Source organism: Miscanthus floridulus, chromosome 18 (genome assembly GCF_019320115.1).
Source record: "Miscanthus floridulus cultivar M001 chromosome 18, ASM1932011v1, whole genome shotgun sequence".
Classification (NCBI taxonomy): domain Eukaryota; kingdom Viridiplantae; phylum Streptophyta; class Magnoliopsida; order Poales; family Poaceae; genus Miscanthus; species Miscanthus floridulus.
In genome coordinates this window covers 108,002,419-108,074,507 of record NC_089597.1, presented here as the reverse complement: position 1 = coordinate 108,074,507, position 72,089 = coordinate 108,002,419, and the positions used below count along the sequence as shown (strand labels likewise).

General features: G+C 45.9%; 2 protein-coding genes across 2 annotated transcripts; both read left to right on the top strand.

Moving 5' to 3' along the window:
* The first annotated feature begins 46,179 nt into the window (after positions 1-46,179).
* Positions 46,180-51,489, top strand: LOC136522841 (uncharacterized). Its single transcript, XM_066516638.1, has 10 exons — positions 46,180-46,514; positions 47,855-47,904; positions 48,065-48,174; positions 48,578-48,854; positions 49,750-49,873; positions 49,977-50,236; positions 50,338-50,434; positions 50,537-50,606; positions 51,083-51,328; positions 51,420-51,489. The coding sequence occupies exons 1-10, from the start codon at positions 46,223-46,225 to the stop codon at positions 51,460-51,462; spliced, it is 1,569 nt and encodes a 522-aa protein (XP_066372735.1). The 5' UTR covers positions 46,180-46,222; the 3' UTR covers positions 51,463-51,489.
* Positions 51,490-53,025: 1,536 nt separating this feature from the next.
* Positions 53,026-55,819, top strand: LOC136520644 (pentatricopeptide repeat-containing protein 10, chloroplastic). The gene has a single exon (XM_066514223.1). The coding sequence runs from the start codon at positions 53,314-53,316 to the stop codon at positions 55,669-55,671; it is 2,358 nt and encodes a 785-aa protein (XP_066370320.1). The 5' UTR covers positions 53,026-53,313; the 3' UTR covers positions 55,672-55,819.
* Positions 55,820-72,089: the final 16,270 nt, after the last annotated feature.

Here is a 72,089-nt window from a genome sequence, read left to right as displayed (position 1 = left end):
CTCGAGGATCCTTCCTCTGATTTTCCTCTCATGGTATCTGTGGAGAGTTTGCTGGTAGCAAGCGGAGCGGATGACGGTCGTCTCATGGGCCTCCTCAAGTAGGTCAACTATGTCTTGTTGAGCCTCCGTGGCTCGGTCATGGTCGAAGGCCTTCACTCTTGGGGGCGCCTTGGTCGATGTCGGCAGGCAGCACTGCTTCAGCTCTGTAGGCCAGGAAGAAGGTGTGAACCCTGTGCACCGGTTTGGGGTCTTTTTTAGGCTCTAGAGGATTGCTGGGACCTCTACAACCCATCGCCCGATGTACTTGTTGAGTTGGTCGAAGATGCATGGCTTAAGTCCTTGGAGGACCAAGCCATTGGCACGTTCGACCTGGCCGTTAGTACGTGGATGTCCGACCGAGGCCTAGTCAATCCTGATGCCGCATCCATCACTGAAGTCTAGGAACTTCTTCTCGGTGAAATTAGTTCTGTGGTTAGTGATGATATAGTTAGGAACGTCGAACCAGTAGACGATGTCGAGGAAGAACTTGACTGCCTCCTCCAAGCGGATGTTGGTGATGGGCTTGGCCTCTATCCACTTGGTGAACTTGTCGATTGCTATGAGCAGGTGAGTGAAGCTTCCCGGGCCCTTTTTGAGGGGTCCTACCATGTCGAGGCCCTAGACCACGAACGACTAGGTGATGGGAATGGTTTGGAGCTCCTACACCAACAAATGCTAAGAGTAGAATTGGCATCCCACGCACCTGCGGACGACCTCCTCTGCATCTCGTATTGCGGTGAGCCAATAAAAACCTTGGTGAAAAGCTTTTCTGACTAGCGACCTTGAGGCCGCATGATGTCCATAGATTCTGGCATGGACCTCAAGGAGGAGTTGTTTCCCTTGGTCAGTAGGGATGCACTTCATGAGTACCCTCGATGGACTTCATTTGTAAAGTTCGTCACCGAGCGCGATGAACGTCTTGGCGTGTTGAGCGATCCACCGTGCTTTAGTCCTTTCGGGTGGGAGAACTTCCTCGAGGTGGTAGGCGAGTAGCGGCGCTCGCTAGTCAGTTTGATCGAGTGCCAACACGGCAATGTCGGCGGGCGACGTCGTCATGGAGGCACTGGGTTCAGAGCCCCTGAGCATTGGTTTGGCATCGGCGTCGGAGCCCCCGAGCGTCAGGTTGGTGTCAGGGTGTGTCTGGATTGGACCTTCCAGGATGTGGGCAGACGGCTCGTGGAGGTCGTTGTTGAAGACCCCGCTCGGAGACGGATCCCACCTGCTGGCCAATTTTGTGAGAAAATCGGCGGCACGTTGTCCTTTCAGGGGATGTGATGCAGCTCGATCCCCTCGAATTTGTCCTCAAGCTTGTGCACCTCTGTAACACCCTGGTGCTACGATTCTTTTTAGCGCCACGATTTAGGCCTCAGTAAAAACCTTCAAAACGAGTTTCTCTAATTTTAAAGTTTTTTTATGATCATGAAATGATAAACGAACCGTTTGTGACTTCACCCTTGTGGCTGAGAAGAATCAACATAAGTAGTGCTAATTAATTTTTCTTTAGTGCTTAAAAAACTTTTAAATAAGTTGAGGAACATCATTGGACGCTGCTGTGCTGCACTGTCCTGTGTCCTGGCGCCATGCCTCTGCTGTCCTGTCTGTGTCTGCCTCTGAAGTCTGTAATTGCTCTTCAAGCTGAGCAATTGACGTGCTACTTTTGGAGGGGCCTTGGCCACAACTGGCTGCTGCCTAGCACGTCGAGCAATCAAAGCTGCTGCTCTCACTCTGCTTCGCTTGTCTTGTCTGTCTTCGATTGTTTTTCCACGCGACCGGACAACATGTTTGTCTACACTCGCTCAGTCCTCGCTTGTCTCTGGATTGCCTTGGTACCGAGCCAAGCAACCCATTTGATAGCATCCCCATCGCCTTGGCCAGTGAAGCTAGCGTCTCATTCTTGTCTACCTCGGTTTTTCCCCCTCTCTGCTTGCGAGTGTTGTCTTCGCAGCTGCAAGGTCCTTCTTCCCCGTGGACGCATTGGATGTAGTCCCAGCACTGCTCCTCCCTCCTTTTCCCTACTCAGCGCACGCGCCCCTCGGCCCTGGCCACGCTGGACCGCTCCATCTCGCAGCCACAGCATGTCCGTTGTTGGCGTTGCCCCTGCCTTCGCGTGCAGCGTGCTCGCGCCCGGCGCAGCCGCGCTCCCTCTCCCTCGGCTTTCCCGCACGTGTTTTCATCTAGCTGCCCACGCCACCGCACAGGGCTACGCCGAGCAACACCATGCCGAGCCCCGCGGAGCTCCTCGGCTGCGCTCCGTAGTGTCGTGCCAAGCCCACCACCACCGCAATGCCTCGCCAGGTCCGCGCGCAACTCCCTGCTACGCCCGAGCCGTGTGGACATGCCGCTGATGCCCCATGCGCCGCGACCACTGCTGGTCAAGCCTCCAGCTCCACCGCACGCAAGTTGTCGGCATGTGGACAGCTATGGTCATGCTTTCCCCGGTGCCATCCGCGCCCGAGCCCATGTAGCCGCTCCATTCCCTATTCGGGTGTGCGCCACCTCCGTCGTGCGCAGTGACGACCACCACCATCGATCTCCCACGTCCGGCCGTTGCAGTTCGATTGGGTGGGCCGTGAGCACCTCTAGGCCCTCCTCCACCTTCTCCAAGCCATGCCCTTCCTCTTCCGTCCCCGTAGTTCCATCGTGTCTGAGCCATAGTGCACCACCACGCGTGAGCGCCCTCGGTCGCTCGGGACTGCTGCCCCGTGCCTACAGCGCGCGCCTGGGCTGCTTTGCCCCGTGGCCACCCCGACGTCGTCCGCCTGGCTCGCCCTGCTGCTGCTGCCGCCGTAAGCTCTGCCTCCACGATACCACTTAGCCGGACGCGTGTCAGGTCCACCGAGCCTAGGCGCCTACACCTCACCTCCCCGGTCCCCTCCGAGCCACCGTGGCCGTCTGGCATTTTGCGTGCGGCTCTACTCCACCGTTGTCCCGTGGCTCGCTGCTTCTGCGAGCTCAGCGCGCCTGAGGCCGCTACGGCTTCCCCCTACTCCCAGCACGCCTGCAACCTCCTTGGCTCTGCCCTGGTCTGCGCTGGCCGCGCCCTCGGCCCCGCTGCTACCAGGCCACCTTCGCTGGTCGTCGCGCCCTGCAGTGGCACCGCCGGCCTGGCAGCCGCCCTTCCGTGCGCCGTGCCCGCGTGGATCCTTGCTCCACTTCTGGCTCGCCCTCTCCGTAGCGCTCGCTGGGAGGCACGCTGTGCTGGTGGTCGGGATTTGGGCCGGCCGCACCCGTCCCGGCGCTCCTCTACTCCTTTGGCTGATAAAGGTGAACGAAGGGTATAAATCCAAGCCAATATGTTATACAGGGTTTTAGTTGCAAAATACGTGACTCAGTAAATAGGACTTAGGGCTACGGGTTAAATTCGTCGAAGCGCAAGGATGTTTTTGTTAAAATTTCTTGGCCGGTTTGGGGCAAGCCGTGCACTGGGCCGGCTTGCCACTGAGTGTGTGCTGGGCCGCTCACTCCCCAGCCTGCTGGCCTTCGCTTGGGCCATGCCACTGCCGCGCCGCTGGGCCGCGCAACGCCTAGCTGGGCCGCTGCTAGCGCTTGGGCCGCGCGCTGTGCGCCTAGGCCGCCAGCGCGGTTATTCACCACCGCCGGGCCGTTTTTGCCACTGTCGGCCTTTTTGTTTCTAGAAAACATTTAACTAATTAGTTTCGGTGGTAAAATTGTAAAATTAATATAAAATGGTATAGGAACCCAAAAATGGTAAAACCAGTTTTGTTAGTCTCCTAAAATTATGCTCTATCTGTTAGTATATTTTGTTCACAAAGTTTGGCAATATTTTTGGGAGCTATATAAGTATTTTAAAATGCTTAATATTGTTAAAAGATGAACTTGTAGGAATTTCCGGGATAAATCGGTAATAGTGTTGACTCTAAAAATTTGACAATGAACTACTAATATTATTATCTACTCACTGTACTTTTTGTAGCTCCAAAATAATTAGTTGCTAAATAGGTAATGATGTCCTACTTTGAGTAAACATTAACGATAGGATAAAATAAAGAAAGCACTTGGGTTTGTATAGTTGAAATACTATTTGGGAAGTAACGCCTTATCCGACAACGTGTACATGTAACCTTAGTACGGTCATCGTTAGAACTAGCCTGTTAACTCGAGAGGCATACGCCGTATTTTACGAGTCACGATTGCAGTTGATTAATTATATCTTTGCATTGCATCGCATGCATATCATATAGGTACGATGATGGATCAACGGATCAATTGAAGGATGATTGGGAATCCAGAGATGGTGTAAGGGTATTCTCTCCAGGAGATGATGCAATGGGCTTCTATCCAGTTGATGGTGGATGATCTGAAGATGCAGATACTAACTTTTAAATATATCTTACCCAGGCAAGCCCCGGTGCATAACCCCTACTTTCTGCAGTTTAAATTATATTTGTGCATTAAGTTTAAGAAGTTAAATGAAACCCACTTGCATATATGTAACATCCTAATGGGCCAAAGTGGGCCCAATCCAAGCCAGTCATGGCCCGGCCAAATTCGGGGGTACTGTTCACCCGGAAATGGTTAGGCCAAATTCGGGGTACTGTTCACACGGTTACTGTAGCACCACGAAAAAACACTACACAACCAGTTAGTAACTCTGAATTCGCCGGATCGACTTAAATACTAGGGCCAGGGACGCGTAGTAACCTTCGGTTAACCGTTTTGAACGAAACGAGGACGAAAGTTCAAGCGGGTTGCTACGCGGGTGGGACCACTCCTAGGAAGAGTGGGCCTGGGCCATGTATGTCGGGACTAGACGTTACAATATATATCTTGATCCTATAAGTCTTACTAGTATGACAGGATCGTGTAGATTGCTATGCTACAGGACTCCGATAGAAGTCGAGTGATTGCCTGTCACCCGTGAGAGATAGGAAATATATTATTGGATTACTATCACTCGGAAAATATGAAAATGGTGGGAAGGAAATGGTGACCGGATAGGGATATGGTTTGGGTATTGGTGGGTGTAAGAAGTTGTGTCGCCGCGGAGGCGGGTCATAGCTTGGTTACACCGTTTTTCCCTATCTGGTCGGTTAAGGACCGATCGTTGCATATGACTCTAGGCAGGTCACAAACTTATTATCCCGAGCACATACTTGTGTATGGGCGCTTGGAAAGCTTGTTGCTCTCTTGTCGCGGATCCGGCTCTTTCCGGACCGACTGTTAGGGTTTATTTTGGTGGAGGAGGTTCTTGCACCGCACTGAGTCCGGGACTCAGGGGCGGGGGCTTGGAGTCCCAGTTTGGATGGGGACCTAGACACCCGGGACAGGAGAGTGATGGGTTGGTCCTGCTTGTGCCTGGGGTACAAGCGGGGTGTGTGTTTTCGGGGTACCCAGCTAGGGGCATTGATTTGTGAATTGCCAGGCTATCCGGTATGGCTTGTCTGCGGTTTAGCATCATAGTAAGAACTGAAAGATGGAAGATGGACAAAGGAAATCTGATTGCTTACCACCTGCTTGAAAGTAGCACAGGTGCTTACATAGAATGGTTAGTTAATGAACCAGTGCGGCTATTAATAAAAATCGAATATAAGGACGCATGTTTAGTAATGCTTACTGCAAATGCAATGAACCCACAAGCCAAATAGCTTTGCATATCCTTGGAGTCTTTTCTTTTCTCCTATTGGGTAAGTCTTGCTGAGTACAATTGAGTACTCAGGGTTTTATTCCCCCTGTTGCAGGTGACAGGTGGATGCTAGAGCTGACCTTTGTGTGTGGATTCCTCCTGGTGGGCTCAGCAAGGATTTCCTTTACGCTGCGATCGTAGTTGTTATTTATAACTCTCACCAAATGCTTTTATAAATGGAAGTTTAATAATCTGTTGGCGTAGTTTATATATCAATACTTCATCATGTCATTAATAGAGGTTTATTTCCGCTGTAACTCTGATCACATGTTTGTATTCCGCTGTTCAATTAAATTGTTTACAACTCTGGTAATATTATGTCATTCCGCTGTTATGTTAATAATTATTATACTCTGGTGTGGTATTAAAAGTGATGTAAGAAATGGTTCAGAATGATGTAAGCTTTATTCTCTCATTTGTGATCCTGATAGCAAAAATGTGGATTTTCAGGTTCTCCCTTGGGGTGTGCCCGACGAAACTGAGTGATTTAGTGTTCTCCCTCGAGTGCTTAGTGTCTAATGGAAGACGAGCATTCCTGTGAGGCATTAGATTAGGCGGTTCTGCCACAGGTGGTATCAGAGCATAAATAAGAAAATAAAGCTTCAAAAACCTTTTCTAAACTAAAATTTGACAACCCATTGTTGCAAGAAGTTAGGACGTTTATATGCGAAGTTATATAAGTAGCCCTATTACTATGGTTATGTATCCAGGATAGATGGCACTCTGCTGACTTAGATAGGATTAATCAAGTTTCTGCAGGTACACTGACTCGAGCATAGTTCGATAGTATCGACTAGTTACAGGAAGAGAACGAGGTGCCAAAACTCTAAGAACGGTTGCCCTATATGTTGGCAACAGTGAAAGGACGTATAGGACGTGCATTCATGCATATCCTGTTTATACATTTTAGTGTCGTATTGCTGGTAGATACGTCATCCATAGGTGTCACGCGTGTCGTATTGTGCACGATGAACTTGTTCCTGTTCTAGAGTAGGTCTGCACTATGGCTTCGTGTTTCACGTTCGCCGTGGTTCACACCGATCGTGACCCACATCTCTTCGTACCCCTTTCTACGCTCTTGTCGGACCCTTGCCCTGTAGTCGTACTAGTCAGTAATGGCATCGCACGTCGCTCGCCTCAAACTAGTGGAATTTGGTCGATCCACCGTAGTGATATCGCGCGGGAACCCTGGTGAACCGTGCTAGGACCACTGAACGCTCCGCCTTTATAAGTAGAGCCTGACTTAGCCATTGGTACCACCACTCGGTGCACTTTAGCTCGCGTAGCTTTTCCTTTGAGCCAGCTTTTCGCTCAGCCTTCCTTGCAACCACCGCCAAAGATGGCAGGAGCCTGTGTTAGTACCTATTGCATGAACATTGAGGGTTTTCCTAGAATCCTGCATGCCACCCTGCAAAAGCTTGGAGTCAATGATCACCCCGAGTATGAGGGCCGTGAGTATGAGGAGCATGGCATCGAGCGGTGTGAGGTTACCGTCTACATCGGGAAGAGTGAAGAGTTCCCCAACCTCACTGAAGCCTGGAGTGTGACCGCAACCGGGTTTTGCTTTGTCGACACCTACCAGGTTGTGGCCCGCAAAGCCTTGCGGTACCTCTGCCAGATCTATGAAGAACCCATTGCCCGTACCCCCATGCGGTTCTTTCCTCCTTTGGACAAGAATCGGTGGGCATGGAGGGCCCGCATGGAGGCTTTACAAGGACGAGATGTGCAAGAGGACAGTCCCACTATGGTGCACTTGACCACGTACCTGCTCGCTCTGGATGAGCAGTACGACCGTCAAGCCTTGGAGCTGAGGGCGTGCCTTCGGTGCGCCGAGGAAGCCGAGATCTTCAACCGGATGCTCCAGGTGCAGCTCGCCGAAGCGCATGCCAGCGCTGCAGCTGTTGAGAGCCGAGAGACTGCCATGGAGGAAGCTCTAAAGGGAGCTGAAGACCAGCATGTTCATCAGCTGCGGGTGGCCTATCTTGTCACCAAGGCCAAACGGAGGACGTTGGCTACTGGAAGGCAGGATGCCCCGATCTTGGAAGGGATCCCTATCCACCCGCCCGAGAGAAGAAGAACCGGTGTTGCAGCACCGCCAGCACCTCCACCCTTGGAAGTGTCAAAAGAAGAACCCTTGGTTCCTCTCACTCAGCCGTTGCCCCATGAGGATGTGGACTAGTTGCCTTGGGACGTTGTGCCCGTAGTAGTAGTGTTTTTCGTTGCTATCTCCCTGTATTGTACTCTTATCGTTGTTGTCATCCATAGTTGTCGAGATCGTCCGGCCGTAGGTGAATGCTATGCCGTGAATGTGAGCCTGAATGCCTGTACGTTGTACCTATGTAAGATCGTTGGAATATGCATTTTATTTATTTTGCTTTGTTTATTGAGTTTATCTACCTTAAGTTCGTTAGATGTGCTTAAGAGTTCATGGGTGATATCAAGTGTGTTACAAGAGAAGTTGCCATTCCGATACCAGCAGATCAGCCGTGATTGGGTGTTATTGGACACTGTATCGACTAATTGTGGATGTCCCAACAGCACACTTGAATCTTTTTAAAACAAATCCGTCGTTGGATTTGAATTCCTTGTCCCTTGTTGTGGAGGGAAACTTTTGTTGTTGAATTTTTCCCTTGCGATACCTCCTTGCTCTGTGGTCTATGACCCCACTGCCTTCATGGCATGTAAGTTGGTAGTAGTTGCCTGGTTAATAGCTTACGGTGCTGCGACGAAACCGAGGGCTCCCTGTGGAACAGCTGCCACATGGTGATGCTGCTCGGCACGCGCTGGTATCGAGGTTGTTGACCAAGTACCTTTGCTGAGTTACACCACCGTACCATTTTGTTTTAAAAGTTTTCTCCTTGAAAATGTTCAGGTGCTCAAACAGGAAATCCATAATAGGGATGCAAAAGTGTCTTTCAAGGTAAACAGGAGATGGTTTGGAGAAAGAAAGTATGACATGATCTGGGTTTACAGAAAAGACGGATGTGGTCGAGGAAGGTTAGCAGTGGATAGTCGGGAGTAGTTGCAAAAGTCAGAGTGGACGTCTTGTCCCAAGCCCTATGCTTAGTTGACCGTGCTACACATGCCGGGTTATTTCGCTGCGTGCCCTGCAAACGCCGTCTGTGTCGGGATCGGTAGCATCCTCTTTTTGTGTGGCCACGGCATCATGCAGTGCTCGCCATCTTTGTGCAATGTGCACTTCTCCTTTCCCAGCATCCGGTCGGCTCTCTACCCCGCGCCGTTGTTCATCGTACCGGACCCCCCCCCCATTTCCCTCTCTTTTCCTTCTTCTTTTGGTGACATGACCGCTCGCACGCCTGCCTCGTCGAGCGGACCTCCTCTACTCTCCTTTATTTCCCCTCTGCCGCTCGCGTAGGAAGCACACCATGGTTGTGCTTATCCCCACAACATGAACCATCTGTGTATCCCATTCACTCCGCCTCCACCTCCGGTGCGTCACTTCCCCTCTCCGTTCTCCTCTATAAAGTCCCCTTGGACCTTGCTCTTCTTCTTCATCCCATTCCCTCGCATTCGGAGCAGAGCTACGAAATCTAGTCGACGTTGTGAAGCTAGGTTCATCTGTCTGAGGTGATGGTGTGATCTGAGAAGAAGAAGGGATCCAGTTCGTCGAAGAAGTTCAAGTTCCCTTGGTTAGTTGGCCTTAGGATTCATGATGTTTTACTTCTCAGTCGACTGTTTCTGGATTTGTTGGTGCTACGCCATGTTTTGGATAATCATTATCTTGTTGTTTCTCCATTGTCCTCGTCTATCTCGACTTCTAGATTAGGTCTCAGTTCTATCAAGTTGCTCCTAACCATGTATCCCTAGCTCCTCATGTGGTTTAGTATTCGAAGTCGTGTAATCTTTCGTGTAGTCCCTGATCTACGGAATGTAATCGCGTTTCCCCTTTTCTACTTCTAGTCTCGAATCTCGGGACGAGATTCTTTTTAAGGGGGGTTGGTTGTAACACCCTGGTGTTACGATTCTTTTTAGCGCCGTGATTTAGGCCTCAGTAAAAACCTTCAAAACGAGTTTCTCTAATTTTAAAGTTTTTTTTATGATCATGAAATGATAAATGAACCATTTGTGACTTCACCCTTGTGGCTGAGAAGAATCAACATAAGTAGTGCTAATTAATTTTTCTTTAGTGCTTAAAAAACTTTTAAATAAGCTGAGGAACACCATTGGACGCTGTTGTGCTGCACTGTCCCGTGTCCTGGCACCATGCCTCTGCTGTCCCGTCTGTGTCTGCCTCTGAAGTTTGTAATTGCTCTTCAAGCTGAGCAATCGACGTGCTGCTTTTGGAGGGGCCTTGGCCACAACTTGCTGCTGCCTGGCACGTTGAGCAATCAAAGCTGCTGCTCTCACTCTGCTTCGCTTGTCTTGTCTGTCTTCGATTGTTTTTCCACGCCGACCGGACAATGTGTTTGTCTACACTCGCTCAGTCCTCGCTTGTCTCTGGATTGCCTCGGTATCGAGCCAAGCAACCCATTTGACAGCATCCCCGTCGCCTTGGCCAGTGAAGCTAGCGTCTCATTCTTGTCTGCCTCGGTTTTTCCCCCTCTCTACTTGCGAGTGTTGTCTTCGCAGCTACAAGGTCCTTCTTCCCCGCGGACGCGTTGGATGTAGTCCCAGCGCTGCTCCTCCCTCCTTTCCCTGCTCAGCGCATGCGCCCCTTGGCCCTGGCCATGCTGGACCGCTCCATCTCGTAGCCGCAGCATCTCCGTTGTCGGTGTTGCCCCTGCCTTCGCGTGCAGCGTGCTCGCGCCCGACGCAGCCGCGCTCCCTCTCCCTCGGCTTTCCTGCACGCGTTTTCATCTGGCTACCCGCGCCACCGCACAGGGCTGCGCCAAGCAACACCATGCCGAGCCCCGCGGAGCTCCTCGGCTACGCTCCGTAGTGTCGTGCCAAGCCCACCACCACCGCAATGCCTCGCTGAGTCCGTGCGCAACTCCCTGCTACGCCCGAGCCGCGTGGACACGCCGCCGATGCCCCACGTGCCGCGACCACTGCTAGTCAAGCCTCCAGTGCCACCGCACGCAAGTCACCGGCGTGTGGACAGCCATGGTCATGCTTTCCCCGGTGCCGTCCGCGTCCGAGCCCACGTTGCCGCTCCATTCCCTATTCGGGTGTGCGCCACCTCCGTCGTGCGCAGTGACAACCACCACCATCGATCTCCCACGTCCAGCCGTTGCAGTTCGATTGGGTGGGCCATGAGAACCTCTAGGCCCTCCTCCACCTTCTCCAAGCCACGCCCTTCCTCTTCCATCCCTGTAGTTCCATCGCGTCTGAGCCATAGTGCACCACCACCGCAGCCGCGTTGCCCCTCAACATCGCCTCGCTGTGGCCGCTGTAGTGCCGCTGCCAGACCACCGTGCGTGAGCGCCCTCGGTCTCTCGGGACTGCTGCCCCATGCCTGCAGCGCGCGCCTAGGCTGCTTTGCCCCGTGGCCACCCCGACGCCATCCGCCTGGCGCACCCTGCTGCTGCTACCGCTATAAGCTCTGCCTCCACGATACCGCTTAGCCAGGCGCGTGTCAGGTCCGCCGAGCCTAGGCGCCTGCACCTCACCTCCCCGGTCCCCTCCAAGCCGCCGTGGCCGTCTAGCATTTTGCGTGCGGCTCTGCTCCGCCGTCGTCCCGCGGCTCGCTGCTTCTGCGAGCGCAGCGCGCCTGAGGCCGCTGTGGCTTCCCCTACTCCCTGCACGCCCGCAACCTCCATGGCTCTGCCCTGGTCCGCGCTGGCCGTGCCCTCGGCCCCGCTGCTACCAGGCCACCTTTGCTGGTCGTCGCGCCCCGCAGCGGCACCGCCGCCCTGCTAGCTGCCCTTCCGTGCGCCTTGCCCGTGTGGATCCTTGCTCCACTTCCGGCTCGCCCACTCTATAGCGCCCGCTGGGAGCCACGCTGTGCCGGTGGTTAGGATTTGGGCCGGCCGCGCCCGTCCCGGCGCTCCTCTGCTCCTTTGGCTGATAAAGGTGAACGAAGGGTATAAATCCAAGCCAATATGTTATACAGGGTTTTAGTTGCAAAATACGTGACTCAGTAAATAGGACTTAGGGTACGGGTTAAATTCGTCGAAGCGCAAGGATGTTTTTGTTAAAATTTCTTGGCCGGTTTGGGGCAGGCCGTGCACTGGGCTGGCTTACCGCTGAGTGTGTGCTGGGCCGCTCACTCCCCGGCCTGCTAGCCTTCGCTTGGGCCACGCCACTGCCGCGCCGCTGGGCCGCGTAACGCCTGGCTAGGCCGCTGCTAGCGCTTGGGCCGTGCGCTGTGCGCCTGGGCCACCAGCGCGGTTATTCACCACTGCCGGGCCATTTTTGCCACTGTCGGCCTTTTTGTTTCTAGAAAACATTTAACTAATTAGTTTCGGTGGTAAAATTGTAAAATTAATATAAAATGGTATAGGAACCCAAAATGGTAAAACTAGTTTTGTTAGTCTCCTAAAATTATGCTCTATCTGTTAGTATATTTTGTTCACAAAGTTTGGCAATATTTTTGGGAGCTATATAAGTATTTTAAAATGCTTAATATTGTTAAAAGATGAACTTGTAGGAATTTTTGGGATAAATCGGTAATAGTGTTGACTCTAAAAATTTGACAATGAACTACTAATATTATTATCTACTCACTGTACTTTTTGTAGCTCCAAAATAATTAGTTGCTAAATAGGTAATGATGTCCTACTTCGAGTAAACATTAACGATAGGATAAAATAAAGAAAGCACTTGGGTTTGTATAGTTGAAATACTATTTGGGAAGTAACGCCTTATCCGACAATGTGTACATGTAACCTTAGTACGGTCATCATTAGAACTAGCCTGTTAACTCGAGAGGCGTACGCCGTATTTTACGAGTCACGATTGCAGTTGATTAATTATATCTTTGCATTGCATCGCATGCATATCATATAGGTACGATGATGGATCAACGGATCAATTGAAGGATGATTGGGAATCCAAAGATGGTGTAAGGGTATTCTCTCCAGGAGATGATGCAATGGGCTTCTATCTAGTTGATGGTGGATGATCTGAAGATGCAGATTCTAACTTTTAAATATATCTTACCTAGGCAAGCCCCGGTGCATAACCCCTACTTTCTGTAGTTTAAATTATATTTGTGCATTAAGTTTAAGGAGTTGAATGGAACCCACTTGCATATATATCTTGATCCTATGAGTCTTACTAGTATGACAGGATCGTGTAGATTGCTATGCTACAGGACTCTGGTAGAAGTCGAGTGATTGCCTGTCACCCACGAGAGATAGGAAATATATTATTGTATTACTATCACTCGGAAAATATGAAAATGGTGGGAAGGAAATGGTGACCGGATAGGGATATGGTTTGGGTATTGGTGGGTGTAAGAAGTTGTGTCGCCACAGAGGCGGGTCATAGCTTGGTTACACCGTTTTTCCCTGTCTGGTCGGTTAAGGACCGATCGTTGCATATGACTCTAGGTAGGTCACAGACTTATTATCCCAAGCACATACTTGTGTATGGATGCTTGGAAAGCTTGTTGCTCTCTTGTCGTGGATCTGGCTCTTTCTGGATCGACTGTCAGGGTTTATTTTGGTGGAGGAGGTCCTTGCACCGCACTGAGTCTGGGACTCAGGGGCGGGGGCTTGGAGTCCCAGTTTGGACGGGGATCTAGACACCTGGGACAGGAGAGTGATGGGTTGGTCCTGCTTGTGCCTAGGGTACAAGCGGGGCATGTGTTTTCGGGGTACCCAGCTGGGGGCATTGATTCACGAATCGCCGGGCTATCCAGTATGGCTTGTCTGCGGTTTAGCATCGTAGTAAGAACTGAAAGATGGAAGATGGACAAAGGAAATCTGATTGCTTACCACCTACTTAAAAGTAGCATAGGTGCTTACATAGAATGGTTAGTTAATGAACCAGTGCGGCTATTAATAAAAATCGAATATAAGGACGCACGTTTAGTAATGCTTACTGCAAATGCAATGAACCCACAAGCCAAATAGCTTTGCATATCCTTGGAGTCTTTTCTTTTCTCCTATCGGGTAAGTCTTGCTGAGTACAATTGAGTACTCAGGGTTTTATTTCCCCTGTTGCAGGTGATAGGTGGATGCTAGAGCTGACCTTTGTGTGTGGATTCCTCCTGGTGGGCTCAGCGAGGATTTCCTTTACGCTGCGATCGTAGTTGTTATTTATAACTCTCACCAAATGCTTTTATAAATGGAAGTTTAATAATCTGTTGGCATAGTTTATATATCAATACTTCATCATGTCATTAATAGAGGTTTATTTCTGCTGTAACTCTGATAACATGTTTATATTCCGCTGTTCAATTAAATTGTTTACAACTCTGGTAATATTATTTCATTCCACTGTTATGTTAATAATTATTATACTCTGGTGTGGTATTAAAAGTGATGTAAGAAATGGTTCAGAATGATGTAAGCTTTATTCTCTCATTTGTGATTCTGATGGCAAAAATGTGGATTTTCGGGTTCTCCCTTGGGGTGTGCCCGACGGAACCGAGTGATTTAGTGTTCTCCCTCGAGTGCTTAGTGTCTAATGGAAGACGAGCATTCCTGTGAGGCATTAGATTAGGCGGTTCTGCCACAACCTCTTGGTAGTATGCTGCCACGAGGGGGCTTTTGCAGGAGGACTCTTTCATGACATGGTCAATGACCAGCTCTGAGTCGCCACGAACGTAGAGTCACGTAGCGCCAAGCTCGATGGTGATGCATAGTCCATTGATGAGGGCCTCCTACTCTATGGCATTGTTTGAGGCTAAAAATGGAGGTGGATGGTGTAGTGGAGCCTACTCCCATCTGGGGAGATCAGAACCACTCCAGCCCCCGAGCCGTGTGCCATGATGGATCCGTCGAAGTACATCATCCAGTACTCATGGGTGACGGCTGGGGTCGGTAGCTGGAACTCTGTCCATTCGGCGACAAAATCCACTAGAGTCTGAGACTTAATAGCAGTGCAGGGGATATACTTGATGTTGTGGCCCTTGAGTTTGAGTGCCCACTTGGAGATCTGTCCTGCGGCGTCGCGGTTGCAAACGATGTCCCCGAGCGAGTATGAAGTAACGACCACGACTTCGTGGTTGGTGAAGTGGTGCAGGAGCTTTCGGGTCGCCATCAACATGGCATATAGGAGTTTTTGCACCTAGGGGTACCGGACCTTAGGGTTAGTGAGTACCTCCCCGATGAAGTATACGGGTCGCTAAACCTTAAGGTGGTGTCCTGGCTCCTCCCTTTCGATGACTAGGGCAGCGCTCACCATGTGGTTGCCCGCCGCGACATAGAGGAGGAGGGGTTCTCCCCATTCGGGAGCGACGAGGATTGGGGCCAACGTCAGTGACACTTTGAGGCTCTCCAAGGCCTGATGTGCTTCCTCAGTCTAGATGAACGTGTCTATCCTTTTGAGTAGCATGTAGAGAGGCATCCCTCGCTCATTGAGCTAGGAGATGAACCAGCTCAGGGCGTCCAGACAGCCGGTGAGCCTTTGTACACCCTTGATGTTGCGTATAGGGCCCATGTTGCGTCCACTCAGTAAAAGAGCTCTCAACAAAGTTACGCTAAAGAGCTTCACTAGGTGAAACTAAGCTAGTAAGTGTTAGCATTACTTAGCATCATTATTTACTAAGTTGTCATCCCTAGCAATGATGTCAGAAATGCGTTGTTGGTAATTATTGAGAACACTTATATATAGTGGCTACAGAATAAATTATTTTATAGCCAGCTGCAGAGTAGTAGTTCTATATATATATATATGTATATATATATATATGTATATATATATTAAGTATCCGCAAGCGCATAGATAATATACCATTGTTGATAAAAGATGCTTAACAGTCCACTGAGGGGTACCCACGATGGTAGATTGTTTGGTAGAAGTGCGCGTGATCAGAAACTAGATGGTGACATAAGGCGCAAAGACATCGATTTAGATAGGTTCGAGCCGTCTGATCGACGTAATACCCTACGTCATGTGTCTTTGTTGTACTGTATTGAATATGAGATGATTTCGAGGGGTCCCTGCCTGCCTTATATAGTCTGGGGGGCAGAGTTACAAGTCGGTTAGATCTAGATCTATTCGGCTATATGGTAAGTATTTACAAGGAATACAATATCTATCATATCCGAACAGATCTTTCTCTATCTTCAAGATTCTTCTGATTGCCTTGCGGTACACGCGGACCAGAGCCGAGCACCGTAGGCCGTGATCTTATGGACTGGGCCACCTCTGATGGTGCAGCCCATGTATTGTCCTATGGATACCGGAGGTCATATCCCCCACAGCTAGTTTTCGAGCGTCTTGTATCCTTTGAGCAACGATGTCTTGAACAAGTTCGAGCACTTTGACGTGAAGTCGATCAGTTTAATTGGTGATCCGAGCAGTTAAAGTCGAAGCCGACCAGTTTAACTAGTGACCTTGGCGATGAAAATCAATATCGGCTAGATTAACTGGTTAGAAGATCTTGGACTTAGCCAAGTAAAGCTTGCTAGAAGGATGTAAGGGGCTTAAGATAAAATTTGAAAATTCTTCCCCTTAGAAGAAGTGTAGCCACTTAGACTCCGTCAATAAGGAGGGTAAATCAAGAAATAAGCACTACATTCACCGCCAGGTGAAGTATAGCCACTTAATCCCTGAGCCTGCTGGAAGATGAAGAATAAATCTTGTAGCAGGGTCAAAGAAAAGAAGTTTGAAAGCTTGCCGATGTCATTTGACATGCACGTATCAAGACCCAGACGTGCTGCCCAAGATCAGCACCCTAATCCAAACAGTATGGAGCAGCTTGATAGCACACTGATGAGACGTAGCAAGATCTGACCACCAAGGGAGTCCCCAGCTTAGCTGGTAAGCCCCCAGCGTAGCTGACGATGAAGCGATGAACAATCCGACTAGTTGGCTGACGAAAAAACAAGCGTCGAGCAGCCCAACCAACTGGTCGGTGGCGAAGTGAGTGTTGAGTAGAAGAATTCGAACACCGAGGAGTCCTCAGCGTAGCTGGTGAGCCCCTAGCGTAGCTAGTGATGCTTGCACAAAGAATCCAAACACTGAGAAGTCCCTAGTGTAGCTAGCGATGAAGCGACGAACAATCTGACCAGTTGGTTGATGAAGAATCGAGCACCGAGCAGCCTAACCAACTGATCGGTGGTGAAGTGACGAACAATCTGAACACCGAGGAGTCCCAAACATAGCTGGCGACGCTTGCACGAAGAATCCAAGCACCAAGGAGCCCCCAACGTAGCTGGCGAGCCCCCAACATAGCTGATGATGAAGCCCATGTGATGAGCAGTCCAACCAACTGGTCGGCGATGAAGTGAACACCGAGCAGGAGTGAGCGCCGAGTAGTCCGATCAGTTGGTTGGCGGTGAAGTCCGTCTGATAGGTGGTTCGACCACCCAGACGATGATCATCTTATCCAATCCCTTAGCGTAAGCTCGTTGACCGAGCTATGTCCCTACAAAACAAATGTGTAGAATATGTAGTATATGATGTAAAAATAAAATATATGAACTTCAGAGAAGAATCAGTAATGGTGACGAAATGGTGTATGCAGCTCGACGATCAGTTGATGTGAACACTTAGTGTTATTCTAAAGACGTGTTTATATTTAATATAAATCATCTGACCAGTTAGTATGTAGCCGAGTCGCCAGCCCTATCTAGCCTGTTAACCATAACGCGGAGCGTAGGGCCTATGTGCGTGTAGGAAGAACAAAGCGTTGCTAAGTAGCCGCTTTCGACCACCCCAAACTCTGAGGGCAGGTGCTCGTGCACATGTAGGGAGAAGCCAGAGACAGGGCCGTCTCTGAGAACATCCAAGCATGAACATGACTATTTGGGGATTTGCCTTAGGATTAGCTATATGTCTTCTTTAAGATGGTATACATGAAAGAAAATCATTTGGAGAACAAACATAGAGAAAACAACTCGGAGAAACATCATAGCGATATATGAAGATTGGAGAATATTTAGAAGAATATTAAAGCATGACTTAGCTTTAGACAAAACGGTTGATCGACGGTGTATGACGTTATTTGATCAGCGTAATATTTGGGTGGTGCTGAAGATGAATTGTTGATCCTAGTGATGAACTTGACGGAGTCCAAAGAACTGGGGCTAACCTGTAGTAGCAGTACCTCATGCACACAACAAGTTGGATTGCTCTATACATGAAGCATGCACATGTACATGCATGATTACCCTGCATGCCTTTTTTCGATCTTGCTCTTTCCTTATTGGCCTATAGTCAGCAATGTTTGGTGCCGTCACCGCCTCATGGAGCCGTGACGATGAAGGATGTCGAGCACAAAGGAATCTATGGCCGGCCCCAATAATCTTTGTGTCTGTTTGAGACATGCAACACCATGACGAATCTTGGTGTGTAGACATGTCATTCATTTTCACGGAAGTCAAGCTCCATAGCAAAACTTGATCCATCTAATTGTTGCTAGAGACATGTTGACGTAGGACTCCGAGTTCTGTTGCGCACAGCCCCGAATCGCTTCGTGACGCTGAGTCTAAGGTCGTCGGCGATGGAAGCAAATCACGATGCACAATGTCGAGAGATGCCGGGTCACCGCCGATGTCGTTGATCTTGAGGTACGCCATCTGGTTCGCCGAAAGATCAAGCACACGCCCCTACCTGGCGCGCCAACTATCGACAAAAGATGCTCGGCAGTCCACTGAGAGGGTACCCACGATGGTAGATTGTTTGGTAGAAGTGCGTGTGATCAGGAACTAGATGGTGATACAAGACGTAGAGACAACTATTTAGATAGGTTCGGGCCGTCTGATCGATGTAATACCCTACGTTCTATGTCTTTGTTGTATTGTATTGAATATGAGATGATTTCGAGAGGGGTCCCTGCCTACCTTATATAGTCTCAGGGACAGGGTTACAAGTCAGTTAGATCTAGATCTATTCGGCTATATGGTAAGTATTTATAAGGAATATGATATCTATCATATCCGAACAGATCCTTCTCTATCTTCAAGATTCTTCTGATTGCCTTGCGTTGCACACTAACCAGAGCCGAGCACCGTAGGCCTTGATCTTATGAGTTGGGCCACCTCTGATGGTGCAGCCCATGTCTTGTCCTATGGATACTAGGGGTCATATCCCCCACAACCATTGTAGCATTTCACCCTGGGAGTATGTCAGGTATCGTTATTTATATTTTATCCATAGGGAGGAGCGATGGGGTGGCAAGAGATATTGATAAATAGGCATACTTATGACAAGATCATTAACTCTCATGCTATAGCAGGGGTAAGTCAAATGATAAATAAATGATAAGTGTAAGACATTAGTAGTAATCCAAAGATAGAAATAGATACTCATAAATGTGGCATGGCTAGGTAGGAGATTAACTAAGAGCAAAAGATTCCTCGGTCATTCCTTATTTACTAAGTCTTTTATACACCCAAGTATATACACTCCCATCTATAGCATAATTAACTATGTATCTATGCATAAGGAACATTACTAAGAAACATCAAGAACAGAGCTTGACTCCCTTCGCAACCAGGTTCTACTTGTTCTACAAACGGGGAGTGGACTACAAAGGACTCAATGAGAGTGTCACACTCACGATCTACCACATGACCTAGAGTGTAGAGTGCATCTGTAGGTAAACAATATTTAGGAACCACGCTTACATAATGTCGACCACTTAACTCACTCGAGTATTGAGCTAAGCACTTTGCGAACATATGCATAAGTTCATCATCAATCATGACTATATCAAGCATATAACCAGGGCAAACTAGGAACATAATAAATAGAAACATAGTATTGAAGTAGCACAAAGTCATAAATATAGAGGGATACAATAGCTTTACCAGCCTCCAGATGGCGAATCCGGAATCCTGAGCAATAGCCCAAACTCTACTTAAATCTTGCAAGTTAGCCTATACTAGAACTTTGAAGAATTGGAGCTCTATTCTCTTCTCTCTAGAAACCCTAATTTCTTATCTGATCTTGACTTATGATCAATTGCTTTAGGGGGGGCAGAGGCTGGTATATATAGGCCAGAGCATCAATTCTAGACACTCGGATCAACCCGACTTGAATAAACAGCATAGATGCAATCTAGGAGGCGGTGGAGGAACCAACATCGAAGTAGAGGCTGACATGTGGGCCCAGGGGGGCCGCCAGCCTGTAGGTGGGATCCTCTCATGCCCTGCTTCGGTGGAGTGCCTTCTGGAACCTTCTGATGATATTTTTGTCATGGATAATTGTGATTTAATTTGAGATTTGATTCACCTTGATAGTTTTCTGAATAAATCTTGCTGAAAATATATATTCACCAAAACTCATGGAAATTGTTAGTTTAAACCCCTAAGTCTATATTGGTGATCATTTTCATGCATGATTTCAAGTTATATTAACGATTTATGATGGATGGTAACTACCGTCAATAGCAAGCAAGCTCTCAGATCTTGCTACACAACTAGTTTGCAAGAAAGTAAGGAAGTGAGTAGGGTGATTATGCCACCATGTATAGGAATGAACCAATCACAAGATGAATACCAATTCAATCACCGAGAGAAAGCCAATCACAAGATGACACACGATTTTCCCTTGAGGTTCATGTGCTTGCCGGCAGCTAGTCCCCATTATGTCGACCAACACTTGGTTTCAGTGGCTAATAGGTATCACACACCTAGCCGACAAATGGCACCACATGGACCTACCCATAGGTGAGGTAGCTCAATGACACAAGCAATCCAATAGAGTACATTTTGGCTCTTCGCTCGAAGAATGTCAAGAATTCACACAAGCAACCGATCGGAGCTGGAGACAATCACCAACTCCGCTCAACGATCCTCCAATCATCAGGCCGTCTAGGTGTTGGCAAACACCAAGAGCAACAAGATCATGACCAGCCCAAATCACCCAACTAGTGCCATAGGATGATGCAACTCAATGCAATGCACTAGAGGCTCTCTAATCTCACTCAAGCTGATGGAATCAAGTGTGCAAGTGAGTGGAGTGTGTTGCTCAGCTCCCAAAGGGTGTGCACAAGTGTAAGAGGTGCCAAGAGAGTGGCCAAGGTCGGCCACACCCTCTATTTATAGCCACACAAGCAAATAAAGACGTTGGCCCTTTAGGGCTATTACTGCAGGGGCACCGGACATGGCAGTGTGCCATCGAAAAGGGGGTGGCGGTGCCCCCTACAATGGGCACTAATGGACTAGCCATTGGGTCACTGGACATGCGACGGTGTGAAAGGTCCTAATGCCTAGAGGGGGGGTGAATAGCCTATTAAAATATCTATAACAACACTAAGACAAATGATTAGTCAATAAGATGGTGAAACAAATTTTGCACTAGCACTATACTTGGGGTTGCAAGCCACCTACCCAATTCTATTTTCTATGATATCTAGTATATCACAACAAAGCTATGTCACTAATATACACCTAGGTGCTCAACCTAGTGAGAGTAATACAATTAAATGATATACTATCAAGTCTTAACTACCACTAGCTCTATGCAAGTGAATGTATAATGAAATACAAGAGAGTGGTACAGAGGTATACCACCATGGCAAGTGACCAATGAGTGAATACCAATGAATACCAAGGAGACAATCAAGACACAATGATTTTTCCTTCGAGGTTCACTTGCTTGCCGGCAAGCTAGTCCCTGTTGTGGTGATTCACTCACTTAGAGGTTCATGCGCAAATTGGCATCACGCGCCAAACCCTCAATAGGGTGCCGTACAACTAACATAAGATGAGGATCACACAAGCCACGAGTAATTTACTAGAGTACCTTTTGGCTCTTCATCGGGGAAAGGTCAAGAACCCCTCACAATTACCACGATCAGGGCCAGAGACAATCACCAACATCCACTCGATGATCCTCGCTGCTCCAAGCCATCTAGATGGTGGCAACCACTAAGAGTAACAAGCCAAACCCACAGCAAAACACGAATACCAAGTGTCTCTAGATGCAAGCACTCAAGCAATGCACTTGGATTCTCTTCCAATCTCACAAAGATGATGAATCAAAGATGGAGATGAGTGGGAGGGCTTTAGCTATGCTCACAAGGTTGCTATGTCAATGCAAATGGCTAAGAGAGTGAGCTAGAACTGGCAAAATGATATTTATAGACACCCCCAAACAATAGAGCCGTTGGCTCAATTATTGGGCTGGCTGCGGGACGACTGGACACGTAGGTCAAGTGTACCAAATGCGTCTAGTGTGGTGACCAGACATGTCCGGTCACTGCGACTGGTCATAGCCTGACCACCACATGTCCCTTTCAAATTGTTTAGCCATTGGTGCCCAACGGCTATCTCTGCGCACAGTAATACTACGTGATCGGACGCGCTATTAGAAAACAACTAGACCCAGGAGATGCAGTGTCAGGTCAAGTCCTGAGAGCTCCTAGAGCCACTCTGGGCTGATCAGACGCGTCCAATCACACTGGACCGGACGCTCCTAGCGTCTGATGAATTATTATGCTGAAAACCCGAGACTTGCTAGTTCACACCGGACGCGTCCAATCGCTCTCTGCAATGAGTTAGAGCATCTAGTGGCACTTTAATAACCACATTTCGATACGAGTTTCACCTCTCTTAATAGTACAGCTATCGATCCTAAATATGATCACACTCACTAAGTGTCTCGATCACCAAAACAAAAAAGCTCATATCAAGTTTCACCTTTGTCTTGAGCTTTTTGTGTTTCTCTTTCTTCTTTTTCAAGTCCAAGCATTTGATCATCGCCATGCCATCACTGATGAGGACATCACTTATTCATCACATACAAGCCAAGGAGAGGAGGAGGACCAGCATGGGCGTCCAATTCATCTTTCTCATGGTGGAGGCCCAGTCCAACTGAAGTTGGAGCCTATCTCGGGTTCCAGGACCAGTCTGCCTTAAACTGGTCACCCAGGATGCATCCGGACTCCGTTTTTGATGATCCACATATGGTTGGAAAGCTACTTTGATAAGGAAGCCAATACAAGTGGTCTCACATCAAAATACCTTCGTAATCAATAGGAATCATCAAAACAAGTCAGTGTCCATAATCTGTTAGGGTGCTACGACACCGTCTTTTGGTCCATTGGACCGTGTATCGTGTTTGGGCCCATTAGGGGGCATGTCCAGGGGGTGATGCCTAAGACTCTATAAATAGCAGCCATCACTCTCTTTATGGTTTTGGTTTTGTTTAGTTCTTGATTTCCTCGTGAAACAGATATCGTTTTGCTACAACTGTGCCACCAAGGCTGCTTGCTGTGAACCAGAGCCCTAGTTCTTGATCTTGTTCGCCTATGGCGATTAGTCCTTTCGAATAAAGACTTGAACTCCTTCTTGTTATCATAAGCCTCATATTTATTTGTAATTTTAGATTGCATTCATCCCATTCATGCTTGTGTTCTCGATTCGCTTGTAGGAAAGCCTTCTCGGCGAGGTCAATCGTGTTCGCGTGGTTGATAACCAATAGAGCAGTGGTGTAACGATTGCAGGGGTCCGAATCAGTCTTGGTTCGAAGCCTAAATCATCAACGTCGAGTCTCCACCAATCGACGCTATCATACCTTTCGGAAGATCGGGCCTAGTCTACATCAAGTGGTATCAGAGACCTTGTTGCCCGTTAGGTATAACTTTGTTTTCCCCTTTAGATTATTACTGTTTTTGCATTACCTATAGTCCACAAAAAGCTAAAAAAATATACACCGCCACATATTCCCTGTCCTATAGCCTCATTGTGCCATGCAATTTCGTCTCTATGTCGCGTGGTTGAGTTTGTGCCCTAGGTCAAGCTCTGGTTGCTGGTTTAAGATCGTTTTTAGTCCAGTTTGTGTTTTTCCTTTGTTTTTCATCATAATCCGTGAACACCTTCAAGTCTTGTTGTGTTTCCTTTATATCCATCAAACCCTAGTCCATGCCATCTAATTTGTTATACTTATCTTCACTGTTTCCATCAAATCCTTGCTGCCGTGACCAATTTTGCGCGCATTGTTCCCGTTGTCCTCTAATTTAGAGTCAGTTCATAAAGCTAGTCTAGTTTTCGAATACGAACTCAGATTTAGACGTTCCATATATCAAAATTGATTAGAAATTTTTTTTGGATCTATCCATCCTCAGCAACACTAGGGTCAGAGATTTTTATTTTGGTCAAAAACTGGTCACAAGATCCTCTTTTCGTGGTCACAAGCTTTTTGTTGATTTTGAGCACGTCTTATGAAATTTCCACAGGCGACGCCTTTCACTTGTTTAAGCTCATATTTTCTGTGGTTACTTCTTTTGTGCTCCTAAGTGAAGAAAAATATCAAAAAATAAAAAGAAAAAGTCGAAGAATCCCAAAAAAACAATGACAACCCAAAAATAGAGAAAAAAGAGGGGCAAAAGTGGAACAATATCTAGAGGAGCACATATAGAGTGCCATTTGTGCTGTGTTTGCATGTGCTGATTTCTGCTTTGTTCCTAATCATATTCCTGCTGTTCACATCACTTGATACATCTGGTACTTAGAACGTGAGTAGGCCAGCAACTAAGATAAGTACTTGGGATACTTATTCAGCTTTGCTATTCAGTTGTGAATTTTGCTATTCCTTGCTACTATATTATGCCTGTCCAAGCTCCACTTTCTTCTAACCAAGTATAGGTTCACCTTGCAACTGTTACACTCAAGCTACTACGGTATCACAGTCACCGATCGATTGCACCGCCTGTTGCTTTGGTAAGAACACTTGTAAGACCGTGGTAAGACGCTTGAGAGTTAAGTGCCTTATTTTTCCTTGTCCACAACCTAAGTAGTTGGTAGGGATAATACTATTTGTGTTGTCTTCTTCTTTCTACTAACCATGTTAGGAAAACTGGAAGGCAGCGGCAAAGGAAACAGGGACACACCTACAGATTTCAATGACTGTGTTTCTAAGAATGAGCTTCGTGCCGTTCTTGATGACAAGTTCAATGAGATCCTTCAACAAATCACCTACTTGTCCAAGAGGATTGAAGATGTTGAACAATGACATCCTGGACCACGTCCTGAAGAAGAAGATGATGATCTCTTTGAGGAAGATGGTGGCAACGTGGAGGCTGAAGCCAAAGCTCAACGACGTGCTGAGGATGCACGTAATCGTAATCGGTTGAACTTTAACCAACATGGTATAAGAGGTAATAACCAAGGTAATAATGATCTTTTCCCTAAAACCAAGTTTAAGATACCTCCTTTTTTTGGTTCTACTGATCCTGAAGCATATTTAGATTGGGAGATGGTTGTAGATAAAAAATTTAGCTCCCATCAAGTCTCTAAAGAATATAGAGTTAGACTTGCTACTAGTGAGTTTACTAGTTTTGCTCTTTTCTGGTGGAATGATATTTGCAATAATGTTAATGCTAATGCTAATGCTCAAATACCTCAAACCTAGACGGTACTTAAATGATGAATGAAATCGAGATTTGTTTCTCCATACTATCAGCGTGATCTGTGATTAAAACTGCAACGTTTAAATCAAGGTAGTAAGACTATTGAGGAATATTATCAGGAGCTTTTAATTAGTCTAGCACATAGTAACATACAAGAGGATGCAATGGATAAGTGTTCTAGATTTTTTGGAGTTTTGCATCGTGAAATACAGGATGTTCTTAACTATAAAGAATGGACTAGATTTTCCCAATTATATCATTATGCTCTTAAAGCTGAAAGGGAAGTACAGGGACAACAACCTAGGCGTTCCACGACTCCGTCCGCTCCTTCACGTCCAACCAAGGTGAGTAAATTTTCTAATGTGCAGACACCACCAGCGCCTGTAAAGAAGAGTTCTTCTATCACACCTTCTTCTAGTGGATCTGCTACACCTTCCTCTAATAGCTCTTCTAAAATTGTTTGCCACCGCTGCAAGGGCATGGGACATATTGCTAAAGAATGCCCTAGTAAACATGCATATATTGCTACTGATGATGGTGGGTATGCTAGTGCTAGTGATGAAGAGAATGAATTTGCACTTGCAACTGATCTTTATGTAGATAAATTTATGGATAGTGCTGAAGATCCTGATGAGGTAATTGATAGTGTGACATGCACTGCAAACTACAAATCAATCCATGTTCAGCATGTTTTGAGTACACAAGTTGAGCCAGTAGACAAGCTATAACACCACAATTTGTTTCAAATGTTCCTCATTGTCAATAATTTCTGTGTTCATGCTATAATTGATGGAGGGAGCAACAATAACTTGGTAAGTTCTGAGCTTGTCAAGACCCTTGGTTTATCTACATGTGCTCTTCTATATTCATACCATGTTCAGTGGTTCAACAATAGTGGTAAGGCAAAGGTAACATAATCTGCTCGTGTGCATTTTTCTATTGGATCATACCATGATTACGCTGATTTTGATGTTGTGCCTATGCAAGCTTGTTCACTTTTGTTAGGCCGCCCTTGGCAATATGATAATAATGCTCTACATCATAGTAGGCAAAATAGATATACTTTTATATTTAAGGGAAAGACAATTGCTTTACTTCCTTTAACTCCTGCTGAAATTGTGTAATATGAAAAGAAACTTGCTGAAAAGAAAAAGAAAGGCGATGATAAAGACTTTAACAAACCAACAAATGAACCATCAAGTAACATGAAAGAAGTTTTATTTACTCTTAAATCTGTTCTTGCTGATCATGATGAACCTTGTTATGCTTTAACTTGTACATCACCTATATGTCCACTTGGTCCTGCTTCTAGTGCTATGCCTCTTGTTGGTACTAACCTTTTGCAGGAGGAGGATGAAGTCCTAGTAGGGAAGCCACCATGGCAGCCGCCTTTGCAAAGGATTGGGCGCCAAGATGAACGTCTTCTTTCGGAGCCATCGTTGCTGTCATCCGTTGGAGGAGACGATCTACTTCAGTCGAGGATGACTTCAATTCAAGAAAGGGAGGGTGATGAGGACATCACTTCTTCATCACATACAAGCCAAGGAGAGGAGAAGGACCAGCATGGGCGTCCAATTCATCTTTCTCATGGTGGAGGCCCAGTCCAACTGAAGTTGGAGCCCATCTTGGGTTTTAGGACCAGTCTGCCTTAAACTGGTCACCCAGGACACATTCGGACTCCATTTTCGATGATCCACATATGGTTGGAAAGCTAATTTGATAAGAAATCCAATCCAAGTGATCTCACATCAAAATACCTTTGGAATCAATGGGAATCATTGAATCAAGTCAGCATCCAGAATCTACCAGGGTGCTACGACACCGTCTTTTGGTCCGTTGGACCGTGTATCGTGTTTGGGCCCATTAGGGGGCGCGTCCAGGGGGGTGATGCCCAAGACTCTATAACTAGCAACCGTCACTCTCCTTAGGGTTTGGGTTTTGTTTAGTTCTTGATTTCCTCATGAAACAGATATCGTTTTACTGCAACTGTGTCGTCAAGGCTGCTTGCTGTGACCAGGGCCCTAGTTCTTGATGTTGTTCGCCTGTGGCGATTAGTCCTTTCGAATAAAGACTTGAACTCCATCTTGTTATCATAAGCCTCATATTTATTTGCAATTTTAGATTGCATTCACCCCATTCTTGCTTGTGTTCTCGATTCGCTTGTAGTAAAGCCTTCTCGGCAAGGTTAATCACATTCGCGTGGTTGATAACCAACGGAGCAGTGGTATAATAGTTGCAGGGGTCCGAATCAGTCTTGGTTTGAAGCTTAGATTGTGAATATCGAGTCTCCACCAATCGACGCTATCGTACCTTTCGGAAGATCGGGCCTAGTCTACATCAATCACCATCATCATGATTTTCACCATTGCTTCATCACTTGGAGTAGTGCTACCTATCTCATAATCACTTTAATAAACTAGGTTAGCACTTAGGGTTTCATTAATTCACCAAAACCAAACTAGAGCTTTTAATCTCCCTCTTTTTGGTAATTGATGACAACCCTTTCATAAAGATCTGAATTGAAATTCATTTGAATCCATGTTGCTTGCCCAAGCATATTTACCATGTGTAAAAGGATATGAACAAGTTTCATGAATCCCAAATGGTAGCAATTGCCCCCCTATATATGTGCTAAGAGTTTGGATTGTAGCTTGCACATATGCTTAGTAGGAAATATAGGAGACAATGTCTACCAAATGATGCTAAGGTATAACAGATGGACCTTTGAAGCGTGATACCAATCAGAGTGCACCAATATACCATCCTTAGCACCATTAGTAACTAGACATACACAAAAACTAGAATACCCAATAAGATCAACATGAGAAGCAAGGGTCTAGTTTCCATAAAATGAACATAAGTCTAGTTTCTTAACCTATGCATGCTAATTTTTTATTTCATCATTCAATCCTATAACTAGCATATACCACACAAGCATAAATATTGAAATTTAAAACTTGTGCCATGCAAGCAAACATATGAAATGCACATTCAAATGCATCCACCATGTTTATGAGCTTACTCTCCCTACTTGTGTGCTCAAAATTTTAATTGATCCCTTACTTTGTAATATCTCTCCCCCTATGTCAATTTCTCAATTTCTCCCCCTTTGTTATCTTTTCACTATCTTTGTACACTATTTCTCCTCCTTTGTCATCAATGACCTCAAAGGTTTAATTTTAAATAGGTTGATATTATCAATGCCAATCAATGGGGTGAGGATCATTTTCCCAAATTTGGTCCTAATCTAGATCACTTGCCAAAGATATTTAACTCAGTTTGATCTAAGGACAAGCTTCTTCACACCTTCAAATAAGGGTTATCTTGTATCATGTTGAGTTAAACACTTATATCTCATTTTCTAGATCAAACACTAGGTTTACAAGCCCACAAATATGCCATATGCTACCTATAATACCCTAGGTGTTTGTCACCAGTTAAGCAATGGGTTTGAGCTCAAACATGACATGTTAAGTGATGATGAAGGTGTCAAGATCAAATCTACAAGAGTGAGCTCCAACTTAAACTTGGACAACACACCCTTACTTACATGTGGAGAGCAAGGCTTAAACCTCGTCAAGTCGTTGATAGTGTCAACTTGAATCTTAATTAGCTGCTAATGGAGAGCTCTAATGGCTAGGCACCCTTAGTGGGTTTTGTAGATCATTAGGTGGGCTTCAACTTTACTTTTGGGCCCAAGGTCCAAATCAGCCCATAGCTAGCCCAAATCAGATCCCCACCTCGCCCACACCGATGCGCGCCAGGTGTTCGACGGTAGGCCCCAAAGGGGACACGCGATTGCCATGCTTGCCACCCCTGCTCCATGCATCGACGACGCCCTTCACAAGCCACGCTGCTACCAGGCATTGTCTTGCACCAAGCTCTAGTCCATGCTCGCCTTCTCTTCCCTTTCTCTCACTCTCACCATCGCTGCTGCTCCTCCATGTCTACTGCCACCATGGTGAGCCATCGGGCAGAGCTCAAGCTACTACCATGGGCGCTGCTACCTCTCCTCCTCCTTTGCGTAGCTCTACGACCGCCTGCTCCACTACCGCACGCTACTCTCTCGCTAGCATTGCTGCTACTGTCGCTCGTGGCCACGCTCGCCATGGATGCTAGGCAGAGCTCAACGCCACCTGTGCCTCTCATCCCCTCTGTGCCTCCTCCACTCTCGTGACCACTACAATCGCCTTCGTGATGGCATGTTCCATCTCTCGCGCACGCTCGTCCTCACCTCTACTTGCTCTCTTCCTCACACACGCTCGCGCGGCCGCCACCGTCAGAGCTATGCCATTGGTGCCACATGGCTAGGCTATCCTGGCCCATCTTGGCTGAGCCAAGTAGCCCCATGGGTGTACTCTGGTCCTTGGGTGCTCCCTGCCGCTGCTGGCTCCTATTGGCCAAGCCGGCCAACCCCGCAGCTGCTGCCGTCGGCGTGGCTACCATGACCATCACTGGCTCATGTGGTCGGCCCTCCACCGACCATCTTCATCTATGATTGGACCTCCTACGGGTGTGGCTAGTCACTTTGATGCTCCGGGACCCCTCCTTCGCCGCCGACGAGCACCATGGCGGCTGAAATCGAGAGCTCCGATGAGCTGCTCTGTTTCTGGCCAGGTGAAGAAGAAGAGGGACCACACGTGGAAATAGAAGGTTTTCTAAGAGGTTAAGTGAAGAACCTGTGACTCATTGTAATAGTGCCGAGAAGGACTGGTTCGCTGGTGTTTAATTCGTGTTTTCTGCAGGGACCCCAGTGCAAAAGTGTTTTCCTTTTCTTTTTCATTATATGCATATAATTGGCTGAATTTGAAAAATCATAACAAATTGTAGAAAAATCATAAAATAACAAATGTAGACTTTTTGGAATCCTTGTGAAATTATATATGCAATGGATCTATAATATAGCATGCTTTAGTTTAAAGTTTTTGCTGTAAAAATAAATTTATGCAGTTAGATTTTTAATACTGGTTATGTCTTGTCTTTTCACAACTATAGTTGTTGTGCTCAAATAAATGTGAAATTTTTATGGAATGCTACTAAGGTGGCGATTGATGTCTGGTAAAATTTTTTGAATTTTAGGCTTGATGGTTTAAGAGCTATAAAAATAACAATTTTCCTTTGTTGCTTTGCTCCTATTCTGAATAGGCCTGAATATTTGTGTTAATTTGGCTTAGCTAAGTAATGAATCATGCCTTAATGACAATAAATGAGTTGTAGTACTTTTATTAAGATTGTCAAAAAGCTAAAGATCATAATTTTTGGTTAAGTAGATTTTTAATTATAGTTGCTTAAATTTCTATGGTTGTTTCTGTCCAAACCTAGATAGGGTTTACTTGTTGGTAATGTGTGGCCTTGTTAATAGTAGAATTAGCTCTAGATGTTTATAACAAAGTTGTTTATAATTTTCTAAGATTTCTAAAAAGTCTAGAACCACATTTATTGGTCATGTGAAACTCTAGTTATAGCTGTTTAAAGTTGCATATCAAATTATATCCATATTTTGGATAAAGATGCATTTATTGGATTAATTGGCCTTGTTAACTGTAGAATCATCTTAAGATGAGAATAAGAAAGTTGTAGATAAATTCATAAGATTTTAAAAAAGTTATGAGTCATGTTTATTGGATGTATAGAACTACAGTTATGCTTCTCTGAAGTTCCTATCAGTTTTCTATCTATAATTGTACCACTGTTATTTGGGTTGCATGTGCAGTTTTGCTTGTGCAATTATTTTTGTGGTGTAAATGATGTTTGTTGTGGTTGTAGTGAATACCAAAGTTATATATAATTTCATAATATTGCTTGTGTTCAAATTGCATGACCATAGGCCTGATAGTTTAGGAGTTATGAATTTGACAAATGATCTGTCATGTTTAGTCTATGCTCTGTGCAGATTTGAAGGATTTCATTGTTTGACCTAGTTAAGTATAAAATCATGTATTAGTGATAATATAAGATTTATAGTTCTTTATTTAATATTTCCAAATTATCCTAGATCACCCCTTTTGGTATTGTAGAGCTCTAGTTATAAGCTTGTGAATTTATATGGCAGAATCTGTCCAAGTCTGGACAGAGGTGCTCAATTGTGCTTGATTGACCTTATTAATTGTGGAATCACCTTGTGATGATAATAAACATGTTTTATATAATTTAATAAGATTTCTATAAAGTCAAGGTTCATGCTTATTTGATGTATGTAACTCCAGTTATGTATTTTTGAAATTACTACTATTTTGTCCTAGTTCTATGCAGATCTAAAATATTAGCATATTTGATCATGTTAACCTGTGAGTTAGCTTTTGGAATGAATAACAATGTTTTAGATAATTTCATTATCTTTATAGAAAGTCTAGGGTCACCATTGTTGGATGCCTATATCTCTAGTTATGGTTAAAACAAGTGATTGTTGTGTTGTTGTCCAGATTTCTATACATGTGCTAGGTGATTACTTTAGCTTGCTCTTGTTTTGGCTGAACATGTTGGTTAGTTTTTTATCGATGCATGTGTGCAATATCTGAACATAAGTTTACTTGTGTGCCATGCCTAATATGCTTGCTATCCCTCTATAATAGGTTGTGTGATATTTAGTTAAATAACTCTAGGTGCCTATGTCTTGCATGATCTTATGTTTGCCTTGAATGCTATTATGTGATGCATCTCATATTACAATTCTTCATTTTCATGCACTTGCATCTTGCATCTCATCTAGGTACGCTAGATGAACTACATGAAGAATGCAATGTTGGGGCTGAATCCAAAGACGGTGTATGGTGGACCTATCCCGAAGATGGAAGGACTAAGCAAGTGCCAAGATGGGAGATGCTCGTTAAACGAGTATCGTCTAACAAACACTAACCTAGTGTTGGATCCCAGGCAAATCCCAGAGCATTATAAGCCTCCTATGTTTTTATAAATATCACTTGAGTTCTTTATGTTTAATGCATTGGGTTATAAGAGTTGATTGAAACCATTTGATACATAGAACTATGTTGTCCAAAAATATACCTTGACCCTATGTAGGTCCAGGATCGAATGTATGTTTAGCAATGCTTAGATCGGTAGAAGTCGGACGATTTCCTATCACCTATGAGATATAGGTGGATACCAAAGCACGGTTGGCTATATTTGCTATCATGGAAATAACCATGTGTCAATGAATAAAGGAGACCTAACAGGATCATGATAGAGAAGCAACAAGGCATGGAGGTCTTGGGTGCCTACTATCCTAGTCTGTGTCAATTAAGGACCAATTCGTTGTACGTCCTCATGTCATGTTGAACGCATGCCTAACACTTAGCTGACCGGATCTGATGACATGACCGCGAAGCCGAGTAGCTCAATTCAGGCCAGGCCTCGATAAGTGAAAGTGTGCACACTGGAGACAGTAAGGATGTGTGGAGAGCTAATGGCGTGAGTCCAAGGGTGGGACCAGGTCCCAATCTTCCTGGTAGATTGGTAGAATCTCTGAGGGTGTGGTGCTGATTGGACCCGTGAGTTAGTCCTAAATTGTACTAAAGGTGACCTGAGGCTACCTTAATGTAGGTGTGCCTTGGTTTGTGTTAGGAATAAATTCCCCAGCTGGGTAAGAATCGATTCGAATCGCCGTCTCTCTCGGATAGTGAGAAACTTGACTAAGTAGCAACAACATAGAGTAACTTAATGGAAACTTGATGGTTATGATGATGATACTCACATTACTACACTGGCTATGGTTACTATTGCCTGTTACTAAATGATATTACACATGTTTGGCACAGGTTGGTTGCTAATCTAAAGATGAATAGCTATAATTAACTTGGTTACCGAATTATAAAATGTATAGCTCAACTAGTGGCTTTTATGCAAAATTTTGTCAAGCTAGCTCCACCTATAAAGCCTTGCATACTCTTTGGTGTCACTTTATTTCTGGTTTACGATGGGTAAGTCTAACTGAGTACATTTGAGTACTTAGGGTTTATCCCACCATGTTGTAGGTGAAGTTCTCGGACTGCTGAAGATGGTGGCTAACCGTCGATGGGCTCAGTGACTCTATATTTACTTCTCATCTATATGCTTTTGTTAGAGGATATCACTTATGCTAGCAATATATTTGGAACTTATATTAATGTAATCATTTAAAAGCTATGTTGTTTTCCCTTAACCGGTTTTGAAACCCAAACTTGTATTATTATCTGGGAACTCATTGTAAACATTATTTCCGCTGCAACTCTGTGTATGTGATGTGTATTTGCTTAATCATATGATCTTGGTTGTGATGTTGATTTATTGAGGTCCTTCGTGACACTCGGCGGACTACCAGGTTTATATAAGTGAAAGTATATGCGTGTCAACGTGCTAAACGGGGATAGTCGTACTTGATTTTGTATAAATTGGGTGGTTCTATCACACTACCACAAGACCAAATTAAGCATAGAAGCAATAGTGGTACCATACAAACATTAAAATCATTTGATTTTCATGAATGAGCCTATTAAATGTGAAAAATGACTAGATGCACTAAACATGTCCTTAACAAGGATGTATGCCATGCCAATCAACTTTTACCTTGGATTGCTCGAAGGAGAGGCATGTCATATAAGTGGGGAGGTGCATCAACACATATTTGAGGAATCCAATATGTTCAACTCATTCCTTAGCTTGCAAAACCTTTTCTCATCTAATGGCTTGGTGAATATATCAGCAAGTTGATCTTCGGTGCCTAAACTCTCAATGTAAATGTCCCCTTTTTGTTGGTGATCTCTTATGAAATGGTGGCGGACATCAATGTGCTTTGTTTTTGCATGTTGAACTGGATTGTTGGTTAACTTGATTTCACTTTCATTGTCACATAGCAATGGCACTTTCTTGAACTTGATTCCAAAGTCATTCAAGGTGGCCTTCATCCAAAGTATTTGTACACAACAACTACCGGTGGATATGTATTCGGCTTTGGCGGTTGATAATGCAACACTATTTTACTTCTTTGATGACCATGAAACAAGTGATCTTCCTAACAATTGACATGTGCCCAAGGTGCTCTTCCTTTCAACCTTGCATCCCGCATAATCTGAGTCGGAGTAACCAATTAGCTCAAACTTTACTCCTTTAGGATACCACAAACTAACATTTTGTGTATGCTTCAAGTACCTCAATATTATCTTTGTAGCCTTCAAATGACTTTCTCTTGGTGAGGCTTGAAATCTTGCACACATGCATACACTAAACATGACATCTGGCCTTGATGCAGTCACATAGAGTAGGCTTTCAATCATAGACTGATACATCTTTTGATCCACCATGTTGCCACTAGCATCACTATCTAAGTTGCCATTTGTCCCCATAGGTGTACTAATAGCTTTAGCATCATCCATTCCAAACTTCTTGAGTATGTCTTTGATGTACTTGCCTTGACTCACAAATATGCCATTCTTCATTTGCTTGATTCGAATACCAAGTAGCTAAGTTCTCCAGTCATGGACACCTCAAACTCACTTGCCATCATCTTTCTAAACTCCTCACAAAAGTCTTGGTTGGTTAATACAAAGATAATGTCATGAACATATATTTGCAATACAAATAAGTCATTGCTAATCTTCTTGGTGAAGAGAGTGGCATCAACCCTACCCATCTTGAATCCCTTAGAGAGTAGAAAATCCCTCAATCTCTCATACCATGCTCTTGGTGCTTGCTTTAAACCATACAAAGCCTTTCTCAACATGTAAACATGGTTGAGTTTCTTCTCATCTTCAAAACTAGGAGGTTGCTCAACATACACAGGCTTATTGTTGTACCCATTGAGAAATGCACTTTTCACATCCGTTTGGTACAACTTGATGTTGTGGGCACAAACATAGGCTAACAAGATCCTAATTGCTTCTAATCTTACAACTGGGACATATGTTTCTCCAAAGTCAAGACCTTCAACTTGAGTATAACCTTGAGCCACTAATCTTGCTTTGTTCCTTATTATTATTCCATCTTGATCTTGTTTGTTCCAAAAGACCCACTTGGTTTCAATCATATTATGATCATTAGGCCTCTCAACTAGCTCCCATACTTGATTTCTTGCGAAGTTGTTTAGCTCTTTATGCATAGAATTCACCCAATCAACATCCAACAAAGCTTCATCTATCTTCTTTAGTTCAATGGATGACACAAATGAGAAATATTCACAAAATGATACCAATCTTGATCTAGTTTGCACACCTCTCGAGATATCACCAATTATAGAGTCTAAAGGATGATATCTTGCAACATTGGTTGGTTGGAGTACTTAAACTTGATTGCTTGCACCTTTTTGATCATTTGGTTGAGATGATAAACTAGCCACTTGTTGTTGATCTTGCACTTTATCATCACTTGCACTAGCTTGATCTTGATCATGAGAACCATTAGCTTGCACATTTGAGTTAGTGAGCACTTGATCTTTGTCATCTTCAACTTCAATCACCTCTCTAGGCTTTATATCACCAACATCCATATTCTTCATAGCATTGACCAATTGAGTGCCTCTCACATCATCAAGATTCTCATCAAATTCCACATCATGAACCTCCTCAAGAGTACCACTAGCCAAATTCTAAACTCTATAAGCCTTGCTAGTAATGGAGTAACCAAGCAAGAAGCCTTCATCACACTTCTTCTTAAACTTGCTCAATCTAGTGTCCTTCTTCAATATGTAGCATTTGCAACCAAAAACCTAAAAATATACAATATTGGGCTTTCTTCCATTCAAGAGCTCATATGGTGTCTTCTCCATCACTAGATGACAATAGAAGTGGTTGCTATAGTAGCAAACCATATTGATTGCTTTAGCTCAAAATGAATGACTCACATTGTACTCACTCAATATTGATCTTGCCATGTCAATTAAAGTTCTATTCTTTCTCTCAACTAGACCATTTGATTGTGGAGTGTACTTGGCCGAGAATTGATGCCTAATTCCAAACTCATCACATAACTCATCAATTCTAGTGTTCTTAAACTCACTACTATTGTCACTTCTCACTTTCTTGATGGTTGTTTCAAACTCATTGTGAATTCTCTTGATGAATGTTTTGAAGGTAGCAAACATATCACTCTTATCAATAAGAAAGAACACCCAAGTGTATCTAGTAAGATCATCCACTATCACAAATTCATATTTGTTTCCACCAATGCTAGTGTACGTGGTTGGTCCAAACAAGTCCATGTGCAACAACTCAAATTCCTTAGATGTACTCATCATGCTCTTCTTAGGATGTGTGTTTCAAACTTGCTTTCTAGATTGACATGCACTACATAGCTTATCCTTCTCAAATGTGACATCTTTCAAGCCTCTTACTAAGTCATGCTTAATCAACTTGTTCAATTGTTTTATTCCAACATGACCAAGCCTTCTATGTCATAACCAACCCATGCTAGACTTAGTGAGCAAACATGTTGACAATTCAGCTTCTCTAGCATTGAAATCAACCAAGTATAGAATCTCATATCTAAATCCCTTGAATATCAAGTTGGAGCCATCTACACTTATGATCTCTACATCATCCATGCCAAATATGCACTTGAAACCAAGATCACAAAGTTGAGCTACTAACAAAAGGTTGAAGTTCAAGCTCCCTACCAGTAGCACATTGGAAATTCTCTAGTCATTTGATATTGCAATCTTACCAAGACCTTTGGTCTTGCATTTGCCATTGTCACCAAATGTGATACTATCAACCCCATTGCTCTCATTTGTGTTAATTGAATTGAACATTCTTGAATCACCGGTCATGTGTTGTGTGCACCCACTATCATGTGTTGTGTGCACCCACTATCAAGCACCCAATATCTTCCTCCGGCTTTATAATTGACCTACGAAAGAAGATCAATTCCTTTTAGCTATCCAAACTTTCTTAGGTCCTTGAAGGTTAGTGACTAAGATCTTTGGTATCTAAATGGCCTTCTTCTTTGGGCCCAACATGGATGTACCAATAAACTTAGCCTTCACACCATTGGTGTAGGGTCAAGATAGCAGATTAGAGGGGGGTGAATAGTCATTTCTAAAATTAATTGCGTTGGCTTACCAAAACAAATGCGGAATTAAAACTATCAGTCTAGCCAAGACTACACCCTTCTATCTAAGTTCACAAGCACCTTATAAAGATCCTAATTAGGCAACAAAGGTGTCGGGTTAGCAAGAGCTCACCTAATTAATTCTAGTAGCAAGGTCACATAAACCTATGCAACTATTATTTCAAGTAATGGGGGAGCTCCTACACAATCTAGTAAAGCAAAAGCACAAAGCTCCTAAGCTCACTAGCAATGCTCAATAAACAAGACTACACAAGCCAAATTAGAGAGCTCAAATCACTTAGCTATACAAACTAAGCAATGTGACACAAGGTTACTCAAACCAAATTAGTCACACAAGGGAGCTACTTCTATGCTACACAAGCAAGAAGGTAACTAGCAAACTACACAAGTCAACTAATTACAAGAGCAACTACACAAGCACAATGCATAAGAAAGTAAATACAAGCTTGTGTTGGGGAATTGCAAACCAACGGGAATACAAGGATGACACGGTGATTTTTATATCGAGGTTCACATGCTTGCCAACATGCTAGTCCCTGTTGAGACAAGCTCCAAGGTTCCCGCCAGTCCTCTTGCTAGTGGTGACCCACAAGTCACACTCTCCCACGTGGAGTGCTTACCACAAGCTCTAGCACTTGACCCGACCGAACCACTTGTCACCCTTCATGTCTCGCTCTACTAGAGTTGCTCTTCATGGCTCCCGTAGGGTGAGCACAATACCCCTCACAATCTCTTCTCCAGAGCACCACACAATCTTCTTTGTGTACTTCAATGAAGACCACCACCAAGCCGTCTAGGAGGTGGCAACCTCTAAGAGTAACAAGCACCACTGGCTTACAACTTGATCACCTAGTGCCAACACTTGCAATCTCTCATGCACCCCACTAGAATTGCTCTCTCACTTAGCGGATATGATTAGCACTAATCACAAGTGAGTTGGAGGGCTTCCTAGAACTCTCACACAAGGACACTAAGTCCCCAAGGTGCCAAGCACCTCAAATGGTCAGCCACCACCTCTATTTATAGAGGGAGGCCTCAAACTAGCTGTTTGGACGCGTGCTAAAAAATGAACTACGGGCAGTCCTCCCTTATAGGACCGGACAGTCTACCCTTATGCTAAAACTAGCTGTTAGGTGCAGCAATGGTCACCCTAGACAGTCCATCATTCACCTAAAACTAGCCGTTAGAGTTCAAACGATAGCTCCGGACAGTCTAGGAATTATAGGTGGACAGTCCACCGTTCAAACCCGAGAACATGTCCATAACCTGTCCTGAACCTCTGTTCCTCAAAAATTAGCCAGCAGACAGTCCACCCTTATAAGGTCGAATAGTCCATTGTTGATTTCTAATAGCCTGGACAGAGTTTCCAGCAACTCTGCTCGCCACCAATTTTAGCCGGCGGATAGTCCGCCACCCAGGCATGTATAGTCTACCGTTCACTTGTCAGATTATGAATAGTGTGAGCATCGCATCTGATCCCTCCCAAACGTCAGCGTCCAAGGACCGTGAACATTCCACCACCAAAGGGTAGACAGTCCGCCATTGTCTAGAAAGCAACCTAAGCTCTCTACCACCTCCTCCTCGCTTCCAACTTCTTCTCCTTTGCAAATGTGTCGACACCACCAAGTGATACACCACCTTGTGCATGTGTGTTAGCTTTTCACAAATATTTTATCAAAGGATTAGCTCTCTTTTCACCACGCCACTCGATCCTAGCAACGATGCAAAGTTAGATCACTCAAGTGGCACTAGATGATTGATATGCAAACAAGTTTGCACATCTTGATAGTATGGACATATATCCTAAACCCAATCATAAACTTCTCTACACACCTATGACCGGTGAAATAAAATGCCCTATAGGTTATACCTTTGTCTTGCGCATTCCATTCTATCTCCTCAATGTCGATGCAACACATACACCAACATGATCAATAGTGATATGATCCACTTCATATCATCATGTGAACTTATTGGTTCATCGATCTTGACCTCACTTGCTCTTCACCATTGCATCGGTCCATCAGCACCAAGTCTTTGCTCAAGCATCCCGCCATGCGGTCCAGTACTTCAAAGCCTCCGACTTGCCCTTCACTCTTGCAACCGGTCCATCAAGCTAAGCCTCATCTTGATCTTCTCCACCTTAGTCACATGACTCCATGTCATATCTCATATGCAATGAGCTCCTTCATTACATATTCACCTATGGACTAATCTTCTGTGTATTCTCACATAACCACATATTAGTCCACCTAGGTTGTCACTTAATTACCAAAACCAAACAAGGACCTTTCAATTGATACCATTGGTAAGCAAATAACAAGAATCAAACTTAATTGAGGATACATTAGTATGTGATTTCTTGTTCTTTCAATCATGCTCTTTGTGACCAACTTACTTGTAACTAGTGCAAAACCGACCATTGTTCTTCACAAAACTAGTCTTGTGAGGAGCAAAGGTCGTCTTACCTTTCTTGGGGGTATAGCACAATCCCTCTTTTGTAGAGAGATGCCTTTTGGCTACCCAAGCACATAAGCAAGTAGTCCTCACCACCATAGGCTTTGCCTAAGGTGAGAGTGAGCTCATTGACCTTCTTCTTGAGTGTCTCATTTTCCACCAGTAGTGAGGCATCATAAGTGAAACCATCACTCAAAGGTAAAGTGAAAGTAGTAGTGCTACAAAAAGGGTTAGTGGGAGCAACAACAATGGCTTATAAAAAGATTTATCAACAATATCACATGTTAGTCCCACATCACATGACATAATCACTTGCTCCTTCTTGACTTGCTCGAGGAGAGAGGAGTGAGCTTTTTTAAGCTTAGAGTGAGCTTTGCCAAGCTTCTCATGGGCTTCCATTAGCCTCTCATGAGTGGCATTGAGCTCATCAAAGGATTACTCAAGAGATTTGACTTTCTTGCGTAATGCTTTGCACTTGTTTCTCTTCATCTCAAAGCAAGTATGTATTTGCTCACACATGTCCATGAGCTCCTCCTTTGTGTACTCCTAGTCATCATCATCACTCCTACAATCATCACTTTCACAATCATCATCATCACTCACATCATATTTTACCTTTGATAGGCTTTGCCATGAGGCATGTCGATGGAGTGTCGAAGAGAGAAGGCTTGTTGTTGATAGCAATGCTTGTAATTACCTTCTTCTTGGACTTCTTGTCATCATCACTAGAGTCACTCTCCACTGATGATGCATCACTATCCCATGTCACCACATAGCCTCCACCTTTCTTCTTTCTTTGGAAGGTCATTTTCTTCTCCTTCTTCTCCTTTTGCTTCTTCTTCTCATCCTCATCATTGTCACTATTGTAGGGACAATCCACTACAACATGGTCTGGGCTCTTGTAATTGTAGCATCTTCTCACATATTCTTTGCTCTTGTTGTTGCCTCTTCTCTTTCTTGCACTATAGCCCATTTTCTTCATGAATTTGCCAAACTTTTGCACAAAAAGAGCCATAGCTTTATCATCAACGTCACTAGCATCTTCATCATCACTTGATTCTTCTTTCTTGGACTTGCCCTTGTTCTTGGATGATGAGCTAGCCTTGAATGCTACACTCTTATACTTCTTGTCTTTATCCTTCTTCTCTTCTTAGTCAACCCCTTTTGTTTCCACACAATATGTCTCTTGTGTCATGACATCACCTAGTACTTGGTTAGGGGTTAGTTGCTTCAAGCCTCCTCTAATGATGATCAATCTTAATGTCTCAAATCTTGGAGGTAAGCACATCAAGAATCAATGAGAGACATCATCATCATTGATCTTCTCACCCAAAGCCTTCAAGTCATTGACAATCACTTACAATCTATGGAACATTTCTGGAATGCTCTCATCATCCTTCATCTTGAAGCTTGTCATCTTGTCCTTGAGGATATATAGCTTGGCACTCTTCACCGCCAGTGTGCCCTCATATGTTTCTTCCAATCTCTTGCACACCTCACTAGCTCTCTCACAATCCTTGATTTGCTCAAACTCCTTGGAATCAATGGCATTAAAGATGGTGCTGAGAGCCATTGTATTGTATTGCTTGTTGGCCTTGTCATTGTTGGTGAGATTGTTCGGATCAAGAATCACATAGTCACTCTCGGTCACATCCCACACTTGGTCATTGATTGAACCAAGGTACATCTTCATCTTTCTCTTCCAATAATCATAGCATATGCCATCAAAGAACGGTGGTTTGCCCCCCACATGGTTGAACACAATTTGAGCCATCTTTTAACACCGAGGTTGTTAAGCCTTCAATCAAACGGTGATCATGGCTCTAATACCACTTGAAAGATCCTAATATGGCTAGAGGGGGTGAATAGCCTATTAAAAACTCTATAAGATCACTAGAGCAATTTGTTAGAATGCTAAACGGTGAAATGTAATTTTGCTCTAGCTCTATAAGGGTTGCAAGCCACCTACTCAATAATTCTAGTTGTTATAATCTCTAGGCACACAAGAGGCTAAGTCACTACTCACAAAGATCTCTCAACAAAGCTACACTAAAGAGCTCCACTAGGTGAAACTAAGCTAGCAAGCAAGCTCTCAAATCTAACTACACTAAAGAGCTTGCTACACAACTAGTTTTCAAGAAAGTAAGGGAGTGAGTAGGGTGATTATATCGTCATGTAGAGGAATGAACCAATCACAAGATGAATACCAATTCAATCACTAGGAGAAAGCAAATCACAAGATGACACATGATTTTTCTCCCTAAGTTTACGTGCTTGCCGGCACGCTAGTCCCCATTGTGTCAACCAACACTTGGTAGTTCGGTGGCTAATAGGTATCACACACCTAGCCAACAAATGGCGCCGCGAGAACCTACCCACAAGTGAGGTAGCTCAATGACACGAGCAATCCAATAGAGTACCTTTTGGCTCTTCAAGAACTCATACAAGCAATTGATCGGAGCCGGAGATAATCACGAACTCCGCTCAATGATCCTCCAATCATCGGGCCATCTAGGTGCTGGCAAACACTAAGAGTAACAAGATCACGACTAGCCCAAATCACCCAACTAGTGCCACAGGATGATACAACTCAATGCAATGCACTAGAGGCTCTCCAATCTCACTTAAGATGATGGAATCAAGTGTGCAAGTGAGTGGAGTATGTTGCTCAGCTCCCAAAGGGTGTGCACAAGTGTAAGAGGTGCCAAGAGAGTGGCCATGGCCGGCCACACCCTCTATTTATAGCCACACAAGCAAATAGAGCCGTTGGCCCTTTGGGGCTATTTCTGTGGGGGCACCAGACACGGCGGTGCACCACCGGACAAGGGGTGGCGATGCCCCCTCCAACAGTCACCAACGGCTAGTGTGCCCCCCTTTGCTATAAATCGAATTCGGTGCTCTCATGTGAAAAAGGGCGGTGGCACCGGACAAGGGCGACGGTGCCCATGGCGGTGCACCGCTGTGCCAGTGGCGGTGTACACCGACATGTCCGGTGACTACCTCACTACAACCCTTCTCAGTCAGGTCTAGGTGGGCACCGTCCTAGGGGTGGTGGTGCCACCGGACAGGGGGTGGCGGTGCCACCCAGGCACCTCCACTTGCTCTCCAAGTTGCAAACTTTTTCATTATTCGATCCACGGCAACTCGAGCAACTCCCCGCAAGCGATGCTAACTTTCAAAGTGTTTTCTCAAAACATATTAGAGCCACGTTAGCATTTCTCAAAACATTTTCAATAAATATTTTTGCTTGCTCTTCGATGTGCACTAGGCCTAAATGCAATGCATGAAGTCTAACACCTAGTGGCACTAGATGACCGAATTGTCTAGTAGAGATCCCCTCTTAATAGTACAACCATCTATCCTAAACGTGATCACACTCTCTATAATGTCTTGATCACCAAAACAAAATCCCTATTTATACCTTTGCCTTGATCTCCGCACTTGATCATCATCACATGTGGCCATCACATCATTTCATGTGATCAACACCAACCCTTTAGTGCCACCATGCTCCACACTTGGATGTACCAACCTATCTCACACAACACTTAGATAGCAAGGTTAGTACATAGGTTTCATCAATTATCCAAAATCAAACTAGGGCTTTCAGCACCCACAGGGGTCTCAACCTCGTCGCGCCCGCGCCAATAAATAGACGTTTGAACAACAAAAAAATAATTATTTTGATGTTTGTACCTATATTTTTTCTTCATATTAGGGCGATATTAGGACGACGTGCCCACCCCCGTGTTTTTATCGTTTGTATATGTTGTTCCATTAGCGGTTCGTCCAATCCAATGAGGCGAGGGACGGAGAGAGTGTCATGGCGGCAGTTGCAATGGCAGAAACTGCGCGACGGGGCCGCCACGTGCCCACGACGGACGCGGGACGGCGGCGGAGCGACGTGGACATGGACTTCAGACGGGAGATGGCAGCGCAAGCAACTTCATCAAACTCTCTTGCCGTGGATCTTGAATCGTGCACTGTGTACAATATGTTTCCTTCTATAATTTTTGCTCGGTTAAAACTGAAAAAAATATAGAAATCAAAACCGAACTCATCAGTTTTTAGTTTCCTACTAACAAACGTGCCCGTACGTTGCAACGGGAAAAAATGTTATCAAATGTTTGACCTATTTGCTTCAGCTTACTGACACCTACAACAGTTAATTTGTATAGGTACTACTTTTGCTGTTTTGAATGGTTGCTGTGGTTTTTCCAGCGATCACAAATGAACAGGCACATTAATAGAAAAAGAACGACAATTTATGGCAAAAATTAGTATACTCGTTGATGAGTATGATTGAGACCTCTCTCAATCTTTTATATGTTAGCCCTTGTCGAGGATTGTAATGGTATATGCGAATAACTTAGATATTGTACTTGTATATGATATTTAAGTTGGTAAGGGGTTAGTCATCGTGGTGTCAAAATTTGGTCCGATGAGTATGACTGATACCTCTTCCATTGGTATATGCAAATAGCTTGGATATTTGTACTGATACATGTGGATAGCTTGGAGATATATTTATTCTTATTAAACTGGACGACAAACTACTCAAGATTTCAGTTTACCTTTCGATTAATTGGGATATTGGCTGATCTAGGTTAAAATAATTTTTATTCCTAATGAAAACTACGCCAACAACTTTAAGACCATCGGTTCTATTGATAATAAGTTTTATTTTTAATCCAAACTACATCACCCCAACTTAGTCGTATAAATATTTGTTTATTAGGTAAGAGTAATATTAGGTAAGAGTAAAAGTTTTAAAGATCCATAATACGAAATTTATTATTTATTATTATTTTATGTTTATAAGAAAAAGCAAATGGACTTCATTAGGAAAGAAAAAACAAAAGAAAGGTCACGGGAAAAAGCAGCACGGGACCACCCCTAGCGGGGGCGGCAAATTTTTTCTGAGACCCCAACGTAGGAAATACCTCAAGCGTGAGAAACAGAGATAGAAAAAGAAAAAAAAAGACGGACGTCCAAACATGAGAAGAAATAGAAACGGAAACGAACGTGAAAAGAATACTGCTGATTAGGCTGGACGAAATTTTTTTAGTAGTAGAGGATATGAACACAGATACCGTATTTGAATTGAAAAGTAGAGGATATAGACACTGATTAAGAGACCAGAAGGAGGACGGCAGAAATAGAAACTTCCTTATTATCGAACGTGGAGTGTGTAAGAAATTTTGCCTCTTTATTATTAGAGATATTAAAGATCCATAATACTAAATTTATTATTTATTATTATTTAATGTTTATAAGAGAAAGCAAATGGACTTCATTAGGAAAGAAAAAAACCAAAAAAAGGTCACGGGAAAAAGTAGCACGGGACACCCCTAGCGGGGGCTGCAATTTTTTTTTGAGACCCCAGCGTAGGAAATACTCCAAACGTGAGAAACATGAGATAGAAATAGAAAACGAAAAAAAGACTGGACGTTCAAACAGGAGAAGAAATAGAAAAGGAAACGAACATGAAAGTAGTAGAGGATATGGACACAGATACCGTATTTGAATTGAAAAGTAGAGGAGACCAGAAGAAGGACTGTAGAAATCGAAACATCCTTGTTATCAAATGCGGAGTGTGCAATAAATTTTGTCTCTTTATTATTAGATATATAAATATAGATAAGTAACCGAATGGCTCTTAGTTTTTAGAAACTGAAGTTTTTGCAAACCGAGTAAATTGAATCCAACCGTCGGTTTAAAACCGATTGCCCTGTCCTAGGCCTTGTTTAGATTGATGTTAGGAATCAGTATTTGGTATTGTAGCACTTTCGTTTGTATTTGATAATTATTGTCCAATTATGGCCTAACTAGGCTCAAAAGATTCGTCTCGTAATTTATAATCAAACTGTGTAATTAGTTATTTTTTTTATGTATATTTAATACTCCATACATGTGTCTAAAGATTTGATATGATAAAAAAAGTGTGAAAAAACTTACAATCTAAACGAGGCCCTACTCATCGACGGCAGCGGCATACATGATACTGCTATTGAGTACTGACGTACTGTGTCACTCTCATCGCGAAACAAACTCAGTGAGACATTGACTACATGGTCCCACGAGAGAAACGTTGGGGACGTGGCGTGGAAGTGGAGCCGTGGACAGACCGACCGAGCACGCAGCCACCGGAGGCGGCGGAGGCCAGCTAGCCAGATCACTGCACTGGCACTGCGCATCCACAGCTGGAACTGGAAGTAGCGGGCCGCCTCAGGGTGTGTTTAGTGGGATGAAAGTTAGAATTTGGGTTACTGTAGCATTTTCGTTTTTATTTGGTAAATAGTGTTCAATCATGGACTAATTAGGCTCAAAACGTTCGTCTCGTAATTTCTAATCAAACTATACAATTAGTTTTTTTCGTCTACATTTAATGCTCCATGCACGTATCGTAAGTTTCGATATAATGGGTACTGTAGCATTTTTTAAATTTTAGGGTGCCATCTAAACACGCGCTCAAATTCGGAGCATGTTGTGTGTGTGTGTAAAAAATTCGTAGCATGTTTAAACCGCACCGGATGGACCCAAATCTACACCACCCACCAAACCAAACGGGCAACCCCAATCTCGGCATGGTTTAATTTTGGTTTCCTTCTATTTCTTCCCTCCACTTCGTCTCCTCCGCGACCGCACGCGGCCACGCGCCTCCTCCCATGGAGTCATCCGCCGCGGGGGGCGACACCCCTACCCAGCCGTCGGCTTCCGCCGGGGCCTCGCCTCCGGCTCCTCCTCCCCCGCCACCGCCGCCGAGGGGGTGGCTCGCCGGCCTCGTATCCGGCGCCGGCCGGATCCTCGCCGCCGTGCTCGGGCCCGAGCCCTCCGCTTCCGGCTCCGGCTCCATTTCATCAGCCGCAGCGTCGGACGGGGACTCGCCGTTGGCCTCGTGCTCGCCGGCATGGTACCCGCCTCCTGGCCCTCATGGTGAGGGCTGCAATGACGCCACCGGTACGGACTCCCCCAACTATGCTTGGAAAGTTTGCGCCTTTCAGGCCCTGCCGCTACTCTGGGTGCCGCATTGCCGCATTTGCAGCTGTATCTAAATGTTCGTGCTGTGTTTGCGTTATTTGCATGCTGCGTATAGGGGTAGCGACGGCGATTCGAATGACCAAAGTTCAGTGAAAAGTTCTCGAATTTTGGCGCTTCGACTTCGGAATAGTTTTTTTTAACTAAATAGTACACTGGATGCTTGGCAGTTTCATGTTTCCCCCATCTGCATCTGCATGGGGGACGATGGTTGTTTCTTTATTGCAGTCACTTACTTACTAGGCCATGCTAGCATGCAACTGACCGATAAAAGTCGATCCATGCTCATGAATACAAAATATGTTATTGGATCGTGGACATGACTACATTGGCACTAAGCCACTATCTGGGCGAAAATACTCCTTAAGCGTCTGCTTATTGCCTTACCCATAGAATTCTTGTACTAAGCATATGTTTGAGCTGCAATCCATAGGTGGTCCTGGAGGGTCACATGAGCATTCATAATATGGGTCCATACTGACCATTGAAGCCTTATGGGCCCCCAACTGTAATTCAAATTTTAAATTTCTGAACCGAGAGGGAGATAAGACATGCATGGACTCAGATATACGGCTAGCAACCCTGAACTTGAGATTTTCCAATGATTTATTTCCTCCGTTAACGAGTGGCACATGAGTCGTCAATTCTTTTCATGACCACTAACTCAGCAATATGATTATATGATGTGCAGCATCAGTAAGGCTAGCTAATAGGCCAGCCAGACTGGAATCTGTTTTTAAGTTAGGGATTGATTAAACCTTGTAGTTTATTGGCAGTCTCAATCCTTCTCATGGAAATAGTGGGTCCTACCACCACTTTACATCTCTTATATAATTATATTGTTGTTCGACTGCCAGTCATTCCATGTCATGGTTGTTCCTTTTCTTAGATAAAAACCATCTGGGTTCTGAACAACCCAAAACGGAAGGGATACCTTTAAATGTGTTTTAGTTTGTGAACTTACCTCAAATCATTTGCACATGTTATTATAAAATTCTTTTGTTCCTCTTATTTCCTAGCTTTTGGAGTATAACTGTCTAAACCCTTTTTTTGTGCTTTTCATTTGCTTTGGTTTTTACCGATATATCTTTCTGACATAAATTCCATTACAACCTGTAACTCCTAATGTCTTAGGAATCATCAGTGTTCTGTGCTCGTTTACTTATTCTTTCCTGTAAATGGACTGTGCATTTTTACTTATTTTGTTATTTTAAATGGAGTGTTATTTTAAAATTCAGTCCGATGAGTTTTTGAGATTACAGATAATGGTGATTCCCCAGTCTTTCCCCTGAGTAATAATCAATCAAATCAGGTATTCCCAGTCATTCTATTTATTACCTAACATATTATCTCCCTATTAGTTTGTAAACATGCTCCTCTCTCTGGATTACAAGACTAGGAGTAAGGGATCAATTACCTGAGCACTTCACAGTTCATGCGTTGAAGTCATGTAGAACTGTTTGTGATTTTAGGGTGAAAAGGAGACTGTTCTAAAAGGCTACCCTGGGTCCCTAGCAATTATCTCTGAGATTGAACCAAAGGATGCCATAATGCAATTGCTTATGCAGGAGACCTATTCAAGGTATTGCATCGTATATGTAGTATCGACTTCCAATTTCCCTTCTAAACTGTGCTGTTTAATTTGCGTTTTGCCTTTTCATTTAAGCATATTTTTTATCATGTATTTGAATGTGACATTCTATAAATATGTTTCAGAATTCAAACTCAACCAAACAATCACTTTACATGCTTCTCTTTCGGTATATTAACTATTCATTATTATATGATGGCCATGAATTGTCTCCTACTGTGATAAAGCAACAAACGCTGTGAAGTGCTGCCCTTGACTCTTTGTATTCTATTAACACCTTTTATAATCCTGGATAATTTAATACTTGATGGTGGCAGATTGGCAGTGGTTGAAAATCTACAAACTATGTAATTAATATTCAACAGGACATAATTTCTTTTTTTTTTACTATCAGGTCTGAGTGCAGCAAGTTTATAAAGATAATTCAAGAGCGGGTTTTAGACTCGGATTCAGGTGATATAGATGCTGGTGGGTTTTCTCTTGCAAGTGCTCAGAAGGCTGGCAGACTAGCCATAGATGGTTACTCTTCATTTAGTCCACATGAATCCTCACCTGCAACTTCTAGTCTTCAAGTGCATAACTGTGATAATAGTGCTGCTGTGGGCACAATTCCAAAATTAACTCATACCAACCAAAGCCCTTTCATCAACAATGCTAAGAACATAAACCCAGTGAGTGCTTTTGCTTGTAAAAATTTAGTCTGTTTCAGTCTATATTAATCATGACTTCATGATATATTTCTGCACAATGCATACTACCTCAATATGTTTTGTTGATCGGTTCATACGCTGAAAAATATCCTGGAAGTATTAAATCTTCAGGAGATTTTTCTCATAGGTCTTATCCAGCAAATGGTGTTTGAGGCGGTCTTCTGATATTCAATTAATCATACATGCACCTTGAAGTGATGTTACTACCTCCGCCCCTAAAAGAAAATCATTATAGTTTTGTCATAAAGCCAAACTTTCTTAAATTTGACCAATATGGAGAAGAGTCGGCATTTATGATATTAAATAGACGTACATATATTTCTTGATGAATCTAATGATACTTATTTAATACAATACATATTAGTACTTTTATATATATAATTGGCCAACCTTGATATTTTTTATTTAAGACAAAATTAGAATTACTTTCTTTTAGGGGCAGAGGGAGTAGTTGTCAATTTTTAGTTCAGTTGCTATACTCAATTTGGCAGCAACCTTCTGTAAGTTCACATGGTTTTCTCCATGGACATACATTATTAGTTTCATGTTTACAGTTTTTGGGTGGACATACATAAATTCCTAACTGTGTGACCTTAATCTAGTCTCAAGCACCGAGTATTCAGAATTGTTGTTGTTGTTGTCAGTATGCAAAATATTTTGTATCTATATGCGGTCCAAAGCACAATTAGTGTGTTGCTATATATATCTATTCGAAACTGACTCAAGTGACTTTCTTTTCACTATATAAACGAGTTTAGTTTGATGAGTATCTTTTGAATCTTACAATCACAAAATTATGGATTTGTTTTGGCAACTCTGGAATGAAAGAATTTTATCGCTGTATACTTGACTGCAGGTTCTCAAACGAAATTACTCTGTTGATGCATATGGGGAGATTCGAAGAGTCAGGCCAAAGATCAATGGAAATTTGTGGGACATTTCAAAATTCAAGCAAGTTGATATTATTCGAAATCATCCAGGTTGAGATTAATCATTTCAGCTATTAGTTGAGAAAGACCACTAAGCCTCCGAAAGATTATCAATTTGCGTACATCTACAACTTATACCTATTTTTCTTATCAGCTGCAAATTCATGTGAAGAGCTCACTACCAGGAATCCAAATGCTTCCAGAGATGGAAAGAAACTATTAAATGATATTATGGGAGCCAACAATTTAACATACCCTAACTTTATTTCAAAAGTTGAAACTGCTGATGAAATATTAGATGTCCCCGATAAACCTTCAGCTGTAACTCCACAGCTATTTGATTCCAGTTCTCCGCAAGCTGGTAGGGAACAAAAAGGTTTTGGTGCTACAACACTCAATCAGTGTTCTAGTGAGGTACTGATATCCCACTGTACCCAAGATTTGTTGGATGCCTTTCTTTCACGTGAGAACATGCTATTTGTCGTGACATTAAGATGAGATGACTTTTACCATAGGACCTGAAGAAAGGCTTTGCTTTGAAGGTGGAGCCTTTGAATGCATTTATTCCTTTCGAGCAGCAGATGATGGACTTATCACACAGGAAGCAAGAGCGTATGTTATTGTCATTGAATATGTTTTTCTTGCTTGTCATATGAGATTGATCCCTCAACATCCTCTGAATTTCTATTATCATTATTTGCAATTACTGAGCAGATGCTGCCTGTGACGATTCATGCTCTCTCTCAAAATTAATGTTGAAGGAGGATATTGAAGCTGCACCCAGGTAGTATATCATACCACTCTTCCTAGACTATTATTCTGTGCAAGAGTTTAACCAACACCAACGTTTACTAGTACTTGTGGTGGCTGTGCTTTGCCATAAGAACTTGGAATATTTGATTTTTGCTAGAGGAGTTTGACTTGAATTTAGGATCAAAATGTCGAGAGTCGATGGCTTAGGATTGTAGTTGCTATATAGGACAATGCTGTCTGTTAACTTTAACCTTGTGTTTATGATTCAAAATCACACATTTCTAGAGCACATGTGCTTCTTTTATGATGAGCTGTTATCATTGATCACTTAATATCCACCACCTGAATTACATCTTTGAAGTTTCTAGTAAAGGGTTGTCGGGTGCAGTAAACATTCTGTACCATATTATGCCCAAGTTTTTTTTTGCTGTAGCTGTCAGGTTAAATGTCTTTGAAAGTTAAAAGAAGTATTGTGCCAATAAAGTATTCTGTAAATGTCTATTTCAGCCTGCCGATGGGCATTCAAGTACAAAATGGCTCCAAGAACCGCAGAAGAAGGCAACCCAACTCACAAAAAACCACGGCAACTCCAACAAGGTCACCTGCAAAGGGTTCACGTCGGAAGAACAACGATGCCATAGTCAAATCGGAGATGTACTTGCTTGAGCAAAGCAAGCTGGTACTGACAGAACAAGAGCAAGAGTTGGGAGACGTTCCGGTGAAGAGACCTGTTGGGAGGCCCAGGAAGGCGAGGTAACTTCCAGCATTTTTCATTTTTATATAGGAACAAGGCATGGTAACCTTTCATGCCCTTGGTTGTAATCATGGTCTACTTGTAAACTAGGAATGGACCTAGCTCAGATGATGCGAGCACCCCTGCTTCGTAGGTTTGAGTTCCGTTTGGCTTGAATTTGGGTGCCTTTTTCAGTTACCTGTAACTTCTGTAAAGTGTGACTGTGTGAGCCATCTTAATGCCAATCTTAACTTATCGAACTTTTGAATCACTTAAGGCACAGCAGGCAGCAGAACTAGAGAATTGAAGTTTTTTATGTGTGCATTAATGTTTCAGAGAACGGACATGCTAGCACCCAGATGCCCGATCCGGGCGCTAGCGTTCAGACGAGCATAGGGAGCGAACGAGTGCCTAGTGTGTCGGGCTCACGAGGGAGTGCACAAGTAGTGGTGTTGTGTTGTCCCGGACGTTGACCATGCCGCCCCGGACGTTGTTTGCGTTGCCCACCGCTTTTCATGTGCATCCTATTTGTAACATTTGATCTACTTTTGAAATATTCAGGTGCAACAGTTGCAACATATAAAAGAAGACAGATGAAACACTTGAACATATGTAACATCCAGACGAAACACTTACAAACATACGTATGAAACACTTGAAACATATACTTGCAACATGCATGTATATGCATCATCTAGATCTACTTTTGCAACATCCAGACAAAACATTTGCAACATTCGTTTGGAAACATATGAAACATTTGGAACATCCACTTGAAACATACGTATATAATCATTACAAGTGCAACGTCCCGATCTACTTTTGCAACATCGATATACAACATTGCAACATACCTCGGAAACATCTGAAACACTTTGAAACATACTATTGCAACATGCGCTTTCAGCGTAGCATTTGCTTACTGCTTGAACGAATGGAGGCTTATCGACACAGAGCTCGAAGCCGTGGAGTGGCGCGGAAGTCGCCAGTGTGGAGCTCGTCGACGACACGGACCTCGACTGGGGCAGGGGTAGGCGGATGGAGCACGGCCGCGATGGGAGGCGCAAGTCCAGGAGCGACCTAGCGAGCGCCTAGGGCGTCGGGCTCGCCGTGCGCGGCGCGGGCGTGAACGGGTGTCCCACGAGCAGAGCGAGCGGGCGACACGGGTAGGGACGGCGTGGACGAGTGCGGGTTCCATCCGGACGGACAAACAGCCTAGAAGGAGCATTTCCGTTCGGACACCGAGAATCCGGACAACTGGACAAGGGGAAAGAGAGAATGTATTGACATCATTATCATTATTACCAAATCGACTCCATGTAAATCATGTTTCATAAATACTATTGTCAGCAGCAGATAGTTAACAACCTGTTCGTTTGACTGTGGCTTGTCGTAAACGATCGTAAATTTCCAGCCGGAACAGTATTTTTCTCTCACACAAACCAGTCAGCAGTACTTCTTCGTAAACCAGCAACGATACGAACCAGCTAACCAACCAGCAACGATACGAACCAGCTAACGGAACGTGCTAACGTGTCTTAAGTTGCACAAATCATATGTCGTTTTATCGCCAGTCGCAGCTTCAGCTCGCGTGCTGCACCTGGACAGTGAAACAGATTGGCCACACCCACACTGGACAAAAGGCCAAAAGGGTCAAGCCCTCGAAGCGGAAATCGACGGTGGGTGGTCAGAATTCGCCGGAAGTAGTCGGCAGATCAGATGTGCCGGCAGCAGATTTGCGCCACTCGATCAGGGATCGGCGCCACTGACTGATCCGATCAGGTTCAGATCTCCATCTCCCAAACACAACAGCGGAGCGGGTCGCCTCGCCGCCCTCTTCCCGCCAGCCAACTTCCCGTCCACCCGCTCCCGCCACCGTATCCGTAAACCCAATCCCCTAGCTGGCATGCTGCGCGCGGGCCTCCGCCTCCCCTCCACGCTCACGAGCTCGTAATCGTTGCCTGCCGCTCCTGCACCGAGCGGCCAACGCGCACCGCCGCCGCCGATGGAGGCCACCGGCCGGGGGCTGTTCCCGAACAAGCCCACCCTCCCGGCGGGGCCGAGGAAGCGGGGCCCGCTCATCCCGGCCGCGCCCCCGCCGCCGTCTCCCTCCTCGCTCCCGCTCGACTCGCTCCTGCTCCACCTCACCGCGGCGCCGGCGCCGGCCCCCGCGCCGCGGCGGTCGCACCCGACACCGACGCCGCCGCACTCCTTCCTCTCCCCCGCCGCGCAGGCGCTCGTGCTCGCCATCTCCTCGCACCCGCTCCCGACACTCGCGGCCTTCCTCGCCTCCCGCCGCGACGAGCTCCTCCGCGCGGACATCCCGTCCCTGCTCAAGGCGCTCGAGCTCTCGGGGCACTGGGAGTGGGCGCTCGCGCTCCTCCGATGGGCCGGCGCCGAGGGCGCCGCCGACGCGTCCGCGCTCGAGATGGTCGTCCGCGCGCTGGGGCGCGAGGGCCAGCACGACGCCGTCTGCGCGCTGCTCGACGAAATGCCGCTCCCGCCCGGGTCCCGCCTCGACGTCCGCGCCTACACCACCGTGCTCCACGCGCTCTCCCGGGCGGGTCGGTACGAGCGCGCGGTCGAGCTCTTCGCCGAGCTCCGGCGGCAGGGGGTGGCGCCCACGCTCGTCACCTACAACGTCGTGCTCGACGTGTACGGCCGGATGGGCCGCTCGTGGCCGCAGATTGTCGCCCTCCTAGATGAGATGCGGGCCGCCGGGGTCGAGCCCGACGACTTCACCGCCAGCACGGTGATCGCCGCGTGTTGCCGTGACGGGCTTGTTGATGAGGCGGTGGCATTCTTCGAGGACCTCAAGGCCCGCGGCCACGCCCCGTGCGTCGTCACCTACAATGCGCTGCTCCAGGTGTTTGGCAAGGCCGGAAACTACACCAAGGCGCTGCGAGTGCTCAAGGAGATGGAGCAGAACGGTTGTCAGCCAGATGCTGTGACGTACAATGAGCTCGCCGGAACATATGCCCGGGCTGGGTTCTACGAGGAGGCTGCCAAGTGCCTGGACACAATGACATCCAAGGGTTTATTGCCAAACGCATTCACATATAACACCGTGATGACAGCTTATGGGAATGTTGGGAAGGTGGATGAGGCACTTGCTCTGTTTGACCAGATGAAGAAGAGCGGGTTTGTGCCGAATGTGAACACATACAATCTTATCCTTGGCATGCTTGGCAAGAAATCAAGGTTCACTGTGATGCTAGAGATGCTTGGAGAGATGTCAAGGAGTGGATGCACACCAAATCGGGTCACATGGAACACAATGCTTGCAGTCTGTGGGAAGCGTGGCATGGAGGACTATGTCACCCGGGTTTTGGAGGGGATGAAGTCTTGTGGGGTTGAACTGAGCCGAGACACCTACAACACCCTGATAGCTGCATATGGTCGGTGTGGCTCAAGGACTAATGCATTCAAGATGTACAATGAAATGACCAGTGCTGGATTCACCCCCTGCCTCACCACATACAACGCATTGTTGAATGTGCTATCGCGACAAGGTGATTGGTCCACCGCTCAGTCAATCGTAAGCAAAATGAGGACCAAGGGGTTTAAGCCAAATGATCAGTCATATTCACTATTGCTTCAGTGTTATGCAAAGGGGGGCAACATTGCAGGGATAGACGCAATCGAAAAAGAAGTTTACGGAGGTACCGTTTTCCCAAGTTGGGTTATCTTGAGGACCCTTGTCATTGCCAATTTCAAGTGCCGGCGATTGGGTGGCATTGAGAAGGCATTTCAAGAGGTAAAGGCCAGAGGTTACAATCCTGACCTCGTCATATTCAACTCCATGCTGTCAATGTATGCCAAAAATGGGATGTACAGCAAGGCCACCGAGATCCTCGATTCAATCAAGCAGAGTGGGCTGAGCCCTGACCTCATCACTTACAATAGCTTGATGGACATGTACGCGAAGTGTAGCGAATCGTGGGAGGCTGAGAAGATACTGAACCAGCTCAAAAGCTCTCAGGTGAAGCCTGACGTCGTGTCCTATAACACGGTCATAAACGGATTCTGCAAGCAAGGGCTGATCAGAGAAGCTCAGAGGATCCTCTCCGAGATGATCGCTGACGGCATGGCTCCCTGTGTCGTAACTTATCACACACTCGTTGGGGGATACGCCAGCCTGGAGATGTTCAGTGAAGCTAGAGAGGTTATCAACTACATGATTCAGCACAACCTGAAGCCTATGGAGCTGACCTACAGGAGAGTAGTCGACAGTTACTGCAAAGCGAAGCGATTCGAGGAGGCTCGCAGTTTCCTGTCTGAGGTTTCAGAAACTGACCCGAATTTTGATAAAGTGCTGCATACACTCACAGCCTATATAGAGGATGCACAGTTTGGAAGGTAGGCTGCCTGTGCTAAAAGGTGGACTAGGTACAGTTTGGAAGGTTTCTTTGGTTACAGGCAAGGCAACTGGCAGTTTGCAATTTGCATGGTATATGCTCAAGTTTTGATAGGCAAGGTTACTAATAATCTTGAAGAGCCCGTGTTTGCCAGAGATGGCGATAATATTGCACCTTGCAAATGGTGCTGTATGATGTCAAAATAGTCTCATTCTTCAACCAGTGTATAGTGTACCTATATCCACATTCTGCTGTGCATACTTTAGATTGCGACAACCTGAAGCCTGAAGGGCACCTGATGTATGATGTATCATTCGATTTCTTCTGAATATAAATACACCATTCAGGTGATCTCAAATGGGCAACCTCATCAGTTAGCAGCATCCTGAGTACTCTATCCATTCCTACTGCTGTAGTTCCTCGGCTGTCCGCTCTCAACTCTCATGGTGAAAATATCGTCTTGTGTCGGACGGGATGATCGGGGACGGTCATGTGGGGTGGAGCCGTCAGCACGAAGCAGTGTCCACGTCGCTTTCGGCCTGCCGTGCACGCTGCTTTCTCGCCTGCTCTCAGGATGTCTGGCACGGCAACGGCTGAACGGCATGACGTTGAGGCGATAGAAGATTAGGCCTTCCAACGCTGCTTTTTACCAGTAGGCAAAGGGATTAGATAAAAAATAGATATTCTACACTTTACAGTGGCTTACAGAAGCTATATATATTTGGGGAGAGAAAAGGTGGTCCAAAAAAAGAAGTAAAGGACCTGTTTGGTTCACCCCTTCTAAAGCTCACTGAGTCACTTTTAGTCACTAAAATACCAAACACTCCACTAAAGTTTTGGGGCCGCTAAAGTTGTGGCTTTTAGTCACCAAGGGGTAGCCAGAAGTGACTAGAGTGTACACGTGACAGCTGCTTTAGTGGTCTTTAGTCACTGTAACCAAATATGGGGTCACTAAATTTTAGAGGGGTCACTAAAATTTAGACTATGTTTAGTTCGCGAAATGAAAATTTTTGAATGTCACATCGGATGTTTCGGGGATGTCGGAAGGGGTTTTCGGATACTAATAAAAAAAAACTAATTACATAGCTCGCCTGGAAACTGCGAGACGAATTTATTAAGCCTAATTAATTCATCATTAGCGTATGTTAGTTACTGTAGTACTTATGGCTAATCATGGACTAATTAGTCTTAAAACATTCGTCTCGCGATTTCCAACCAAACTGTACAATTAGTTTTTTTTTCGTCTATATTTAATACTCCATGCATGTGCCGTAAGATTCGATGTGATAGTTTGAGGTGAAATTTTTTAGAACTAAACCAGACCTTAGGGGTGGAATCAAACATGCCCAAAGACGAGACATGATGAAAGGAAAATGTTTCTTTGCAAATGACAGTAGTATCAATATTCGTTAGTAGATCGCTTTATTTACAGTAGAATCACTGAAATGTTAGGCTCGATTGGGGATGCCCTGCAGGAAGTAGACTTGTTTGGTTTGGACGTTCGGTGAACACTGAACAACCGTAAAAGTACCATCCGCACAAAGCAAAAGCGCCTGCAAATAAGCTGTCCTAAATGGTAAATTCGGCAGATAAGTCCAAAGCATTGCATTCGGCCAGTTTAGCTGCTTCTGTTGTCCTGGTACAGTTTGACCGCTCTCTCTTGTCCTTGTTTACTGTATATACACACTGTACTATTACGTTATTCCAAGCAAGGGAAGTGACACTTGATGCTGAATGCGTAGGTAGGTGGTCGATGTTTCTCAGTGAACAGAACACTGCACGGAGTTGTTCTCGGTGAACAGAACACTGCACGGACTTGAAGACGATCGGTGGCCGGCGATCGTCTTATGGCAGAGGAAGTAGAATAACAGCCTGCAAGTAAGCTTCATGCTGAAATTATAGGAAAGAGAAGAGGAGACAAGAAAAGTGGCTGTAAGTTTTCAGCCAGCGTATGCACAAACTTTAACAAATTTTGTGAGATAAAAAATAAGTTATGTATTAACAATGAAAAGCTAACTGCTATATATATAAGTCGACTAAGAGATATGTTGCAAAGGTCCGTATAACAAGCAAGAACTATATTATTAGCCTTATCCTTAGGAAAACTCTTTTCGATCACAACCTTTTCGATGCCATGGCAACTTGCCCTAGTTGCTGCCATTGCCAAGGTCCTGAGCCAGGAAGAATTTTGCAGCATTTCAGTGAGGAGGGGATTTCTAAAAGGAATTCCATGTAGCTTATTACTATAAGCAAAAGAAACCATGGGCACAAGATTTTGCAAGTTTCTCTTTGTCTGTTTCCTTTTGAAATGAACACTTCCACACTTTGTGGCATTCGCTGCAGATTCTGTGGTCGCATGAGGTCGTGAACGGTGTTCAGTTCCACGTGAAAAAAAAAACAGGCTCGTTCAGTGGAGAACGCGCATGTGCGTGTTGTGCCTGCCACGATTCCGATTCGCATCATATATAATGGCTCCCTGCCAACATTTCTAAATTTGAGAGGAAGAGCATGGCGCAGGAAGGTCCGCACAATATTTTGTACTACCGTATATCGCGGCCGCGCGATTGTTTAAGGGCCGTTTTTCTTTTTTTGTTTTTTGTTTTTCGGTTTGAATAAATGAAACAACCATTTCCAAATTTGTAGGCCCTGTGTCTGTGTGATATGGTGAACAAAACTGCCCAAACACTCGCACGCATTGTCGCATCGCGCGATCTACGGACGGCGACGGCTGCGGATGCACTCGCTGCGCCCGGGGCAGGGAGACCCGTGCAACGGCACGACACGTCAAGCCGCTTCGCTCCCCTTCTGTGCACACACTGGTACAGTGCAGCACTGCAGCGTGAAAGGCACGGGACCGGCGGGCCGGAGTCTTCTGACTTGGCAACCGTCGCAGAGCGACGAGCGCCACCTGCTTGCTGCCGCGTGCCTGCGTGCGTCCACCACTGCCGCACTGCGCCCGCCGCCCTTGCCTCTCCACTCCACTCGCTCACTCGTGTCCCGCTTCCCCCAGCCCAGCCGCGCCGCACCGCGACGCCAAGGGATGGATGCGCTCCGCCTACGGCCGTCCCTCCTCTCCTCGTGGCCCGGCGCCGCCCGCCTGCGAGGTTAGTGAGGTCCTTCCCCCTCGCCGTGACAGAACCTAGCTTATAGGCTTAGTACTATTGACCTAGATATTTAGTTTGACGGATTAGTCGTGTATATTCTTGTAGCCACAAAGACTGCGATGCTTGTGATGCGCTTCGGTGTGCGAGTGTTCCTTTGGTCTTCTCCAATCGAGAGATGTGTCGGTGTTTCGAGTAAACATCAACTAGTAAAATTATATTTGTTGCACGTTAGGCTCGGATGGTGTGTTAAAGGACACAAGGTTTATACTGGTTCGGGCAGAATGTCCCTACGTCCAGTCTGCTGCTGCTCGTGTTATTAGCACTGAAAAAGGTTCGTAGTAGGGGGTACAAACGGTTGAGAGAGGGACATGTCCTAAGTCTTTGATGGAAAGGTCGAAAGGGCGCTGAGAGCTCGGTTGCTGATGTGTTATGTGATGCGTTGTGTGTTGAATTTATCCGTCCCCTTAGTGGGGTGCCCTGCCTTCCCTTTTATAGATCAAGGGAGAGCAGGGGTTACAGTCTTACAGATGGGAGAAAGAAGAAAAATCAGAGGCCAAGAAGGTCCTTCGAAGGTGCCGGATCTTCCTTTTCCTCTGAGTCAGCCCCTGTAACAGAACCGCCCAATTTATACAAGATCAAGTACGGCTGTCCCCGCTAACACGTTGACACACACATACTTTCACTCATATAAACCCGGTAGTCCGCCGAGTGTCCTGAAAGACCTCGGTAAATCAACATCACAACCAAGATCGCGTGATTAAGCAAATACACATCACATACGCAGGGTTGCAGCGGAAAATAATATTACAAATGGATTCGCAAATAATAGTACAAGTTTGGGTTTCAAAACCGATTAGTGAAAACAACATAGCTTTCAAAAGATTACATTAATATATGTTCCAAATACATTGCTAGCATAAGTGACATCATCCGACAAAAGCATATAGATGAGAAGTAACTATAGAATCACCGAGCCACCGGCGGTTAACCACCATCTTCAACAGGCCAAGAACTTCACCTGCAACATGGTGGGATAAACCCTGAGTACGAGAAGGTACTCAGCTAGACTTACCCGTCATAAACCAGAAATAAATGACACCCAGGGAGTATGCAAGGCTTATGAGGTGGGCTAGCTTGACATAGTTGCATAAAAGAGCTTATGAATATGGTGACCAATTTAACCTTAGCATCAAGCTTATCATCATTTACCTATCCACTAGATTAGCACCTGTACTAGAGCACTCACTTATTAGGAGCAATCAATATTAACCATAGTAGGTATAATAAGGCTGTCATCATCATATCATCATTTCTGAACCATTATGTTATTTAGTGTATCTACTTTGGAGATAAGCCCGTCAAGTTCTCACTAACCGGGAGAGACGGCGACTCGAATCGAATTACAACTCAGCTGAGGGGGTATTCCTAACTCTCACCCTGGCATACTTTGCAAGGGTAGCCGTGGGTCACCTTTGGGACATCTCAGGAACTAAATTCGTGGGTTCGATCAGCGCCAGCACTCTCAGGGATTACCCTTCTGCCAGGACGATCAGGACTTTTAAATCACCTGCCCTTAGACTCACGCCTACGGCTCCCTTCCGAGGCGCACTTTATACTTATCGACTCCTGGCCTGAGGTGAGCTACTCGGCTTCGCGGTCGGTCTTCAGGCCGGCCAACTAAGAGAGAGGCATGCGTTCAACATGAACAGGAAAGGCTCCAAGATTCAGTCCTTAATCGACACAGACGGAGTCACTGCAAACCGGCAAGCCTCCGCCCGGTCTTCATTTCAAATTAAGACTGGTTCTTTTCCACGATAGCAAATATAGCCAACCGTGCCATATGTATCTTCCTATATCTCGCAGGTGACAGGAAATCACCTGACTTCTACCGTGTTTAAGTAGGGCTAAGCACTACACGAGCCTGAGCTACATAGGATTCAGGGTATCAATATCTGGACAAGGATTGGATAACCAATGCAGCAAGTGTTTGCATCCAACACCTAAACTTAATGCAACAATATATATATGTAACAATAATACTTTAACTGCATTTCGGAAATTAGGAGGCTTAATATGCTCCGGGGCTTGCCTGTGATCCGACACAAGTCAGTTCAGTTAGCTTACACCGTCTTGGTGACACCTTCGGTCCTGGCACTTGCTTAGTCCTTCTATCCTCGGGATATATCCACCAAACCAAATCTTCGGGTTTGGCTCCAACATCGTATCCTTCACGTGGTGCATCTAGCGTACCTAGATGAGATGCAATATGCAAGTGCATAAATATGAAGAATAGTACCATGAGACCCATCACAAAATAGCAAGCAAGACAAGCATAGTATACACTAACACACTTAAGTACTTTGCGATGCTTAACTTAAACATCACACAATCTATCATGCTAAGATGGCAAAGGAGACGACAACACCAAGCATGACACAAGTTTCCCAAGATCTCGGGTGCTCTAACTCAGTCATCATTCAGGGCATAAGTCACACTTAACAATATACAAGCAAACACTATAATTGGAATCTGCCAATTTCTAGACATGCAAACAGCAGCTACAAGATTTAGCTATAACTGGAGTTATACAAATCCAAATGACTTGCAAGAAGACATTTTGGAAAGCTTATGAAATTATCTACATTTCATATATAACCATCATAGCATGATTCACAAGTTAAGTAGGTCGAAATTATACATTTACAGAAACTGGTCCACAATTGACAGAGAGCAGCCATTTCTAAAACCCAACTTTAAACAGGCATAACTCACAAACTACTTTGCCAAATGACACCAAATTTTAACAGAAGCTAGATACATGAATTATCTACAACTTTTATATAAACAAGTTTCACAACAAAGCACATTATCATGAAGAACTTTGCTAAGTTCCCAAATCTGTCTATAAAGCACATCGGCAAGAAATAATTATTAACTTATATTGCAAACACATAATTAGTCAAAACCAACTTTACCAACATATCACACATGACTAAAGAACACCAGAAAAACTAGTGTCCATGACCAAATAAATTCTTTTAATACATTTCTTAATTTATTTTAGATAACAAGGTGACTTAATGAACATATACCAAAAATATACAATAAATTCTACAAAAATTACAGTGGCTCACATATCCTATCAATAGGCTACTGAACAAATTTCACTCCATTTGAATATGTATAGCAACCTCTATGAAAAAGACAAGCTGCTAAAGCAAGAAATCATGTGAGAGCAAGATAAACCAATAACTCACTCATACTTCATCCAATACTCATGAAATTTTTACCACACATCAACTATCACATGAGTAGCATGCCACAAAAATTTCACTTCATTTGGAGCCCTAGATCTACAGTTATAAAAAAGACAAATACCACTAGCATTACAAACCTAGCTGCATAAATATATTTTTACAGCTAAAACTTTAAAGTAAAACATGTAATATTATAGATCTAGTGCATAGAGAATTTCACAAGGATTCCAAAAAGTCCACATTTACTATTTTACGAATTTTCTACGATTTACTATGAATTTCCAAAGTTCCTGCAAAATAATTACAAACCAGTCCTTACGGCACTATTCACATGAGTCACTGACTTCGCAGTTAGGCCCCTTTACTTTGTCGAATTTGAGCCCGAGGCCCCTGGTCGCAGAACACAGCAGGGGAGGCGTGGGAGTTCGCCACTGACGGCCGGAGGAGGCTTAACGGCGGCGGTGAAGTGGAGGAGGAGCACCAGGGTGTCCTCCCGCACTCGCTGGTGGTCTCAGATGGCCGAGAGGCGGCCCGAGGTGGCTTGGCCACGGCAGCGAGCGGCGGCGATGGCAGCGGCTCCGACCACTGGGCTGCTCCGGTGGTTTTCGCCTCAGCGGAGGTGCGCCGGTCGTAGAGGAGGAAGAGGCGGAGGTGGTGGTTCGCGTGGTTGGTCATGAGGGGGCTCGGAAGCTAGGGAACGGCGGCGACGGCGAGCTCGGCCCGCCGGCCATGGCGGACGCATGTCCTGCCGCGGAGCGGAGCGAGGAGAGCGCGCGAGGGAGCGAGCAGGGAGTGGAGAAGGGGATGGAGAGCTCGTCCGGGGCTCTGGTTATCTGCATCGGGCGTAGGGGCACGCGGCATGGAGGTGGGGGCGCTGCTCGCGCATGGTGGCCATGTCCACGGACAGGTGCCGCCCGTTGAGGCATTTCACCGAGCACGTGGCGGGCAGCGACGTGGGCAAGGTGGAACGCCGTTTTGGGCCGCTTCCAGGCCGAATTAGACATTGGGCCATAAACGAAATTTGTTCACCTCAGCCTGCTCTACGTTTCTTATTTAAGGTGCCCGGCCATTTGAGCTTTGTAACAGCGGATAATTAAGCTCCAAGATGATAGTGTCAATATGTTAACAGCGATCACGGAAACTCGCTTTCGGAGGTCGAAACTCGATCAAACTTAGTGCAACTTTTTGCATTCTCTTCTGCATAACATAACCTTGAACTTTTATTTTTGGACTAACTCAAGTTGCTTAGCAAAATTTGGAGAACGCGGGATGTCAATGTCGATGTCGGTGAAATCTGGACTGCAAACACGGTCGGGTTGATTTCAGCTTTTTCTCTTATACTTTGAGCACTGTTTTGATCTATTTCGAAGCTAAATCATGACTTGGTCCTTTAACAAAGTTTGTTATACTCAAACTTTTCTTCAACTTTCATTTTTGGTCAAACCTCATATCTGGTCTAGAAGTCAACTTTATTTCTCGGTCAACGCAAAGTCCTTTTTGCTACAAAATATAGGGTTTCCATTATTTTCGGACATTTTCTCCACCTTCGCTCAACACGAACCCTTCATAACTTTTGTTGTAGAGTTCAATTAGAGTTGTTTGAGCAAGGTTACAAGGTTTGGTTGACTTCATATGTTTCCATCTACTTGATAAAGTAATTCATGCAAAGATATGACTTATCATTTCATGTGACTTTTTGATTCCAAACTTCATGAAACTTTTCCACGGGTCTAGATGGATGCATGGGGATATAATGTACATGGAATAAGCATGTTTAACATTACTCTCGCATAATCTTAACAAGGGTCCATATGTAAGCAAATGTGCGTGGCCCAAGTTTAAGTTGGAGCTCCATCATGTAGATTTGATCTTGACACCTTGATTACCACTTGACATGTCATGTTTGAGCTCAAACCTATTGCTTAACTGGTGATAAACACTGGGGTGTTACAGCCCCACTGATATGGCAGACGGTGCTAGGGATAACACGTTCGCTGATCTTGATAGGGCCATGCTCTGGCTTCGTTTAGCAAGTGGTCACGTCCCATCCTTCCCCGGCGGGCGGCGTGGCGCACCGGGGTGCCGAGCCACGACCCTACGGGGAGTAGATGGGGAAGTGACCATACGTTGGTTACTATAGATGATGTGAGTTCTCTCCCTGGATCGTAGTGGTTGTCGTATGCTTATGTCAGGATCCGTGTTCGAGGGCTGATGACGGCGCCCACAACACTATAAGACAAAAGTCGGCGCCACAACACTATTCGGGCTCTATCATGCCTGGAAGAGCTTAAAGCGTCCGTCCCGTCATATCCTGACGGTACTTTTCTACAGGCATGCAGGGTATGGTCTTTGGTACTACGGTTGACTTGAGTGTACTATTGGGCCAGCCCTCGAACTCCTGGGCCCAGGTGGGCTGGAGAAATGCCTTTTGACCCGTATCCCATCGACGGGAAAAGAGTCCTGGTCTGCCCGGGAAGGCAAAACGTCCGGAGCGACTTTGGTGGGAAAGGATAGGGATCGCGGGCGCATATCCCGTGACATGACGTGGTGGTGTATCGTGGCAGGCACGGAGATCTAGACAGATGGTTGCCCTTCTCGCATCTGTCGCCCCTATAAAACCAAGGGGTTCACCCCTAGGGTTCTGTACTTTACCTCCTCGCCTTTGCACCTACAATCTCCGCCGCCAATTGCCTGAGCCTCCCGTACCCACATCGCAGCTGCCGTCAAGCTCGCATCCAACCACCCCCATCGTCTAATAGAGCAGTGGTGTAGATCCAATGTCACCCTCCAGCGCCTGGAGGGCCTCGTTCGACGTGGCCTTCTTTGCACGTGGACTATCGTCGAGGAGTGGTGGCTGCCCGACAATGAAGACGTGTCGTCGCCGCTCGAAGGCTACGTCGTGGCCTTTGCTCGCTTTCACAAGCAGGGATTCGCCACCCCTACCCACAACTTCCTTCGGTGGCTGCTGGATTACTACAAGGTGGAGCTGCAGCACCTTACTCCCAATGGGGTCCAGCACATTACGGCGTTCGTCGCCCTGTGCGAGGGGTTCTTGGGGATTATTCCCCACTTTAACCTATGGCGGTATTTCTTCGCCGTCACCCTCTTGAAGAAGCAGGAGAATAAGCGAGAGCTGAGCGTGCAGATGGGATGCGTCGGCATCTCGCTCCGCAACAACCGGGTCAACGAGTACCCATCGATGCATCTATCGACCTCCAACAAGGGGTGGCATTCGCATTGGTTCTATGTCAAGAATGACATAGCCACCCCCTTGCCTGCGTTCATCGGATGCCTCATTGAAGAGGTCCCAGAATCATGGAGGATGTGGGGGTCCTGGATAAAGACAAGAAGAAAATCTAGGACCATCTCACCGCCCTCCAAATTCTAAAGGAGAGGGGAGTGAAGGGGTTAGGGGTCATCGGTGCCTACCATACGCAGAGGGTGGCGCCATTGATGAGTCACACGCTTTCCCTATACCTAATGGCGCTCGGAGCGTCACTTGATGGGACGACGCTTGCCGATGAAGCGTTGTCCCCGTCCTAAGTGGCACAACATATCAAGGAGGCGATGGAGCCTTCGAAGGACAACGCCGACGTTGTTCTTGATTTCATGTATCCGATGTCGGGGCACCCCCCAATGCGGTCAGATCCAAGGTACATCGATTTCGTAAGTTCTCTTTCCCCGTACCTCCTTTTTACTTGAATTCCCGACCCCTTGATGCTGACATTGGGATAGCAGGACCAGCCGAAGAGACTCGTCTTTATGGATAGCTTGGCTCCGCCGCTGAAGAACCCGCTCGTGGCGGCGGCGAATCGCTCCGCTGCTGAAGAAGACGAAGGAGTTCAAGAGGAAGAAGAAGCTACAGAAGTTGCAGGCATGGGAGCAAGGAGATGAGACATACAGTGATGACGATGACGATGACGACAATGAGGAAGATGATGAGGTAGTTGTAGACACCGAGTGGGGTGACTTAGGAGGCGAGGACGCACTGACAAGTACCCACTCGTCAATGCAAGGACCCTTCCCATTCCATGCAAGGGAAGGTACGGCCATGAGGCTGGAGGAGGCAGGCCGAACCACTGGCCCATCCTTAGAACCATCAGGGGCAGGCGGATCTACCACCGCGCCCAAGGTGCTAGCCAGGGGGCCCCTACCTCCATGCCTTAGGAAACAGCAGGGATGGGCGAACCCATCGCCGCGCCCCAAGAGCCGGTGGCGGTGGATAGATCCACCGCCGCGCCCGAGGCACCGAGAGAGGGGAGTGGCTCCACCGCCGTGCCCCTAGATACGAGAGAGGCGAGCCCCTTGGCCTAGGGGTAGTGGACGGTCTCAAAACAGTCCTGCCTCGATAAGATGGAGCAGGGAGCTAGGGGTTCGTCCTCCAAACATCTCCACCACCCAACAGCGCCAGCGTAAGTTGCCGACTCCTCTGTTATCTCTGTTTTTCTCTATTTTTTCTCTGTTCTTCATAGTGACTCTCGCCTTTTGTTTTTTCTATAGCACTGTGAGACGGGTCAAATGGGGCACTTCTATAGTGCTAGTGCCCAAGAAGACCATCGCCTTTTATTCAAGGCGGGGGCTACCGCCTAGCGTCGCTCCCGTTTTGGGCGAGAGCGGAGCCAGCGTCATAGCTTTGTCGGCCGGTCTGGTGCCGCCCGCGGTGGTGCCCATGCCCTCGATGGGTCAAGTAGTCGACGAGGCTAAGGGGCGCCCTCGGAGGTTGCCGCTCAACCGGCGACGGAAGTGATGCTGCTACCGACGTCGGTACGGGCGGAGCTATCGGTCGCTCCTGTTGCTTCGACCACGGCGGGCGTAGTGTAGCCGGACGAGGTCCCACCGATGGAGGTGGAGGTGATGGTGGCTACAACGGATGGGTTGTAGCTAGGAGCTATGGTGGCGACGCCCGAGGCAGCGGCGCGTCCCATGCCACCGGTGGCCCTAGAGACAACGCCCGCCGTGGGCAAGACCGAGGGGGTCATGGCCTAGGGACCCTCGAACACCGCAGCGGTTGTCGAGGAGACTGGTAGGGAGTTGTCCCTAGTCCTGCCATCGGAGGGCCACCACCTGCCTACGCGGTATGAGCCCCCGCTCCGGTGGGTGAGTCCATGGGACCCATCGTTGGAACTTTTCACCGTTGACAATGCCGCCGAGGGCATGGAGCAGGAGAAGCTCAGCGAGGGCTTCACGGCCACGCTGGAAGCTCTGAACTAGGCCAGTGGCGCCCTTCAAGATGTAATCGTTCCCACCAGCTGGGTATTCACTTGGTCTTGCCTCTCGATCTCTTTTTTCTTCATCTATTTTTGTTTTCGCACCACCGCCTTTTTTTAGTCTCTTATTGCTCGCAGCCAGGAGAAATCCTGGTTCCTTCATGAACACAAGGAGGATTGGGACCACCTCATTGATGAGGCACAGTTGCATAGGGACATGACCACCTAGCTCCGCCAGAGGGTGGCCAAGTTGACTCCCCTTGCCACGGAGGCAGACAATCTTCGACGACGGGCGGCTGAGGCTCGTCGGGATACGGAGGATGCCGAGAAGTCTTTTGATGAACTATCGGAGAGAGCACGATAGGATTAGGAGGAGGCTGCCAGAGTGTAGAAGGAGCGGGATGAGCTGCTCTAGCAGGATGCTGAGACCCACTAGCAGATCATTGATCTCTTGGCTGAGGCAGAGAAGGAGCGGGATCTTTGGCTAGTGGCTAAGGAGAGGTCTGTAGCCCTAGAGCAGAGGGCAAAACTAGACACTGAGATGGTCGCCCGGCTGTGTAAGGAGCAAGACGAGCTATGCTAGACTACAGAGAGGCTCTGCTCGGAGCATGGCGTAGCCTATGGGGAGCGCGACCAGGCCATCTAAGAGCACGACGAGGCACAACAGAGGATCAGCTCCCTCTAGGCTGAGCTGGAGACCACAAAAGCCCAGAAGCTGGAGGCCAAGGGTGCCGCTACCGGACTGGCCACGGATATCGCTGAGGTGAGGAGTCTTCTTTAGGCAAAGAGCGACGAGCTTGATATCCTAAAGGTTGCCGTTGGCGTAGTTTGCGATGACCTGTAGGTGGTGCAGGCGGACGGGACTAGCTCGCTCGTGGCCCATGCCGTAGATATCACGGTGCGGGTGCGCTAGCTGGAGAATGAAGCTCTTCGCTCAGGGATCACCCAAGCCTTCACCGTCGCCCGCTCGCATTACGATCACAACATCAATTTTGAGGCGATGAGCCTTGGTTTTGCGCCTGGTTATGAACCCTCCGAGCTAGATGACATAGAAGCGACGATGGCTCCTTTTGCGGAAACCCTGGCGAGCAAAATTGAAGATATGGTTCTCCCCGAGAGGGGGTAGTTAGTCGAATGAGTTTGATGGATATTTATCTGTAATCTGTGGACAAGTGTCGGTACTTTTGTGTTTTGAAAACAGATTCGCAACTTTGCTTCATTAAACAAATTTGCAATTTCATTTTGTTTGATTGAACTTGCTTTCTTCCCTTTTTGCATTAAAAAAAAGGTGCTCATGCAATCTGACCCTTCCATTTGTTAAGTCTGTAGGGCCCGAGGTGTATAAGAGGGGAATTTCGATTATGCTGGTGAGCAAAGTTACCATAGCCATCGGGGCGTGGGTTTTTGTAGGGCATGCTCGGTTATTTGTTCCCTCAAGCCTTCTCGCTAACCTTAACATGAGGAAGAGGTCCGACGTAGCGACTGTTTTGAAAAAACAAGGTATTTATACCTTTATTAGCCCCAAGTGAGGTCCGTCCCCTTGCAGTTGCTGGGGTCTAATGTCACTAGAGACCGAAGAGAGGATAGCGAAGCTGCTCTTGCATTCGCACGTACCCCTTCCTTAGGATTTTAGCTATCATTCCGCGACCGTGCGTTCAGTCTCATTGCAAGTCCAGCCTTCCTCGAGCCCTCGCGTGGCAGGGATTCGGTCAAGGGTCAGCTCGTTTCTGCGACTGTCGCCCCATCCGTAGTTTTCACAACTGGAGGGGTTGAGGTGACATCACTTGCCTCGATGGCTCGAGTGACGTGCTTGATGAGCTCGCTAGTGAGGATGTTCGAACGGAATTCTATCCCATCGCTCGTAATAGGGTCGGCAAAGCCCTTAGGTGGCATTTCATTGCTCCTTAACCTGCCTTCCAACAGATTCCCCCTCAATGGGGATTCTATGGGCTCGGCTAGAGGTTGGATTGAACTAGAAGGTTGAGATGACCCTATCTGCCTCTATGCGGGTTGGGCGAAGGCCGCTGAGGCTCATCTATGTTTTCTCCCCTGGCTCTTGTTCAACACGAGGCGACCTCGGGCCCTTCGTGGGCCGGCCTTCGAACCTTGGTCTCTCAATCTAGGATTAGACAGCTCGAGCCCCCGAGCCCCTTGGGGTCTGATAGGGGTTAGCTGTGTTTCACGTGTCACCCTATCCTCGGTTTCCGCAACTAGAGGGGCTGAGCTAACAACACTTGCCTCGATGGCTCGAGTGTCATGCTCAATGAGCTCGCTAACGGGCATGTTTGTGTGGAATCAGGGTCAGTCATCTGCTGACGGGTTTGGCATAGCCCTCATGTGGCATTCCACTACTTCTTAACCCATCTCCCAGCAGATGCTTGAGCCAATCTATAGGCTTAGGTGGCCCATTGGACTCTCCTCGATGGAGATTCTGTGGGTTTGACTCGAGGTTAGAATCAAACGAGAAAGGTCGAGATGTCCCTGTCCGCTTCTGAGCGGGGTTGGGCAAGGTCGCTAGGGCTCATCTTGGTTTTTCTCCCCTGGCTCTGTTTGACATGAGGCAGCCTTGAGCCCTTCATGGGTCACCTTCAAACCTCAGTCAGTTGCCACTCATATCGAATGAGGCGACTACTGCTTCGTGACGTGACACGAAGCGTTGAGATGCAGCAATTGCATATGCAACGTTTGAATATATGGAATGAATGTACGATATAATGGTAATGAGGGTCAGTGATGTTACCTTGGTGGCACATTGGGAAGTTCTTACCGGATATGTCTATGCGGGGTTTGGGTCCGACGTTCGTGACGGGGCCGGTATAACCTGCACGAGCATCGCAATTTTTTATTTCTGTCTCTCAACAGTGATCCGAGCCGTTCAATTGACTTGAGCGACCTGACAGCTTCTCCTTGAAGGAGATTTCGCAGGCAGACCCCTTCGAACCCTTCTCAAGAAGGTGGATGCTAAAGCTTGGGGTACGGGGACAATGAATTCGATTACGCTGGTGAACAAAAAATGCCATAGCCACTGGGGCGTAGGGTCTAGCGGTTCGTTCCAGTTTTACTCAAAAATTTACACCCACACACCATGCCTCTGGTTTTTAAACGTAAGGAGGGGTCGACGAAGAGAATGCCTAAACGAGTAGACACTCTCGGTAGCCCTCGAGCGATGTTCGCGCCCTGCCATTGCTGGGGTCGGAGGCTCGGTATTTAAAATTGACACGCAAAGTAAGCAAGGGTGCTTATCTTTCGGCAGCTGTTCATTCGGCGTTCGTCTGGGACATCCGATCGACCCAGGAGGCCCATTGGGTTCCCCTTGATGGAGGTTCTGTCGTTGGGTCCTTCCAGGTCCTGCCTAGGAAAGTGGAGAGCTGCCTGCATGCGGGTGCGCCTTGTTTCTCGTGCCTAGTGTGCGGTAGTGGTGGGCCATGCCCAGGCCACATCCCATTTGACCAGGCGTTGTCTCATCGAGTAGGGCATGTCCCATCGGTCCAGACGCATCCCCTCGAATTCCCATTAACATTGAATTCCTAGCTGCATTGAATAGGGGAAGGGAGAGGGTTTTTTGTCCCAACCTTTTGCCTTTCTCCAACTGCTGCGTCTCCTCCTTAAATAGGGGAAGGGAGAGGGTTCTCGTCCCATTCCTCCACCTATTCCTAAGCTACTACCTCCTCTCCTTCTTCCTTTTTGCCGAACGCGTTCATGTGTCACGGCGGTTCCTAAGTGAGAGAGGGCAATGCTAGGGAGAGGAGGACTCACAGATCCGCTCATGAATCCAGAGCGCGATGTCGAGCTGGAGGTTATCCAACGTTGATGAGATGGTGCTGGCCGCCTTCACTGAGAAGGGGCCGCTTCCGCCGAAGGAGGAGGTGCACTAGAGGGTGCTGAGCGTCGTTGGCTTTGTCATTGTCTGCAAGGTCTTCATTGGGATGGAGCCATACAGGGACATCTTCCGACAAATCTTCTCCGAGTGAGTCTTGTCGGTGGGGAAGCCACCCAGGACTACGTCGATGGGGGCCTTCGCCCTTGCAGCCACTCAGATCGGCCAGTTCATGAAGTTTGATGAGATGTTAGAGACATCCATCAGCCATGGCGGCTATTCCTCGACGAGCAGCGCCCCCTGTCTAGGTGCCGTTGTCAGGGTTGCGACTGATCATAATGGCATAGTCCCTGCATGCCCTAGTGAAGACACCACGGTCACCGATGTGGTGCTCAATGTTGCAGACAATGGCACCCTCAAGGATCCTACGGAGCGATAGGACGTTGCTGATGCAGAGCATGGCGCGGCGACCATAGTAGTATTTAGAGTAGAGCTGGTCAGAAAATATAATCGTTTAAGTTGTGGGGGGAGCCCCCGTGGGAACAATTTTTTGTATTCATGAATACATCAGTCCCTTTTCATGATGAAATCATTTTGTAAGTGATGAATTTGTGCAAAAATGAACAAGGTCTTTAAATTTCATTACGACAAACAACTTTTAGCTTTTCTCCCTCTTTTTGTAAAAGAGGTTAGTGCCTTCTGACCCTTCCTGTAGTTAAGGTCACAAAAAGCTCAGAGTATGGGCGAGCCAATTCTAATCATGCTGGTGAGCAGGGAGACCATAGCCGCTGGGGTGTGGGTTTCCTACAGTCCTACCAGTTATACTCAGAGTTTATTCCTGAAATCCTAGCCCTTAGGACTTACCATGAGAAAAGAGGGAAAACACAGAGAATGTTTGTAAGATAAACATACTCATACCAGCCCCTGAGTGAGGTCTGACCCCTCGCATTTGTAGGGGTCAGATGTCACAAAAAATTAGGGATTTTGATGACAAAACTAATAAGAAAAAGTATGCTTTTATTTAGGGGTAAAAACGAC

What these genes read in the sequence shown, in the direction of transcription:
- LOC136522841 (XM_066516638.1), top strand. Translation starts at nt 46,223, where the DNA reads ATGGAGTCATCCGCCGCGGGGGGCGACACCCCTACCCAGCCGTCGGCT. An exon ending in ATGCAGGAGACCTATTCAAG is followed by an intron (nt 48,175 to 48,577) that starts GTATTGCATCGT and finishes TTTTACTATCAG; the next exon opens with GTCTGAGTGCAGCAAGTTTA. An exon ending in TATTATTCGAAATCATCCAG is followed by an intron (nt 49,874 to 49,976) that starts GTTGAGATTAAT and finishes TTTTCTTATCAG; the next exon opens with CTGCAAATTCATGTGAAGAG.
- LOC136520644 (XM_066514223.1), top strand. Translation starts at nt 53,314, where the DNA reads ATGGAGGCCACCGGCCGGGGGCTGTTCCCGAACAAGCCCACCCTCCCG.